This window comes from Salmo salar, chromosome ssa03 (assembly GCF_905237065.1).
Source record: "Salmo salar chromosome ssa03, Ssal_v3.1, whole genome shotgun sequence".
Taxonomy (NCBI): Eukaryota; Metazoa; Chordata; class Actinopteri; order Salmoniformes; family Salmonidae; genus Salmo; species Salmo salar.
Genome location: NC_059444.1, coordinates 76,014,819 through 76,086,907, shown reverse-complemented (window position 1 = coordinate 76,086,907; position 72,089 = coordinate 76,014,819). Strand labels below are relative to the sequence as shown.

Sequence of the window (72,089 nt, the reverse complement as noted above, 5' to 3'; positions counted from 1 at the left end):
GATTCACGCAGTCTCCTCTGAACAGTTGATGTTGAGATGTGTGTCTTACTTAAACTCTGTGAAGCATTTATTTGGGTTGCAATTTCTGAGAATGGTAACTCTAATGAAATTATCCTCTGCAGCAGAGGTAACTCTGGGTCTTCCTTTCCTGTGGCGGTCCTCATGAGAGCCAGTTTCATCATAGCGCTTGATGGTTTTTGCGACTGCACTTGAAGAAACCTTCGAAGTTCTTGACATTTTCTGAATTGACTGACCTTCATGTCCTAAAGTAATGATGGACTGTCGTTTCTCTTTGCTTATTAGAGCTGTTCTTTCCATAATATGGACTTGGTCTTTTACCAAATAGGGCTATCTTCTTTATACCATCCCAACACAACTGATTGGCTCAAAGGCAAGAAAGGAAATAACTTCCACAAATTTACTTTTAACAAGGCACACCTGTTAACCTTATATGAAATGGATTCCAGGTGGCTACCTCATGAAGCTGGTTGAGAGGATGCCAAAAGTGTGCAAAGCTGTCGTCAAGGCAAAGGGTGGCTACTTTAAAGTATCTCAAATATAAAATATATTTTGATTTGTTTTACACATTTTTGGGTTACTACATGATTCCATATGTGTTATTTCATAGTTTTGATGTCTTCACTATTATTCTACAATGTAGAACATAGTAAAAATAATAATAATTGGAATGAGTAGGTGTGTCCGAACTTTGTACTGGTACTATATATATTTGTTTATATATACCTAAATCAAATAGCTAAATGATCCATGGTATGACCATCTTAAAACAATTCCATGTGTTAGCTTAGACTTTTAGAGGTTACATTTCAACTTCAATGGGGTAGGGATGTCCCAAGGATACCGGATAGCACGGACCAAGCCCTCAGCCCCCAAACCTTCAGCCCCCAAGCCCTCTATTCCCAAGCCCCTTGCACCGAAGCCCCCTGCACCGAAGCCACCTGTACTGAAGCCACCTGCACCGAAGCCCCCTGCACAGAAGCCCCCTGCACAGAAGCCCCCTGCACCGAAGCCCCCTGTACCGAAGCCCCTGTACCGAAGCCCCCTGCACAGAAGCCCCATGCACCGAAGCCCCCTGCACCGAAGCCCCCTGTACCGAAGCCACCTGCACCGAAGCCCCCTGTACCGAAGCCCCCTGTACCGAAGCCCCCTGCACCAAAGCCCCCTGCACCGAAGCCCCCTGCCTCAGCCTCAGCAGTTCCCACTCTTGATCCAAGTCCAGGTCCAAGTCCTAGCTCCTAGACCACAGCCCAAGCCCCTCGCCCTAGATCTTAACCTAGCCTTAAACCTTCCCCCGTCCCCATTTCCCAGGCACAAACCCCAGTCCCTCCCACACTACACTACATGCTACTGTACACCACAGGAAGCTGCTGAGGGGAAGATGGCTCATAACAATAGCTGGAATGGAGGAAATGGAATGTCATCAAACACATGGAAACCATGTATTTGATACTATTTCATTCATTCCAATCCAACCATTAACATGAGCCCGTCCTCCCCAATTAAGGTCCCAACAACCTCCTGTGCTCCAGTCCCTCCCACACTACACTCACCCACACTCACATGGGATAAAGGATGACAAACACACCATTGTCCCCGGTCATATTCCTTCATCACAGTCACGCCTGCTCTCACTCTATTTTGCAGACGGTAGAGATGAGAGAGATGGGGCGTGATGGTTACTCGGATACCGAGCACTTTCTGCCAATGGAAGGCCACGGAAGGGCCGCTTCCATGCCACGCCTTCCAGGCGACAACCAAGTGAGCACCCCTCATTTCCTCTCCTCCCTCCCTCTCTCGCTCCCTCTGTCTTTCCATCTCCTTGACTCAATCTCCACGATAAACTACATGGCTAGAGACACACAAAGACTAGAGACAGACTATTTATAATCCAACACAGTGCATAACAAAATACTATAAAACATTGCTGAAAATGGACACGTGATACTTTCAAGCATATTTTTTTAAATAAATGCATGGTATTTGACGTGATATCATGCATTTTGACGGTAGCTCCCCTTTCTATGCTGTTGAAATATCGCCCATAGGATGTTTGCCAGACAGACTTACAGGTAAGTCTTACAGACTACCGTACCAAATACCCCAACACCCCACTCTTCCTCTCCTCTTCTTCTCCTCTCCACTCATCCCCTACTGCATGAAGGTGTGTTACTGTGGTTGTCCCTTCTCATCCAGTACCAAGTCATCTCTGCTATATTGTCACACACACTCTTTGTTTAAAGTAGTCCATCGTATCCGATGATGACTTATCCACTATTGCTTGTGGGTTCACTGATGACTGTATAATCTGATGCGGGATGCACACTGTTGCCACAGACAGAGGCAACAGTGTCCTGACAAAGGCCTGTCCTGTTGAGGCCGGTGAAGTCATGGTCTCTGTTCACTCCATTTTTCCTCGGTCTACTGCACTCCTTGAGGGCAGAGGCCACGCCAGGTGAAACAGTCCGCAGCAACAGTCTGGAGGGAGGCAGAGTTTACCCCACACTTCTTTAGTGATGTCTTCAGTAGGTCCTTTAGCCACTTTTTCTGCCCACCTGAAGAGCGACGGCCCAGTTGTAGCTGTCCATACAGCATATTTCGCGGCAGGCGATCCTCTAGCGTCCGGATGGCATGGCCGAGCCATCTAAGCTGGTGGTGTGTGATGGACGCTCCAATACTCATGCAGTTGGTTTTTTGTAGGATCTCTGAGTGCGGAACACGGTCCTGCCAGGTCACTTTCAAAGTGCATTGATGGCATTCTATGTGAAAGGACTCCAGTTGTTTTACATGTCGGCTGTAGACTGTACGTGTTTCACATCCATAAAAGAGTGTAGATACACACACTGCCTGGTAGACTGCAACTTTGGTGTGGAGGTGCAGGTTGCTGTTGTTGAAAACCCTCTTCCTTAGCCGTCCAACAGATGACAAGGTCTGTTTGACCCGATTCTGGATATCCTGGTCGAGGGGATGCTTCCAAGATATTTAAAAAATGTGATACAATGGCAAGTGAGGAGTCTGAGATGGAGAATGCAGGTGTTTCAGGCGGAGGATCAGATGACCACTGACATAGGACCTCTGTTTTTGGGACGGACAGCCCCATTAGGCTGTATGCTCTCACAGCTGCTCTGAGTGTGGCTTGTAGAGCTTCTGGGGTATGTGCCACAAGAGTGCAATCATGCGCATACTCGAGCTCAAGTACTTGTTAAGATTTGAGCTTTATGGCAGCTTGGAGCTTCCTAATGTTGAAGAAGTTCCCGTCCAATCTGAAGTCCAGGGTCGCCCCACTCTCTGTTTCCATGTCCTTGTGCAGGACTGCTGTGACACACAGGAGGAAGACATTGAATAGGACCGGCGCAAGCACACACACCCATGCCTCACACCAGTACCAACTCTAAAAGGGTTCAGACTCCTGACGGCTAATTCTTACTCTGGCCACCATCCCCTCATGGATCTGATGCAGGACGTTCACACATTTCCCAGTGCAGCCATGCTGCAGGAGGACCTTCCAAAGGAGTTCACGGTGTACTGTGTCAAAGGCTTTGGAGAGATCCAGAAAGGCCATGAACAGGTCTTGTCTGTTCACTGCAATTTTCCTGATGTTGGTGTGCACTTAAGATCATGTCCACCATGCTTCTGTTCTTTCTGAAGCCGCACTGGGACTCCGGTAGCAGATCTTCAGTGATGGTGTTAATGATTCTGTGGTGGATGACATTTGCCAGGACTTTGACAGCAACTGGAAGGAATGATATGCCCCTGCTGTTGCCGCAGATGGATTTGCCCCCTTGTTTTTTGTATATATGTTTGCATCCCTCCATTGATCGGGATGTGCTCTTGTCTCCATATCTCAGAGATGAACAGGCAAACTGCTCTGGTACAGAGATAGCCCCCCAGTTTTAGGATCTCAGCAGGGATGGAGTCAGGTCCAGGAGTTTAGTTATTCTTCAGTGACCTGGTGCAGACCTCAGAAAAGGTGGGTGGGAGATCAAGGCTCTGGATGGTGGGCAGTGTTCGGAGCTCCTCCAGGACTGAGTAGTCAACTGGGCTCGCCTGGTTTAAGAGGGCTTCACCTCTGGACTATCGTAGTTTGGTCCTTTATGAGAGTGGACCCATCTGCACTTCTTAGGGGACAGAGAAAGCAACTTCTTGGGCCGTAGGTTGTCTTCGAGGCATCATACAACTTGTGCATGTTTTATCTGTCCCAACGAGATTTAATTTCTTGTGCTTTGGAGATCCACTACTCATTTTGTCGTACAGTTCTCTGTGCCTCCTTCCGCTGCTACACGCACGCACGCACACGCACACACACACACACACACACACACACACACACACACACACACACACACACACACCAGCTGCCCTCATAACGATCACTGCTGTTAAGCCCCAGATCTTCTTTCTTTCTCTTCCTTTTTCTCTCTCCAGCCTCAGTTCCTATCTTCTATCTAAATCAATCTTTATTTCTCTTTCTCTCTCCAGCCTCAGTTCCTATCTTCTATCTAAATCAATCTTTATTTCTCTTTCTCTCTCCAGCCTCAGTTCCTATCTTCTATCTAAATCAATCTTTATTTCTCTTTCTCTCTCCAGCCTCAGTTCCTATCTTCTATCTAAATCAATCTTTATTTCCCTTTCTCTCTCCAGCCTCAGTTCCTATCTTCTATCTAAATCAATCTTTATTTCTCTTTCTCTCTCCAGCCTCAGTTCCTATCTTCTATCTAAATCAATCTTTATTTCTCTTTCTCTCTCCAGCCTCAGTTCCTATCTTCTATCTAAATCAATCTTTATTTCTCTTTTTCTCTCCAGCTAAAGTTCTTATCTTCTATCTAAATCATTCTTTCTTTCCCTCTTCTCTAATGGTTTTGCTACAAAGGTGACTTGAAATGTGGGGTTTTGTTTCAACCTGGTTTGAATTTGAAATCATGCCCAACTGCCAATGATCTAGTGTCATTTTGGGGTCAATATTTCTTTGAGAAGGTATTGTTCAAGTGGTCTAGTAGTGTACTGTCATACTCAAAGTAAAACACATATAGTAAATAGAATATCTTATCATAAGGTGAATGCACCAATTTGTAAGTCGCTCTGGATAAGAGCGTCTGCTAAATGACGTAAATGTAAATGTAAATCTTGAAACAACAACTGTCACCAGGTTGAAACAGTGTTTTTGCTCTGATATGAGTAAGTGTGCTGCTGCTATGTGTGGATGTGTGACTATGTCCTGATGTCCTGACAGAGTGTGTATTTGTCGGTGTGTGTGTGTGTGTGTGTGTGTGTGTGTGTGTGTGTGTGTGTGTGTGTGTGTGTGTGTGTGTGTGTGTGTGTGTGTGTGTGTGTGTGTGTGTGTGTGTGTGTGTGTGTGTCGTCCAGTCTTCTTTCGTTCTCTTGTGTGTCGTAAGTTGTGCCTTTTCACTGTACTGTTGTTTTTGCCGTAGTAGCATGGTGTTGATGGGTGTTGTTGCTATGGTGACTGTGGTGTAGATGGTAGTGTTGTTGCCATGGTGACCCTGTCTATAACACTGTCTCTGGCCCTCCAGTGTCTGTGTGCTACTGTGGTAAGTGTTGTTTCTCCCCTCACCGCTGCTTTTGTGTCTAACCGGGTTCTCTCTCTCTCTCTCTCTCTCTCTCTCTCTCCTCTCCTCTCCTCTCCTCTCCTCCCTCTCACCTCCCTTTCTTTTCGGGTTATCCTCACCCATATTTATCCCCCTCTCCATTTCTCCCTCGCTCTCTGCCCACGCCTCCCCGTTATCCGATTTTCACCCCCTCCCCTTACCTTCTTCACCTCTCCCTTCACTATTTATTTGCGTATCCATCCCTCTCTCCTTCCCTGTCCCTCTGTCCTCTTCTGTGTGTCTGTGTGTGCTCTAACTGTGCTGTATCCATGGCTGTGGTGTGTGTGTGCATGTGTGTGTCTTCTCTGTGCTCACACAGCTGCGAAGGAAAGGGAGGCAGCGTGGAATTAACCTCAGTGTATGTACCCTGTCTCCCCCATCTCTCCCCCTTTCTTTCTTTCTTTCTTTCTTTCTTTCTTTCTTTCTTTCTTTCTTTCTTTCTTTCTTTCTTTCTTTCTTTCTTTCTTTCTTTCTTTCTTTCTTTCTTTTTCTTTCTTTCTTTCTTTTTCTTTCTTTCTTTCTCTCTCACTCACTGATTCACTCACTCAAGAAAACCCTTTCTCTCTTTCTCTGTCTGTCTCCATCTGCCTCTCTCTCCTCATGTCATCTCCTAACATGGTTGTGAATTTCTAAGTCAGTTAAACACATAGTTTTTAGCTGATTCAACTGGATTTCATAAGTTCAGACAATTTGATTAATTATAGTCATCTGAACTTTTTTTGTCAACACAACTGTTATGTTGCTGTCAGTTGATTTGACTTCATGGTTGTGAATTTCTAAGTTGAGTACACACATAGCGCATAGCTGATTCAACTTGATTTCATAAGTTAAAAAAAATTGCAACTCAACAAAGGTTGCTGACTTGGCTATATAAAATTAGTCGTTTTGACTGAATCGCAATATGTTTTTGTACAGTGTGTCTCCCCCTCTCCCCCAACTCTCTCTTTCTCTCTGTCCTCTCTGAGTTTATCCATTTATGTGTATCTTATGTGTCTTTCCTCTCATTTCTCTCTTTTCTCAAACAATAGCTGGTACTCTTCCCCTCCTATTTGTCTTTGACTACCCTGTTTGTTGACACATAAGACTGACTGATTGCAGGGTAGGAGCTTCAAGCTCTGATTCTTCCACTAACCGATTTCAATTCAGTTCGAATCAAATGTGTTTTATGGCATGATTACTCAAACGCTAAAACCCAAATTGACCCCTATCCTCTAATGTAGATCTTATCTAAAAAGATTGGTTACTGTATGTACACTGAGTATACCAAAAATTAGGAACACCCAGTGGCGATTTTAGCATGTCAATTTTGGTGGGAGAATGTTTGTTTATTTTATTCATGCCAGCAAAGCCACCACACAACACAACACTAAACAATAAATGAATTGCACTACAACGGTGACAAACGGTGCCCAAAAGCTGTTAGGGTCTACGTAAAGCTGTTCCAACAGCAGAGTTTTCTTTTCAGCACCATGGAGGGAATCCTTACCACCGCTACACCTGGCTATCAGTAGAGCCTTGTCTGGCAGCGAAACAGTTCATTCAGCCTCATTTACTGCCTTTTAAAAAACATAACTGACATAGCTGACTTGCTTAAATAAATGTGGTTTCTACTGGTAATTGAGAGGTACAAACTATGGCATAAGGGAACGAGGAGAGGCAATCCGTAATTTTGATTACAACATTAATGAGCGAGCTAAGACGGACGTAGCCAATATAACTATTTGTTCAGCGACAGAAATGTACAGCGACAGAATTCAGAACAAGGGCCGTTCTTATTGTATTGTCCCTGTACACAAAGTCAGAACCTTAGGAAAAATAAAGGAGGCATATAAGCCTAGTTAAATAAAATAATAAACAAATAATAAGCAGACAATTATGATGACATTTCTCTAAAACAGGCTATAGGCTACATGTGCACCACCAAGTCAGAACAGTAGGCTAAGTTATGAGAGGGAAAAGGACCAAATTGTGAGGCACATGGGCTACTAACAGCTTACTACACAACATACGCTTAGTATTACTTTATTAGCTACAGTATACATATCTCCCTGGCATATTACATAATTTATGCAGCAGCATACAACACATTTTTGGACTCACCGTTCTGCTGTGCTCACTTGAACAGGAAGGTGGCTCGGCGGTCCTTCTTGTGGACACATTTTGTCATGAAACATTGTCATCAAAGTCTGGCATTCTCTGGATTTATGGTGCTTTCAAGACAACTGGGATTCGGCAAAAACAAGGCAGAATCATGACGTCAGTGATCTTCAGGTCTGAGCTCTAGAAAGAGGCCCGAGTTCCTGACTTGGAATTCCGAGTTGGACGACCGTTCAAAACGTATTTTCCCAGTCAGAACTCCTTTTTTTTCCAGAGTTCTCAGTTGTCTTGAACTCACTGAAATCTGAAATTTCGGGGTTCCGAGTTTCCAGGTGTTTTGAACGCAGCAGAAATCATGTTGGATTGACAACATGGCCAATGTATTCAACCTTTTCTGGCCCATGGTGTTGTGTGTGAATGTTTATCCTTTTAAGCTTGGAAAAGAGACCCTTAAACCCAGACTTGGCCCACACACCCTTTCCACCAAATAGCAGGCAGTGGAAGCAAAATAGTATTTAGGCACTAATTCCTTCCAAACTGCTCATTCTTGAATTTGCGATTTCCAACTTGTTGTGTAATGTTTATGGCCGATGAGCACCGATACATTTTATCTATAATTTGTCTTCATATGACAAGGATTGAAAAGGATTTGCCTCTAGATTGTCGATGTGATTCATGATGATGACTGCTTGTCTAACTTGCTAGCTAAGATTTTGAAAGTATGACGTTGACATGATCAGTCCAATCAACGCTACGGTAGATATAACGTGATTTGACGTCATTTTATCTGTGGCCAATGACATTGAGCCTTCTTGGATGGGCACTTCTAATGTAAATTTATGGCAGCACCCAAGGCGGCTTGAACTTTCTAGCTCTTCCTGTAGATTTTACGGTGACGTAGTGTCCCCATGAGTGACAGAACACTGAGCCAATCACGGCGCAACTGGAGAAGATTGCCAACCCCTATGCTCTGTATTTTCTGCTGGCTGCCCCACCCCCACAGAAAGCACTGAGCTAGGCTGAAACACCTGCTGTGTTTTGGAGTTGCCTTACTCAAGAAAGCAAAAAAGAGACTATGTTTGTATGCGGCTTTATTAAATCAATAAAATATATTTTTTACATTGTTTGCAAACTGATATGTGTGTGACATGTATTAATGCCAAAAGAACAGGAACAGGAACAGCCCCATCTGTATATATATACAGATGGGGCTCAAAACAGGTGGGGCTCTGAGTTGCACCCCCCTTTTTGTACCCCCCAGTTCTTGACCCAAACTGGTGCACCTGGCACCTACTACCATATCCCGTTCAAAGGCACTTAAATATTTTGTCTTGCCCACCCTCTGAATGGCACACATACACAATCCATGTCTCAATTGTCTCAAGGCATAAAAAGCCTTTTGATGTAGATTTAATAAGTGATATCAAAAAGGGATCCTAGCTTTCACCTGGTCAGTCTATGTCATGGAAAGAACAGGTGTTCTTAATGTTTTGGATACTCGGCGTCTACTCAAAATATAAGCAATATGGCAATAGATCCACCGGCAGGGTCTGATAAGCCAGATGGATTTTTGCCATATTACTTACATCTTGCCTGGTGAATGTGATTATGCGAGGTCAGGATGTTGGAACAAGGCTAATTTACTTACCTCTCTAGTCCTTGTGCCAAGTGCCAAGCGGGTGGGGTCAAGGTGTTGATTTGGGATTGGCAAACTCTGCACCCTCTCTCTGTCTCTCTCTCTTCCTGCTGCTGCTGCTCTGTGTTGGGTGTACCATGTGTGTTGCGTGTATCATGCCTGTGTGCTTGTCTGTGCTGATGTCATCAATGTGCTGCTGTATTGGTGTTGGTGTTCCATGCATGCCAGGAATATGTGTGCCTTTGTTGGAGTGATTTTGTGCGTGCGTGCATGCATGTGTGTGTTTGCGTGTGTGTGTATGCTTGGTGAGTGTGTTTGTTGTGTGTGCTTGGTGTGTGTGTGTCCATGTGTGTTTGTGTGTGTGAGGGTATCCTAGCTACACACTGTCTGCTGGTTTCAGTCCATTATCATCTATTCTGGTTTCAACCTGGAATACCAGGGGAGTTAACGCTACAGCCAAATGATCCCTTCGTTCAATAAAGAATCGGAAACCAGCAGACACTGGCGGACTAGTACTGAGCAGGCCTGGTATATACAGTATGCACTATGCAGGTGTGTACCAGTAGCATTATAGGCACTGTCCTGGTGTCCAGCAGCCCTAGGAGGTCAGAGCGGCTCCCCGTGCCCCAGAAAGAGAACTCCTGAGTGGAGCTGAGGACTCGGGACAGCTCCTATGTGCACGCTGGCAGAGGGGGCTGGCAGAGCCTTGTGCGCAGCCTGGATTGTGTTATGATTTTGGGGGAGGGATTGGGTGGGGATGGGGTGGGTTAGTCTTTTGGGGGGATTAGGAGATACTGACCTATCTTTCCAGATGAAGTCATGGATGCATGTCAGGCATGTCAGGCATGGCCTATTGCCTCCCTCTCATCTCCCTTTCTTCTTACTTTTACTTACTGTTGTTTGTCTTCTTCTTCTTCTTCTCTCTTTTTTTCTCTCGATCTCTCTCTGTCTCTTTCCCTCTCTGTCTCTTTTTTTTCTCTCTCTCTCGCTCTCTTTCTCTCTCTCTCGGTCTCTCTCTCTCTCTGCCTGAGGCAGCATGATGTATATATGATACTAATACAGGCATGTGTGTGTGGAACAGTATGGGGGGGGGGTTGTCATGGGTTACCTGGTGCCCACCTCTACAAGGTTATACTGTATATGGTAGGAATGTAGAAACACACACATGTAAAAGTCAGGTAAACAACTATACAGTATATATACACAGACACACACACACACACACACACACACACACACACACACACACACACACACACACACACCAGTCGACAAGAAAGTCTACATCCCTCCGTTTCCCCATTATCTCTGGAGACTATAGAAAGCAGACACGAGGAAAGTAAACCCGAGAAGCCTGCTGTGTGACTACTCTTTTCCTCTCTGTCTCGCTCTCTCTCTTTCTCCATCCCACTCTCTCAGACTATAACAGATAATAGTCCTATGAAGCGCTCGGCCTCCTCCCTTGGTCACAGTCGATCTGGGAGGGGCCAGAGGGAAAGGGGAGGGGCCGATGATTATGCAATGGAGTATGTCATCCCCGAGGAGGGCGGAGCACCGAGGCACAGCCACCGACGCCGCGACCGAAGCCACCGGGCCTCTGAGCGGTCACTGTGTCGATATACAGACGCAGATACAGGTCAGAGACAGAATGAGTGTGCATGTGTTGGTCAGGAACGGTTCAGAATGTGTGTGAGTCACGTTCCCTGAACGTGCTTCGATACCATGATGACAACAATAACTGGCCTCCATTCCAGCAGGACTGGGCACAGACTTGAGCACCACCACTCAGTCAGGTGAGCTGCCACCCAAAGAGAAGGACCGTGACCGCGACAGAGACCGCGGTCGGCAGAAAGACCGCAAACACCACCACCATCACCACCACCATCACAGCGGCTCTGTGGACAAGGAGCGCTACACACCAGACCGCGCCGACCGGGGGGGAGAGCACGGTGGTCACAGACAGCCCCGAGGAGACAGAGACCACGACCGGGATAGAGAGCACGACCGTCGCTGGTCACGGTCACCCAGCGAGGGCAGAGAGTGCATGACTCACAGACAGGTGGGCTTCTATGATGTGTACCAACATTGAACCACCTTCCTAACTGTTTTAGCCTCAGGTTCTCCTTTTAGTTCTGCCTTGAGTGTCTCCCCCATCTCCTTGGCCTAAATATCTTTAGGCGGCTGACTGTCTCTTGTGTTTCCCTTTTTGACACTTTCATACATTGTCTATTCATTAACTATTGTTGTTTATAGGATTCAGCAGTTTAGACACACACTTACACACAGAGGTGATTGGTTAACAACCTAGATTCAGATAAGAGACAGACTGAACAAGGCAACAACACTGAAAGAGTGCATTGTGGGTACCTTCACAATCACCATTTTGAGGCCTACTGTGTCAGATCTGATCTCTTCTTTTCTTTTCTCCTGTTGTTTTTGTGTCCTCGCTTTATTCTTCATGACTCATCGCTTTTCTCTGTTTTCTACGGTGTATGCTGACTCCTATCATTTTCTATATATCTCTTCTCTTTTTCTTTCTTTCTTTTTATGTCTTTCTTTTCCCGGCATCCTTCCTTCCCCTCACACTCTCCTTATTGCTCTCTTCTTCTTCTTCTTCTTCTTCTTCTTCTTCTTCTTCTTCTTCTTCTTCTTCTTCTTCTTCTTCTTCTTCTTCTTCTTCTTCTTCTTCTCGTTGCTGTTGTTGTTCTTGTTGTTGTTGTCTGTTGTTCTCTCTCTCCCTCTCTTTATTTATCTCTCCTTGTCTTTATCTCTTTATCTCTTTTTCTCTCTCCCTTTCTTTCCCCTCTCTCCCTCCCTCTCTCCCTCTTCCTCCCTTTCTCTCTTCCTCCTGCTCTTTCTTCCTCCCTCTCTCTGTTTGTGTCGTCGTTAATTTTATGGTTCTTTTTTTATTTGCCTTCAATGTTCGTGTAGGGCAGTAGTTCGGTGAGCGAAAGTCCCGCTCCCTCTACCTCGGGGACCAGTACCCCGAGACGAGGCCGTCGGCAACTCCCTCAGACCCCGGCAACGCCCCGCCCACACGTCACCTACTCTCCTGTCGTCCGTAAAGCCATGGCCACACCTCCCGGAGCCCAGCCCCTGGGGCGCAATCCCGCCCCCGCCCCTCGCCGCTTTTCCCCTGAGCCCCCCCAGGGACCTCCCCCGCCCCACCATGGCTCACCCAACCAAGCCTGCCACCCCCCTCCCCGCTGGGGGGATGGGGGAGGAGGAGGAGGAGGAGGAGGAGAGAGTGGGTCGCTGGAGGGCGACGGCTGCTTCTACAACCAGGACTACCAGGATTACGACCGTGAGCACCACAAACCGCCTCCCTATGAGCAGAGCCCCACACAGGGCAACCCTCACAAGCCTCACCCCCTCAACCACCCTACTCTCCCCCTGCAAAACCATCCCCCAACCCCACAGCAGCAGCACCCTATCAACCCGCACCCAAACAACCCACACCCCAACAACCCCCACTCCCGCACCTCGCCCAGGACTTCCCGCCACGCGCCCCCACCCAACACCACCCCCACCCCCCAAGGGCAGCAGCCTCCTCCCCCTCGACGCCTCCCCAACGGGTACCGCGCCTCCTCCCCCTCCTCGCAACACCACCACGGCCCCACCCACCCCGGGCCCCACAAGGTCCCCCCTCCCCAGCCTAGAGGGCCCCGCACGAAAGGCCTGCACGAACCCTACAACAACACGGATAACAACAGGTGCTAGCCTCTGTGGGACTATGGAGGGATGGATGGAGGGAGGGCTCAACCACACTGTCTGAGTTATTAGTCCCTTCCTCCCAGCCCAGGAAAACACACAGCCAGAGCACTGACCGCCATGAGACAGGGGAAACCAAGGCATGATTCTTTCTTTCCTTCTTTCCGTTTGTTTTTCGTTTCTTCTGCTGCTTAGTGTTTCCCGGGGATGGAGGGAGTGAGGAAGGGGTAGTTAGAATAGAGGGATGAGGAGGAGGACCACTGAAGGATGAGTGGAAATTAGTGAACAGGGTATGGAGTACAAACCAATTCCTCCTCCAAAAACTATGGAACCCAGCTCATCGGATGCAAGGAGATAAAAACTCAAAATGTAGTTTTTCAAAATGGATGATAGGGGGGACGGATGCTTTTCTCAGCGTATCATGATGCTACGCCTCTGGAAACAATATTAAAAACCGCCACAACGACCAAGACGTCATCACGTAATCAACGCAAAAAACTATGACATTGCAGAGAACTAAGTGGAGTTGCGTTAGTTGCAAAAACCAACCACTGACCCCGATGTTGGGGAGATATTGATGAGTTTTATCATCTGTGTTTACTGTTAATAATGACATCAGTGATGATGAGCCTTCCACCTGAGTGTGGTGGGGGGAGTGGGGGAAACAGGTGGTGGGGGGGACACCGGGACACACATGTAGGAGGAATCTATCCATTCCAACCCCCCAACCCCCAAAAAAGATTCCGCCCCAACTGAGTAGAGAAGAAACATAAAAAAAAGTGGATGGTGAACAAAAAAAAGAAACTTAAAAACAAACATTTTCTTCAGTATTTCTTCTTCTACTCCTGCGGCTGCTACTTTTTCCTCTTCCTCTTCCTCTTCTTCTTCTTCGAAACATTGAAGCTTGATTCTTCCGTTGCATCCGCTCAGCTTCGTTGGAACTTGCAGAGTTTTAAAACCTGGGGAATCCTGCATGATTGATACAAAAAAAAAAATGATAACAAAGAGAAACTACTGTAATGTGGGGGAAACTATTCCTTGGTCCTTTCTATATTAGTCTGTGGGGTTCTCTCTTTTTCCTGTAATCCCTTTGTTTCTCTCTCTTCTCCCTGAGGCGTCCCTCTCTCTCTCTCTTCCTGTGCTGGAGGTATAATCAGGATGGTTAGGATGGATGGAGAGATGGGGCGATGAGGAAGAGAAGAACAAGGTCCAAGCCTTTTTTATGCCTAGGGACAGGATGATCTATTTCCCACTTTGTTCTTATTCAAATGCTCTGTGCCAAATTATAACTGTTGATGTGGCTGAGATTGCACAATCATTTTCAAGGAAGTAGATATTTTGTTATAAGGCCTACTTTTATTTCATGGAAGGAAAGAAGGCAGGAAAGTATGAAAACGCAGACCCCAGATATTATAGGTTCATATTAAAAGGGAGTTAAAACTGGGGGAGGAAGTTACAAGCACGCTCCATGGTCCTTATTGGCTCTTCATCTGCTGACGCATAGCCTCGTTCAAACCAGAGAAATGTCTCTAGTCTTCCAGGGTTTGTGTTTGAAAGAGCGATGAAAAGAGAGAGAGAGAAAGAAAGGCCGATGAAAGGAGGGAACCTCTTCATCTTTCGTTTATTTGTTATTAATAGTGATAATGGTTCTATAGATACTGATAACAATACTATTGATGATTATGATAATGACAATGATGATAATAATAACGATGATGATAATGGTGATGATGATGATGACGATGTTCATGCTTGTGAGAGAGAGTTATTTTTGTTTTGTATTTGTTTGTTACTTTTGAGTCGGTTGTGCTCAGCGTGTCACCATCTTTGTTTAGTGAGACGTTCTGTCTGGTTGGTGGTCCACTGGTCCGGCTGGTGGGCGGAGCTTTGTCAGAGAGGTGCATTGTGGGAACAGGAGTAATCATAGTAATGACTCTGATACAGTGTTATACAGTGGGGAAGGGGAAAGGAACTTAAGAAAGAACTTTAAAAAAAGAACAATGTCAAAAGTCATACAGGAAATCATGTATCTGACATGTATACTTGTTCATCGGACAGTTGTTTACATATATTAATCATTTGGGTAAATATAGGGCTGCTAAATGGTCGCTCTTGCTTAGGTAACGGGGTCTACACACTAAAGTAGACCAGATAAAGCAGTAATGAGACAGAGCTCCACTACCAGTTTGGCCCTCTAGGTGGCACTGTATGCAATACATAGCATCCCTGTCCTATTGTATCATTGTATCACCCCTTCTATTTTGACTGTCTGATTCCAATGCTTTCGTATCTGTCTTTAAACTGGGAGCATAAGGTTTAAGTGTTGTCTGTCACTGGTGGATCACCTCCTTTGTGTTCAGGACATGTAACACAGCCAATCACAAATGCACAGGACATGTATCACAGCCAATGAAAATGCATGGGAGAAACAATGACTGGGTCTTTTCTGCCAAACCTCTGTGTCCTGTGTCACCCTATTCTCTTTTTGTGTGTCTTTGTGTGCCTCAAACTAACATCCATCCTAATACCCACCACTGTCCCGTACAGTGTCTCTCTCACAGTTGCCGGACGTTGAGGATTGCCATAGTGAAGCATTAATTTATTAGAATTCTGTCATTATTATTCTTATTATTACACCCCATGTCAAAACCATTAGCGTCAGGCAACAGTGTTTGTTCACAGCTGCCATAGATATAGCGCAGTTAGATCTGCACATATCTGGATTCTGATGTACTGTAACGACATATCCCATGATTCTATGTACCACACTTTGACCAGAAAGTGCACAGGCACATTGCCTTTACAGTATTCATCTAACGTAGGAATGTCATAGATGTGTATAAGTCACATCACAACACTGATAAGATAGGAATACACAGATACACTCTCAGTATGTAGCTCCTGGCTGTAGCAAGTATGCGTGTACGTGCGTATGGCGTGTGTGCGTTTCCGTGTGTGTCTGTGTATGAATGAGTTCTTTTATAGCAAGAATGTGTGTGTACATTCAATGTCTGTGTGTACATCAATAGCTAGCTGTTTTCGTTGGATATTTCATTTCATTTGTTTATTTGCTTTGAATATTTTGTGAAAGCACAGTGATGACATTTGAGTTGGTGAGCCTTTGTTTGTGTGTGTGAGTTAGCCTGTGTTTGTGAGCGAGTGTCAGAACGTTTGTGTGGCTGTGTGCAAGATGAAATAAGATGTCAATCACCCTCCAATTGAAACTATGAGAGGCCCTAACATTCACTGTCAATCATTGTGTCCGATACTGACCAACCATCCACTAACAACATATTCTAAATAACCCCACCGTTACTTCAAAAAGCAATGTATGAGCTGCTATGGAAAACATAGAAATAAAAGCATTTTAAGTACCAAAAAAATACAAAAAAAGGGAAAATATCTACTTCCAGAACTGCATGTGCTATGTGCATGCCACACCGTGGGTGAACAGTCATTTTCAGGAATCAAAAAAATAAGAATATGAATTCAGATTAAAAAATATATGAATATAGATAGATGTTTTTACTAAGCAACATGTTTTCTTTTTTCCTTCTATTTTTGAGAACAAAAAAGGTTTAAAAAATCTATATAAAAAAAAAACGTCAAAAGAGCGACATGATGACTTTGGTGAGAATCAAAGTTGGTTTGTTTATTTATGTTGCCAGCTGTTAACTGTAAACATGGAGGTGAGACACTACACAACCATGTTCAGGACACTACAAAAAAAGAGAACTCCTGTTTTAAAGAAGAGAATCAAATAAAAAGAGATGGGGATATCCCTGCCTACTTTTGGGTGGGGCCAGGAGCCAGGAGCCAGCCAAATCTGATGATGTAACCCTTAAAACTCTGTCTGTGGGATCTTTTATCTCTCACTCACTCCCTCTCTATTTCTCTCTCACTCTTATCTCTCACACTCTCAACCTATCTCACCGCTATTTCTACCAGTGCATTTTGTAATTCCAGACAGAATTCTTCCTAATGAATAAAAACCAGAGAGAATGCACACTGTTGGTCTGGAGAGACTTCCGTTTCTTTTTGTGTGTGTTTTCAAGTGAATGTGTGCGTATGAATGTGTGCGTATGTTTGAGTGAAAGAGTGTATTATAGTGAGAATGAGAGTGTGTTTGCGTTGGGGTTATAGATTTGGAGAAGTAGAGACGTTTGATGTGTGTAACGGAGTGTGTTGTTATGTGTAAGGTAGTGTGTAAACGCGCATTTAGGAGTGTAAATATTGTGTCTGCTATCTCCCATCTGTTTCTAGTGTTCCTCCTGCCTGCCCTGTCCCACTGGGTACAGACATCAATTCAACCTCTATTCCAACGTCATTTCATTGAAATGACATGGAAACAAAGTTGATTCAACCATTGTGTGCCCACTGGGTGTGTTCTGGTCTGTTTCTATTGTTCCTCCAGTCTTCCCTGTGTGTTCTGGTCTGTTTCTATTGTTGCTCCAGTCTTCCCTGTGTGTTCTGGTCTGTTTCTATTGTTCCTCCAGTCTTCCCTGTGTTCTGGTCTGTTTCTATTGTTGCTCCAGTCTTCCCTGTGTGTTCTGGTCTGTTTCTATTGTTGCTCCAGTCTTCCCTGTGTGTTCTGGTCTGTTTCTATTGTTCCTCCAGTCTTCCCTGTGTTCTGGTCTGTTTCTAGTGTTCCCCCTGCCTACCCTATATATTCTAGTCTGTTTCTAGTGTCCCCCCTGCCTACCCTGTGTGTTCTAGTCTGTTTCTAGTGTCCCCCCTGCCATGTGTGTTCTAGTCTGTTTCTAGTGTTCCCCCTGCCTGCCCAGTGTGTTCTAGTCTGTTTCTTGTGTTCCCCCTGCCTACCCTGTGTGTTCTGGTCTGTTTCTAGTGTCACCCCTGCTTGCCCTGTGTGTTCTGTGTACTTTAGAGAGGACAGCTTCAGATCAGATTGCTGACGGAAACATTAGCAGTACAATCAATGGGCCGGATGTCACATTCCACACCTATACTCCCCTCCTATTCTCCACTCCTTCCACCTTTCCCTAAGCCCCCCACATTCTTTCCGTCAACCGGCCTCTCTCTGCTCCCCCAATGCCCCGTATCCTTCCCTCAACCTACCTCTCTCTTCTCCTACCTTATGTCCATCTCTTCTCTCCTCACACATTCCTCCACCGCATTCCTCCTTTTTTTCTCCGCTGTACTTCCTCCCTCCTGTCTAAAAACATGTATCCTCTCTGCTCACCTTTTCTCTCCTCACCTCACACATTTCAGTTCATTCTGCAATTGTATGATGCACTCATCCAACAGTGAATATGTAGGTGACAACTGTATTAAAAGCCTTATAGTAAGACATCATAAAAACGTATGCATGTGTATAACAAGTTATAAAGCAGTATGCAGACTTTCAGTTGTTACCTATCTATTTTATTGAGACATTGTCTATACATCAAATGGAAGAACACAGGAATAAATACTGTGCAGGTGAGATGGAAACCCTGAAACTGGCTCATAAAAAACCCTCCAATAATTGATAGGAAAAATCTGTATTATCAGGATAACTAACTAAAGTTTTATTTCACTCTCTTCCTTTATTAATCCAATTAGCTGTGCTACTGAAATGTCATGTAACTGACAGAGGTACACAAGCCCTCGCTCTCTCCCTCCTCTCCATCCCTCCCTTTTCCTGGTGCTGCCTGTTGGCCAGATGTGAGCCAGGCAGATGTGTGAGGTGTCCTGTTCTAATGTCTGTTCTATATATAACCCCCCTAATACTTCACCACCCCCATCTCTCACACACACACACACACACACACACACACACACACACACACACACACACACACACACACACACACACACACACACACACACACACACACACACACACCCTCCATCCTCCCCTGCATTCTGCTGCCAGCTCCACTTCCTGTATCCTGCCCCCCTCTATTTCCCCCGCTCTCTCCCTCCCTCTCTCCTTCATTTCTCTCCCCTACTCCTTCCATACCCAGGCCAGACCAAACACACAGCTAGGGTGGAAGGCAGATTAAACAACATTGTTCACACTCCATGGGCTAGTATAGCCTACTCTCCAAGGGGCCGATTCCGATATAGGAAATGTATGCCTTTCCTACGCACACCTTTCAAATCAAATCAAATCTTATTGGTCACATACACATATTAGCAGATGTTATTGCGGGTGAAGGCGAAATGCTTGTGTTCCTAGCTCCAACAGTGCAGTAGTATCTAACAATTCACAACAATACACACAAATCTAAAAGTAAAATAATGGAATTAAGAAATATATAAATATTAGGACGAGCAATGTCGGAGTGCCATTGACTAAATACAGTAGAATAGAATACAGTAAATACATATGAGATGAGTAAAGCAGTATGTAAACATTATTAAAGTGACTAGTGATTCCATGTCTATGTAAATAGGGCAGCAGCCTCTAAAATAGAATAGAATAAAATTAAATTGTATTTGTCACATGCGCCGAATACAACAGGTGTAGACATGACAGTGAAATGGTTACTTACAAGCCCTTAACCAAAAATGCAGTTTCAAGAAGAAAAATAAAATGTAATCAAAAAAATTATTAAGGAGCAACAATAAAATAACAGTAGCAAGGCTATATACAGCAGGTTCCGGTACAGAGTCAATATGCAGGGGCACCGGTTAGTCGAGGTAATTGAGGTAATATGTACATGTAGGTAGAGGTAAAGTGACTAAGCATGGATAATAAACAGAGTAGCAGCAGCGTAAAAATGGGGGGTGGGGTGGGGACTATGCAAATAGTCCGGGTAGCCATTGGATTAACTGTTCAAGAGTCTTATGTTAACCGTTCAAGAGTCTTATGGCTTGGGGGAAGCTGTTAAGAAGCCTTTTTGACCTAGACTTGGCGCTACTTGCCGCTACTTGTACTGCTTGCCGTGCAGTAGCAGAGAGAACAGTCTATGACTAGGATGGCTGGAGTCTTTGGCAATTCTTTGGGCCTTCCTCTGACACCGCCTGGTATAGAGGTCCTGGATGGCAGGAAGCTTGGCCCCAGTGATGTACTGGGCCATACATATTACGCTCTGTAGTGCCTTGTAGATGGAGGCCGAGCAGTTGCCATACCAGGAGGTGATGCAACCAGTCAGGATGCTCTCGATGGTACAGATGTAGAACATTTTGAGGATCTGAGGACCCATGCCAAATCTTTTCAGTCTCCTGAGGGGGAATAGGAATTGTCCTGCCCTCTTCACGACTGTCTTGGTGTGTTTGGACCATGATAGTTTGTTGGTGATGTGGACACCAAGGAACTTGAAGCTCTCAACCTGCTCCACTACAGCCCCGTCGATGAGAATGGGGGCATGCTCGGTCCTCCTTTTTCTGTAGTCCACAATTATCTACTTTGTCTTGATCACGTTGAGGGAGAGCTTGTAATCCGGGCAACATTCTGCCAGGTCTCTGACCTCCCTATTGGCTGTCTCATCATTGTCAGTGATCAGGCCTACCACTGTTGTGTCATCGGCAAACTTAATGATGGTGTTGGAGACATGCTTGGCCATGCAGTCATGGGTGAACAGGAAGTACAGGAGGGGACTGAGCATGCACCCCTGAGGGGCCCCTGTGTTGAGGATCAGCATGGCAGATGTGTTGTTACCTACCCTTACCACCTGGGGACAGCCCGTCAAGAAGTTCAGGATGCAGTTACAGAGGGAGGTGTTTGTCCAAGGGTCCTTAGCTTAGTAATGAGCTTTGAGGGCACTATGGTGTTGAACGCTGAGCTGTAGTCAATGAATAGCATCCTCACGTAGGTGTTCCTATTGTCCAGGTGGGAAAGGGCAGTGTAGAATTCAATAGAGATTGCATCATCTGTGGATCTGGTGGGGCGGTATCCAAATTGGAGTGGGTCTAGGGTTTCTGGGATAATGGAGTTGATGTGAGCCATGACCAGCCTTTCAAAGCACTTCATGGCTACAGACGTGAGTGCTACAGGTCGGTAGTCATTTAGGCAGGTTACCTTGATGTTCTTGGGCACAGGGACTATGGTGGTCTGCTTGAAACATGTTGGTATTACAGACTCGGTCAGGGACAGGTTGAAAATGTTGAAGACATTTGATAGATGGTCAGCGCACATGTCCTGGAAATCCGTCTGGCCCTGCGACCTTGTGAATATTGACCTGTTTAAAGGTCTTACTCACATCGGCTACGGAGATCGTGATCACACAGTCGTCCGGAACAGCTGATGCTCTCATGCATGCATGTTTCAGTGTTGCTTGCCTCGAAGTGAGCACGGAAGATATTTAGCTCATCTGGTAGGGTAGGGTAGGGTAGGCTCGTGTCACTGGGCAGCTTGCGGCTGTGCTTCCCTTTGTAGTCCCTAATAGTTTGCAAGCACTGCCACATCCTACGAGCATCGGAGCCGGTCTAGTACGATTCAATCTTAGTCCTATATTGACACTTTGCCTGTTTGATGTTTTGTCGGAGGGCATAGAGGGATTTCTTATTAGCGTCCGTGTTAGAGTCCATCTCCTTGAAAGCGGCAGCTCTGTCCTTTAGCTCATTGCGGATGTTGCCTGTAATCCATGGTATGTACGTACGGTCACTGTGGGGACGACGTCATCAATGTACTTATTGATGAAGCCAGTGACTGATGTGGTGTACTCCTCAATGCCATCGGAAGAATCCCGGAACATATTCCAGTCTGTACTAGCAAAACAGTCCTGTAGCTTAGCATCTGCGTCCTCTGTCCATTTCCTTATTCAGCGAGTCACTGGTTTTTCCTGCTTTACTTTTTGCTTGTAAGCAGGAATCAGGAGGATAGAGTTATGGTCAGATTTGCTAAATGGAGGGCGTGTGTGGAGTAAAGTTGGTACAGAGTTTTTTTCCTTCTGGTTGCACATTTAAAATGCTGGTGGAAATGAGGTAAAACGGATTTAAGCTTACCTGCATTAAAGTCCCCGGCCACTAGGAGCGCTGCCTCTGGATGAGAATTTTTCTGTTAACTTATGGCCCTATACAGCTCGTTGAGTGCCGTCTTAGTGCCAGCATCGGTTTGTGGTGGTAAATAGACAGCTAAGAAAAATATAGATGAAAACTCTCTTGGTAAATAGCGTGGTCTACAGCTTATCATGAGATACTGTATCTCAGGAGAGCAAAACCTTGAGACTTCCTTAATATTAGATTTTGTGCACCAGCTGTTATTTACAAATAGACACAGACCGCCACCCCTTGTCTCACCGGAGATATCTGTTCTATCTTGCTGATGGATGGAAAACCCAGCCAGCTGTATGTTATCCATGTCGTCGTTCAGCTACGACTCGGTGAAACATAGGATATTACAGTTTTTAATGTCCTGTTGGTCGGATATCCCTGATCGGAGCTCATCCATTTAGCTATCCAATGATTGCACGTTGGCTAATAGGACTAATGGTAGAGGGGGTTAACTCACTCGCCTATGAATTTTCAGAATGGCAGTCCAATCTCCGCACCCTTTTTCTCCGTCTTTTCTTCACGCAAATGATGGGGATTTGGGCCCGTTCCAGAGAAAGCAGTATATCCTTCCGCCGGAGTGGTTAAAGAAAATATCTTTGTCCAGTTCGAGGTGTGTAATCGCTGTTCTGATGTTCAGAAGTTATTTTTGGTCATAAGTGACGGTAGCAGCAATATTATGTACAAAAAGTTTAAAAAGAAGTTACAAACAACGCGAAAAAATGGACAAAATAGCACAGTTGGTTAGGAGCACGTAAAACGGCACCCATCCCCTCCGGCGCCATTCTCAAAGGTGCAGGGTTGAGTAACCGGGTGGTAACCGGCTAGTGATGGCTATTTAACAGTCTCATGGCCTTAAGATAGAACAGGCCGTGGCTCAGGTGGTTGATGTCCTTTTTAATTTGTTGTACTTTTTACCCCTTTTCTCCCCAATTTCGTGATATTCAATTCATAGTTACAGTCTAGTCCCATTGCTGCAACTCCCATACGGACTCGGGAGAGGCAAAGGTTGAGAGCCATGCGTCCCTTGAAACACGACCCCGCCAAGCCGCACTGCTTCTTGACACACTGCTCGGTCAACCCGGAAGCCTGCCGCACCAATGTGTAGGAGGAAACACCTTACAGCTGGCGACCGAAGTCAACGTGCATGCACCCGGCCGCCACAAGGAGTCGCTAGAGCGTGATGGGACAAGGACATCCCAGCAGGCCAAACTCTCCCCTAACCCGGACGACGCTGGGCCAATTGTGCACCGCCTCATGGGTCTCCTGGTCCCGGCCGTCTGCGACACAGCCCGGGATCGAACCCGGATCTGGTGTGATGCCTCTAGCACTGTGATGCAGTGCCTGAGACCGTTGTTCTACTCGGGAGGCGAGGTGGCTGATATCCTTGATGATCTTTTTGGCCTTCCTGTGATATCGGATGCTGCAGGTAGTGTGCCCCCATTGATGTGTTGGGCAGACAGCACCACACTCTGGAGAGCACTGCGGTTGCGGGCGGTGAAGTTGTCGTACCAGGCGGTGATACAGCCCGACAGGATGCTCTCAATTGTGCATCTGTAAAGTTTGTGAGGGTCTTAGGGGCCAAAGCAAATTTCTTCAGCCTCCTGAGGTTGAAGAGACGCTGTTGCGCCTACTTCACCAATTGTCTATGTTGGTGGACCATTTCAGATTGTCAGTGATGTGTACACCGAGGAACTTGAAGCTTTCCACCTTCTCCACTGCGGTCCCGTCGATGTGGATAGGGGCGTGCTCCCTCTGCTGTTTCCTGAAGTCCATGATCAGCTCCTTCATTTTCTTGACGTTGAGGGAGAGATTATTTTCCTGGCACAACTCCGCCAGAGCCCTCACCTCCTCCCTGTAGGCAGTCTAGTCATTGTTGGTAATCAGGCCTACTACTGTTGTGTCGTCTGCAAACTTGATGATTGAGTTGGAGGCGTGCATGGCCACGCAGTAATGGGTTAACAGGGAGTATAGGAGGGGGCTGAGCACGCACCCTTATGGGGCCCCTGTGGTGAGTATCAGCGAAATGGAGGTGTTGTTTCCTATCTTCAACACTTGGGGGCGACCCGTCAAGAAGTCCAGGACACAGTTGCACAGGGCGGCATTCAGACCCAGGGGCCTGAGCATAATGATGAGCTTGGAGGATACTATGGTGTTGAAGGCTGAACTATAGTCAATGAATAGTATTCTTACATAGGTATTCCTTTTGTCCAGATGGGATAGGGCAGTGTGCAGAGCGATGGCAATTGCATCGTCTGTGGATCTATTGGGGCGGTAACAAAATTGAAGTGGGTCTAGGGTGTCAGGTAAGGTAGAGGTGATATGATCCTTGATTAGCCTCTAAAAGCACTTCATGATGGCAGAAGTGAGTGCTGCGGTGCAATAGTCATTTAGTTCAGTTACCTTTCCTATTCACTTCTCAGTAGTTGGTATTCAGACTTACCTTATGCAGGTGTGTAACGGGCTTTGCAGGCGCGATTCCCTTGAATACATTTAATTCAACCTCTGAAAACCCTCCCACTTGCTTGCAAACAGATTTTCTCGTGGAGTTTTCATTCAATAGTGTTATCAGTACATTTATCTTAAGCCATCCCTTTAAATACGGTGTACCTTTAATTCGAATTTTGTCAACTGACTCACTAGAATACAATGAGAATAGAATACAACGGGTTCTGAATATAGGGTTCAATGAAAGAAACACACCAAATACTGTATATGCATATTTGACTCTGTTTCAGCAACTGGTAGATTTCAAAATACTCTGATCTTGTAGTTATTTAGGCAAATTTTAGGGTTAGGAGAGCCTTTACTCATGAAATATATTGATTAATCAAAATACATTGGTTTGATTCATCCTGAAAGTTGTCATATCCAAGTTCAAACCATGAGATATTGGAAGGTGGAAACAAGTGTACAATAAGGGTTGAACGATATTCCTATAATCCTCAGGAATCATGGAACTGCATATGGAATGATGTGAAATGTAAGATACAAATTGAAGAAAACAAACACTAAAGTGACAGTTATAAATGTATGTGGGTATTACTGAAGGTGGCTCCCGATCGTGGCTAATGTCTAACATGATAAAAATTGCAAAATAAAACAGAGAAAAGCCTAGGCATATAATTAAAACATTCTAAAGCACATACATCAACTCGGTTGGTCAAGCCCTACAGAAGCCTATAGTTTGTGTCTCCAAATTTCATCAATGCAAATAATGAGGGCACACAATTAAAACATATATTTTTTAATAATGTCACAGGGGCAACAATGCATGTCATGTTGCTATGATTTTCAGTTTGCTTCCATATGACTGGTTTCACATTTGCCTCCAAGGATCATAAGGAAAAATAATCAAAACCAATTGCTTTTTTTAATTGCAATCCCTTCTCCAAACGGATTACTCATTTAACTAGCTTTTATCAACAGCTATGACACTGCATTTGTAATGTATTCAGACCCATCCCTTTTTCCAAAAAAAATGTCCCTCATCAATTTACACACAATACCCCATAATGACAAAGCAAAAACAGGTTTTTAGAAAAGTGTGCAAATGTATTACAAATAAGAAACAGAAATAACTTATTTACATACAGTACCATTCAAACGTTTGGACACACCTATTCATTCAAAGGTATTTCTTTATTTTTACTAATTTCTACATTGTAGAATAATAGTGAAGACAATCAACACTATAAAATAACACATATGGAATCATATAGTAAGCAAAAAAGTGTCAAACAAATCAAAATACATTTTAAATTTTAGAATCTTCAAAGTAGCCACCTTTTTCCTTGATGACAGCTTTGTACACTCTAGGCATTCTCTCAACCGGCTTCATGAGGAATGTTTTTCCGACAGTGTTGAAGGAGTTCCCACATTCGGTTGAAGTCGGAAGTTTACATATACTTTAGCCAAATACATTTAAACTCAGTTTTTCACAATTCCTGACATTTAATCCTAGTAGAAATTCCCTGTCTTAGGTCAGTTAGGATCACCACTTTATTTTAAGAATGTGAAATGTCAGAATAATAGTAGAGAGAGTGATTTATTTCAGCTTTTAATTATTTCATCACATTCCCAGTGGGTCAGAAGTTTACTTACAGTCAATTCGTATTTGGTAGCATTGCCTTTAAATTGTTTAACTTGGGTCAAACGTTTCGGGTAGCCTTCCACAAGCTTTGCACAATAAGTTGGGTGAATTTTGGCCCATTCCTCCTGACAGAGCTGGAGTAACTGAGTCAGGTTTGTAGGCCTCCTTGCTTGCACACACTTTTTCAATTCTGCCAACAAATGTTCTATAGGATTGAGGTCAGGGCTTTGTGATGGCCACTCCAATACCTTGCCTTTGTTGTCCTTAAGTCATTTTGCCACAACTTTGGAAGTATGTTTGGGGTCATTGTCCATTTGGAAGACCCATTTGCGACCAAGCTTTAACTGCCCGACTGATGTCTTGAGATGTCGCTTCAATATATCCACGTAATTTTTCTACCTCATGATGTCATCTATTTTGTGAAGTGCACCAGTCCCTCCTGCAGCAAAGCACCTCCACAACATGATGCAACCGAGCTTCACAATTGGGATGGTGTTCTTCAGCTTGCAAGACTCCCCCTTTTTCCTCCAAACATTACGATGGTCATTATGGCCAAACAGTTCTATTTTTGTTTCATCAGACCAGAGGACATTTCTCCAAAAAGTATGATCTTTGTCCCCATGTGCAGTTGCAAACCGTAGTCTGGCTTTTTTATGGCGGTTTTGGAGCAGTAGCTTCTTTCTTGCTGAGCGGCCTTTCAGGTTATGTCGATATAGGACTCGTTTTACTGTGGTTATAGATACTTTTGTACCTGTTTCCTCCAGCATCTTCACAGGGTCCTTTGCTGTTGTTCTGGGATTGATTTGCACTTTTCACACCAAAATACATTAATATAACGCATCTCCTTCCTGAGTGGTATGACGGCTGCGTGGTCCCATGGTGTTTATACTTGCGTACTATTGTTTGTACAGATGAACGTGGTACCTTCAGGCATTTGGAAATTGCTCCCAAGGATAACATTTTTTTCTGAGGTCTTGGCTGATTTGTTTTGATTTTCCCATGATGTCAAGCAAAGAAGCACTGAGTTGAAAGGTCGGCCTTGAAATACATCCACAGGTACACCTCCAATTGACTCAAATGATGTCAATAGGCCTGTCAGAAGCTTCTAAAGCCATGACATCATTTTTCGGCTTCAACTGTATGCTGAGCACTTGTTGGCTGCTTTTCCTTCACAAAGAAAGTAGAGGTTTTTACACTTGGAACTGAAAAGTTTGCTCGACCTTATTTATGGTTTCCTCGCACATAAAAGTGGTGGAATTATGAGGGAATTAGTGAAGGTCATAATACAGCATATCTGCAAACACACCTCCACCACACCTTCATTTCTTACATCTCCACCCTGAACGAATTGCAGGTGATATTCTCATTCAAATCAAAGTAAGAATAATAGACAATCTGGACCCTTTCTTTCTAAAATGATCTAGCCTGTTCAACCTCTCTTTCGTGTCATCTAAGATTCCCAAAGATTGGAAAGCAGCTGCGGTCATACCCCTCTTCAAATGGGGGGATACTCTTGACCCAAACTGCTACAGACCTATATCTATCCTACCCTGCCTTTCTAAGGTCTTCGAAAGCCAAGTTAACAAACAGATCACCGACCATTTAGAATCCCACTGTACCTTCTCCGCTATGCAATCGGGTTTCAGAGCTGGTCATGGATGCACCTCAGCCACGCTCAAGGTCCTAAACGATATCTTAACCGCCATCGATAAGAAACAGTACTGTGCAGCCGTATTCATTGACCTGGCCATGGCTTTCGACTCTGTCAATCACCACATCCTCATCGGCAGACTCAACAGCCTTGGTTTCTCAAATGATTGCCTCGAATGGTTCACCAACTACTTATCCGACAGATTTCAGTGTGTCAAATCTGAGGGCCTGTTGTTCGGGCCTCTGGCAGTCTCTATGGGGGTGCCACAGGGTTCAATTCTTGGGCCGACTCTCTTCTCTGTACATATCAATGATGTCGCTCTTGCTGCTGGTGAGTCTCTGATCCACCTCTACGCAGACGACACCATTCTGTATACTTCTGGCCCATCTTTGGACACTGTGTTAACAACCCTCCAGACGAGCTTCAATGCCATACAACTCTCCTTCCATGGCCTACAACTGCTCTTAATAAATACAAGTAAAACTAAATGCATGCTCTTCAACTGATCGCTGCCTGCACCTGCCCGCCCGTCCAACATCACTACTCTGGACGGTTCTGACTTAGAATATGTGGACAACTACAAATACCTAGGTGTCTGGTTAGACTGTAAACTCTCCTTCCAGAGTCACATAATACATCTCCAATCCAAAGTTAAATCTAGAATTGTCTTCCTATTTCGCAACAAAGCATCCTTCACTCATGCTGCCAAACATACCCTCATAAAACTGACCATCTTACCGATCCTCGACTTTGGCGATGTCATTTACAAAATAGCCTCCAACACCCTACTCAACAAATTGGATGCAGTCTATCACAGTGCCATCCGTTTTGTCACCAAAGCCCCATATACTACCCACCACTGCGACCTGTACACTCTCGTTGGCTGGCCCTTGCTTCATACTCGTCGCCAAACCCACTGGCTCCAGGTCATCTACAAGACCCTGCTAGGTAAAGTCCCGCCTTGTCTCTGCTCGCTGGTCACCATAGCTGCACCCACCCGTAGCACGTGTTCCAGCAGGTATATCTCAATTGTCACCCCCAAAGCCAATTCCTCCTTTGGCCGCCTCTCCTTCCAGTTCTCTGCTGCCAATGACTGGAACGAACTACAAAAATCTCAGAAACTGGAAAAACGTATCTCCCTCCCTAGCTTTAAGCACCAGTTGTCAGAGCAGCTCACAGATCACTGCACCTGTACATAGCCCATCTATAAATAGCCCAAACAACTACCTCTTCCCCTACTGTATTTATTTATTTATTTTGCTCCTTTGCACCCCAGTATTTCTACTTTGCACACTCATCTATTGTCAAAATTACCATTCCAGTATTTTAATTGCTGTATTGTATTTACTTCGCCACCATGGCCTATTTATTGCCTTTACCTCCCTTATCTCACCTCATTTGCTCACATTGTATATAGATTTATTTTTCTACTGTATTATTAACTGTATGTTTGTTTTACTCCATGTGTAACTCTGTGTTGTTATATGTGTCGAACTGCTTTGCTTTATCTTGGCCAGGTCGCAGTTGTAAATGAGAAAAGGTGAAAATAAAAAATAAAATAAAAAATAAGCATAGAGAAAAAAGTGCATACAAAGGGCATTACTTTCTATTTACATGCGCTTAACTTGTTTTGGAATCGGCCCCCAACAGCGCAAAAACAAACACCAATTTGTAAACCCTCATGAAAGCAGCTCCAGGCAGCCCCTTATTGCCGTTTCACACTGTATTTTTGTCTGGTTATCCGACCCGAATCTTGGTCCAGATACATGGGCCAGTCGTGCAGAGTCCTTCCCAGATTGTGATTGGGGTGGTCAGGCCGATGCCCCTGCATGCCACTGGGAGAACAGTGTCCCATGTCTGACCGTACTCCACAGCTGTCAGGGTGGCACAATAGACCCTCTCTCTCAATTTTCCCGAGGTTAACAACAAAAGTGATACATTGTTCCCATTCCGTGCGTAATTTGATGACCGGGAAAATAGTGTTTGTCCTGCGTCTCTTTCTTTACAACAGCGTAACCTCCTGGAAATATAACCATTGTGTGTGTGTGTGTGTGTGTGTGTGTGTGTGTGTGTGTGAGCGAGCGAGCGAGCGAATAGCGATGACACAGCGTGCTTCCGACTCATCACACCCATTGCCGTTTCCTCCCCACACGCTCCATGGGGCAATACTCTTACTACCCTTGTTTCTTTTAGTCACGCCCAACCACTGGGTACAGATGTCAGTTCAACGTTAAGTTTTTATTTACGTTTGATTGAGTTGTCAACTAACGTGAATTCAACAAAAATGTGACCATGTCATCAGGATTTAATTTAAACGTTGTGTGAAAAAGAATCCAATCAGTCTTCCATGTTAAAACAGATTTTTAGGGGTTGAAATGAAGTGGAAACAACGTTGATTCAACCAGTCCAGTGGGCACCCATGTCATGATGAATAGTTTCCTCAAGGCTACAACAAGTTATAAGGAAACGACACAAGGTTCAAGTTCATTATAAAACGTTTTAATAAATAAAACTGAGGTAGTGTCATTGGAATGGTTTGTTTCACAGTTTTGGTTATCAGTGTCGATACAATTAATTTTGGTTCGTATGGAAGAAAAGTTCCACAGTTTAACCAATTAACGTACAATTCCAAATGAACAAAATATACATTTGAATGTATCATACAGGTAGAACATTCATAACATTTAATGGATCAATTTATGTAATAGGTCAAATGTTTGGATTACTGGGGCCCACAACAGTGATTAATAGTAAATAGTTGGTCTAGTATTTTCAGCATCATGGCGCACGTGTAGGCTATAAAAGTCCGTGAAACCAGCACTATTCAGTCGGTTTAGGCTTGTGCCGTGTATTGTATTCAGTCCTTTTCGACCAGGCCCAGCCCTAGAAAGAATTAGACCAAACAAAGTTCTCCCGTCTCCCTCTTTTGGCGCACAGCCAGCGGGGAAAGTCACAGCGGCAGAACAGGAACTCTTTTACGGTAACGATCAGTCACTTCTTTCACAAAACAAGCTCCAAGTTTCGGAGAAATCTCCAGTGAGTTGCCGGGACAGCCCCGTTTCCAACATTAGAGACCACAGCGTGTTATAGTGTCTGAACGCATATGCGGCCTACTCTCTCTCTACCCGGCTCATACCCGGATAGTTTTGCCGATGGCGCATTCCTCCTGCTCGGTCACAAAATTATATTTATGAACCCAAATCAAAGCAAACTCTTCATTGTCCCTTCAAAACGCTGCAATGGCTCTTAACATGGGCACCGATGAGGCCAGTGAGTCCCAACTGACACTGTAGCAGTTCACAGAGCTCCGTATGACGGTATTTCTCCCTTGCTCAATTTTCTCTTTCTTGCAGGGGAGGAAGTCGGGCTCTGAGGCCGCCTTGCCGCGTCTCTTCCTGGCGTTACGGTCAGGCCTCGAAGGGCCCCGGTTCTCCTTGTCTTCTCTACCTGCTGTTACACTGCAGAGCAGCGGGTGTGAACTCGTTCCGTCCTCGGAGGATGAGGCACTCTCCTGGGGCTGGGGGGTCGCGGGTAGTCCAGACGGAGACAAGGAAACCTCCCTCTCCAAAGGGTCTCCAGTTGTTTCCTCCATCGGTGACTCTTGCTGGACCGGCTCTGCTGCTGTCGTGGTTTCACAACTGGCCTGCGATGCGTGGTAGATATCCCGGGCGGACTGCATTACGAGCGTGAGCAGCAGACTCCGGTGGAGACCGTGTCCCCCGCGCTGGGCGCGCGAGCTGTATAGTTTGCCTAGAGCGTGGACCATAATCCTCTTGGCCTCCGCGCTGACCTCCATGTTGTTGCTTATTATTGATCTTAAGACGTTTAAAGACTCGTAAATTTGATTGCCACAACTTTGGACCTTCCTTTACCGTTGGGGCCTAGATTCTCCAAACTTCACACACATACAGACATGAACGTGCCTGTACAACCCGCTTTATTATAACTTCACTGACGTCAGTGGCTCGCTCTCATCTGAGAGGTGTAAATTCTTCCATGAGCTCCTCCTATGCCAAAAGCCCCACAAGAGCTGCGGATAACGTGTAGTAGCCTCCTACACTATATTCAGACTACTATTTATGACTAGACACATGTGTAGGTTGTGTTTAGGCTGTGTTTATTTGTACCACATTTGTTTGCATAATTGTGTAATTTGAACAACCGAATATCAACGCAAATCTGACTACTGTCAACAGGTCATACACTTTATACTAGGCTAATGAAAAAACAGAAACCCGAGAAACCAATGAAATTCATATCGGTGCCATTTAGTTGTTGCATTGTCTTACTATCACTAGGCTAATTGTGTGTGTGTGTGTGTGTGTGTGTGTGTGTGTGTGTGTGTGTGTGTGTGTGTGTGTGTGTGTGTGTGTGTGTGTGTGTGTGTGTGTGTGGCATCTATTATTAAGTGGAAGGGAATTGCATTTTGTTTTCTTGTGTAAGTGGACTGCTGCTTTCTTGAACATGTCTCTCTTGCAAAATAGATTAGCCTGTAGGCTAATTAAAGGTTAAATAAAAAATGTGCATTTGAGACTGTTCCAATTTTTTAAATGAATCCTTTGAACAAAAATGATATGGCTTAAAGGCTAACAGCCATGCCTCATGCCTTATATTTAGCTACTGGTATCAGGTCAAGACCACCAATCAAAGCCATTATATAATGATTTTCTTCTGAGAAAAGCTGTGTTGATAAATTACTCTTGAATCTTCATGTTTTTCTTGCTTCACATTACTATAACATTACTCCGATTGGGGCTGTTTTTCAGGGGTTATCGACAGATGCCCATATAAAGTACATCCGACGGGTAACCGAGGCGCGCGCTGCAGTGGAAAACCCGTGACGCGCCTAGGAGACCCTTGCTTCCATTGGCCAAATAAAGTGCGAATCATTAGGGATTGCGTCAGAACACATCTCCTTATATGGTGTTGTCAAGACTGTGCGCTCTGCTTCCCCGAGCCCAAATACGTGCATCGGGAGCGCGCTTAATCCAGTGGTGGCGTGTTTGGGGTCAACTCAACTCATCTATTTTGGGATGCACATCTGGCAGCAAGGATGCCGCTGGAAATCTGACATTGATGAAATGAGCAAGCAAGCCATGGTGCTCAGTGGTAATCAAAATCAGTCAACTGTCTCTGGATTGGCAAAGAAAACTTTCTCCCTCAGCAAGCTTTCATTAATTTCAAAACTTGTTCTCAACTGGCCTACCTGGTTAAATAAAGGTGAAATATATTTTTTTTGCATGACTTTTACATGGTTTCTTCAAGACCTAATACTTTATTTTACATGAAAGGTAAACCAAACACTATGTGAAATATAATGGTGCAGTTTCATATATGTTCATCCATGACAATGACAGACCTATGCCTTGTTCTATTAATACAGAAAGACAGGTTCAGATTGTATTTTTGTAATTTAGAGACTTTTTTTGGTATTCCATCAATCCAAAATCACACCTCTAGTATTTCCTGTCCTATCCTCCATCTGGACTCTTTGGTTCAATATGTCCCTGTCCAATATAAGTTGTATGCATCATCTCTAAGTCAAGGTCCAAATGGAACCAAGAAGCATTCATTTGATGAGCTGTGATTTGATTCACTTACTATGCACTCCCTTGCCCACATTCCATTTGGTGCTCTCACTTTAAATTGCCCATCTTCATTATTGCCAAAATCCCCACAACAGAGTGAACAGACCTTTGTTAATGTCTAATTACAGCAGGTAGCAAACCTATAATTTACAAGTCAATCTTGTCAGTGGTACACATATTCAGAAAAAAAGGAGCAAGGCCACAAATCATTTGTTACAAACCTTTTATTAAGATATTTTTTTTTTAATCCATGTTGACATTTACCTTAATGATTTTTCTTTACAGTAGTTAATGTGCAATTACCTTGAATAATATTGGGTCACAGTTAAGGGGTTTCACAAAGTTATTGGCACTTGGAAAACAATGAGAACAGAATGAGCACTGGCACTACAGGGTCACAGAGGGCAAGGAGCAGGGGCAGAGACATTGGGGATGCTACTGCACTGGTTTCAATAAGCGGTTTGTGGGTATATACCTCATGCTGAGAGTGCACGACTAACAATCCAACTTCTTTAGTGCCTCTATGTATAATATACAGTATATATCTATACATATATTCATATTTATATATGTATATGTGAAAAAAGGTCCTTCGCCAAGCCTATATACCACACTGGACACTGCCTTTCTTTGTCCATCCTCTTGAGGTGTGTGTGTTGGGGGAGGAGGAACATCTACCTGTAGGGATGGAGGATGAATCAGCTTGAACTGTCCTGTCTCACACAAACAAACATTCCTTTCTGTTCCTTTAGTCTTGTGCTTCAGAGCTGAGAGAAGTAATCCTTTCCAAAACAAGCAAAACTGAACTTTGATCACTTAGTAACCAACTCAGTCATTGACTATGGTCTGTGGGGGAAATACTGTCATCTGGTGGTGGCTCCCGGCAGTGCACTGGTCTGCAGTACCACATGTGAACAGCAGGCGGTGAACAAGAGTGGATCTGACAGTGTCCATAATATCATGGGATCTGTTCAGCAGGGGAAAAAAATCAGACCCTGGTGTACAGGTTCAATAACAGGTGCAAAGTTTAATTCAGACCTCTATAGCTCCACACACCCACTACTACACACCCACCTCCCCAAAATTCATCCCCCCCCCCAAAAGACAGTACAGTGCCCTAGTCTGCCCCCCGGAAGAACCTCTCATGGAATCCTCATCACAAACAATGAAAAAAATATACAGTTCTCTGTCTAGCTATCGGTGCTCTGTCTAGCTGTCGTACAATTATCTTTCTTTCCTTTTCAGTTTTTTCTTCAGCAAGAAGTTGGTAAATCGTTCACCACCTTCAATTAGTAGCATTTCTTTAAGGTCTTTACAGTACACGTTTCTTTAAAGGAAAAATAAAGCATAAGCAATACAAGAAAAAAAGAGAAAAAAAAACGTTAAAAAAAATTAATATTTTTTTCTGTACAACATTCTGATGGACACAGAGTCTGCAGCCATGACACCTCTCTCCCTAAACATGACCCCTCCTCCCTCCCTTCAGTCACACCAACTCAGTAGCACATTAGGCCAGTAATTGAAGACCAAAGCAACCATCATCCTCCTTCTCTGACCTGTAGGCCAAATGCATGCTGGGAGCTCACACACACACCAGTCTCCATGACGTCTCGACAACACGCAAGACCAAGTAAAAAATAACAAAAAAAAAATATAAAAAACGGTCCTCTTTCATCGCTTCCACACTTTTACACAATCACCCTACATAGGAAATCGCTAGACGAGCGTAGAAAGAAAGTCAGCTCAACGGTCCCAATATTTACAACATGAGTCATCCCAGTACATCCCACATCCACAGATCTGAGATGCAGGCTATGTTCCAATACTATCTAAATGCACCCTTCCGTTAGTTCCTTCCCTGAAGTGCTTACATCAAGGAAAGGGAGGAAGGATGCCTCTTAAAAGTATTTGAACAACAACCCTTGGGTTGATTCTCCACACAACCCATCAAAACCCTTTATCAAAAGGTGCAAGAAACATGGGTTCATCCCATATAAAAAGGTGCTTCACCTCTCCTTTAACATATCCACCATTGTCCATTTTGGATTTACCAAGCGTGAGAGAGAGTTAAAAAGCAACCAGGACAGAAATGTCATGCATAGAGTGGACCTGCATCTCTGCCGTATGGATAAAAGTGAATTGTGTCCACTCTATACATCACTTTTCTATCTGAAGGTGTCTCATCTTTTGGATTGCAAAGGTGTATGGAAGATGGTGTAGGTCATCGTTCACAAAGACAAGTGTCCAAGCAGAGGGAGTCTTAAACCAATCCAAAACACTACGAGATGGACACACACACACACACACACACACACACACACACACACACACACACACACACACCACACGTAAAAGCACACTCACTCGCGCACATCCACCTAAAGCACACTCACACACATCAATCGCACAGGAACAAATATGCTTTTCAGTCACATTCAAGGAATGAACACAAATGCTTGCTCTCGCACATATAGGAGACTGTTTAAAACACACCTACACACTCCACCGGAATGCCAGTCCCCCTGGCCTCACCCCATCTCTCTTTGGGACACGTGTGTGTTACAACTCTGTCTCAAGCTGAACGACCTACCACCTTTTAAACCCCGTTCTACTCCCTCCTTCCCAACATCAACATAAGCAGGACCCACCCCTGCATATCCATGTCGATTAAAAAAGGCACATTCCATTATTCCAAATGTTTTCCAGTCATTGAATCACCACCTCATGATGTGTAATAATGTCAGTAGTCTGCTTCGGAGCACGTCACTAACCACCAGAGGAGGGGTTAGCTAGCTAGCACGATAGTTGCAGCAGTCAACCAGTTGATTCAAGCTGTGCATTTTTACATTTAGCTGTGATTTGAGTAAGCAGTTTAGCTATCATAGTAACGTCGCTAGCTCGCTAGCAAGCATAACATAGTCAGTCATCGTTGTCAACAGCCACATAGGTAGGCATCCTTGACAATTTCCATAGAGAAAAAGGACAATAATAAGATTAGCTATATTGGATTGCCGCAGGTAGAAAGTGCCCAGTTCTGTCTTAAAAACAGATATTTTTCAGTTCAATAGTTCGTCAAAACAAAAAACTCAAAAGGCCCTACTTTAAGACTTTTCTGACCACTTGATCAATACCATATTTTTATGCAAAAATAGCACTTTTATTTCTTTGCTTTTAAATCTTATTTTTTCGGAGCAGGACTTTCTTTGCAAAAACAGCTGTTCAAAATACAATAAAACAACAGAGATTTAAAACCAATCCCTCTCTTTCTCTCTGTACACACCCACGGTTGTATAAATACATATTCAAAAAAATATGACCGTCTTTCCTTGTTCTCCTTGGATTTCTTTACAATTATGGTACAACCTGTAGTCCTCATCTCTGGATCCATCGCATGTTACAAACAGAGAAACCAGCTGTGATCATAAAAGCTACAAGAAGAGAGACAGTACATTAAAACTGAGGACATAATCATTTTGTTCTGGTCACAGAAGGGTGTGGGGTTGGAGGACTGGTGGGGTTGGAGGACAGGTGGAGAAGGGGTCTTTCTATCGCTCCCTCCCTCCCCCTTTTCTCTCATTCTAGAGAGAAACTACAGTCTCTCTCATATCCATAGAGTAGTTATCTTTCTGTCGGTTTATCCTCAAGAGGTTGGGATACAATCGTTCAGACTGACATTGTGCGATGCTGCTGACATCTACATTCAAAACCAGGGGAATGTGTTTTGATATGGAGAGGCAGGAATTTGGTTAAAAAACCTAAAATAATAATAAAATAAAATACTGCATCCCCACAAACCCATCACCCTTTCTCTACCCCCATACTAACATACAGCAGAAACCATATTGGAAGTTACGATTGCTTGGACTCTCGCTTTCAAAATTAAAGCATAACTTCCTGGTTAACATCCTGGTAACAACCCCTGTTTCCCCTAGCAACGTTTCAGAGTCACATGTCGGAGGTGGAGGATCAAAAGGCCAAAGGGTCAGGGGGATGGGCCACACCACCAGAGGAGAAGAAAGAGGGGAGTACAGGGAAATATAGGTATTCATCATCATCATCATCATCATCATCATCGTCTTCTAAACACTGTACTCCACCTCCCCATCTAAAACAAAGTGCCTCCGTCGCTGCCCACCCCCTGCAGCGACTCGCCGGATGAGCCGCCTGTCTCGGCGCCCTCCAGGGAGTTGGGTTCATAGCCTGGCTCCGCTCCGAGGGCGTCGGCCTCCATCTTGGCATCAGGGAGGAAGGCGGAGTACGCGTCGCCCTCAGCCATGAGCAGCTTCAGCTTGGGGATCCAGCTCTTGCGGACGACGCGGCGGGCGTTGGTGCACATGTCCGCCGCGATGGCGTTCATCTCACTCTCCTTGAAGCTCGTGGCGAAGTTCTGGCTGTAGACTGATGGAGGGGCGGAAGGAGATAGGGAGGAGAGGAAGGAAGGGAGGGAGGGGAATAGAGAGAGAAAAGAGGAAAAGACCAGAGAATTAGGATTGATGAGCCTAATCATAAATCAGCCGTCCATTTGTACTAACAAAAAGGCACTTGTGTTTAAGTGAAACACTCACATTTGACTGCGTGCAACACTCTGTTGTCCAGGGGCTTGCGGCTGGGGTCGTTAGTGGAGGAGCGGATTCCTGTTCCACAGCTGTTAGCCAGAGTATTCCTGACAGGGAGAGAGTATAATGATACCTTTATAAACATACAGACATCCATCAACTGTTAACACACACACACACACACACACACACACACACACACACACACACACACACACACACACACGACACGTCACGTCACGTCAGACGTATAAACGCACACACAGAGAGGCAAGCATGCACACACATCAGATTTATAAACACACAGTGGCTGGCAGGCACACAGGCACACACACAAACGTCAGACGCATAAACATACACAGACACGTCAGATGTGAGAGAGAGACACACACTAACCTGTCGAAGAAGGCAGCCAGCAGCCTCCTGAGCAACACCTTGTGTCTGGTCCCTGCACTGACATGACAGTTCATCAGCTGGGCTCGAGATATGAACACACACGTACCTGCAGACACACACATTAGTGAGAATCAACAACAAAAACAAACACACAGAACAGTGTTACCATGGACTACTCCAGACACTACTCCTATTGAGTTTCTACACACACACAAACCTGTATATACCCCCCACACACCCTCCGTAAAACACACACAGATACGTCCTGTTTACACACACAACATCAAAGAACACACTAAAACACACACTGAAACATAGACCCAAACGCACACATCCTGGGACTGACTCTGCATAATAAACAAACAAGCAGCAGGCCAAACAAATGGGAATACTTGACTGTACAGTCGTGGCCAAAGGTTTTAAGAATGACACAAATATACATTTTCACAAAGTCTGCTGCCTCAGTTTGTATGATGGCAATTTGCATATACCTCAGAATGTTATGAAGAGTGATCAGATGAATTGCAATTAATTGCAAAGTCCCTCTTTGCCATGAAAATGAACTGAATCCCCAAAAAACATTTCCACTGCATTTCAACCCCGCCACAAAAGGACCAGCTGACATCATGCCAGTGATTCTCTCGTTAACACAGGTGTAAGTGTTGACGAGGACAAGGCTGGAGATCACTCCGTCATGCTGATTGATTTCTAATAACAGACTGGAAGCTTCAAAAGGAGGGTGGGGCTTGGAATCATTTTCTTCCTCATTCAACCATGGTTACTTGCAAGAAAACACGTGCCGTCATCATTACTTTGCACAAAAAGGGCTTCACAGGCAAGGATATTGCTGCCAGTAAGATTGCACCTAAATCAACCATTTATCGGATCATCAAGAACTTCAAGGAGAGTGGTTCAATTGTTGTGAAGAAGGCTTCGGGGCGCCCAAGAAAGTCCAGCAAGCGCCAGGACCGTCTCCTAAAGTTGATTCAGCTGCGGGATCGGGGCACCACCAGTACAGAGCTTGCTCAGGAATGGCAGCAGGCAGGTGTGAGTGCATCTGCACTAGAGGTCGACCGATTAATCGAAATGGCCGATTAATTAGGGCCGATTTCAAGTTTTCATAACAATCGGAAATCGGTATTTTTGGACACCGATTTTTTTGTTGACCTTTATTTAACTAGGCAAGTCAGTTAACTTCTTGCATCTAGGTGTTCCGCTAGCGGAACCCCGTTCCGCCAGCAGGACCCCTAGCCAATGGGATCGCATGGCGCGAAATACAAAACCACCTAAAATACCACAATTCAATTTTCGCAAACAATCAACTATTTTACACCATTTTAAAGATAAGACTCGTTAATCTAACCACATTGTCCGATTTCAAAAAGGCTTTACAGCGAAAGCAAAACATTAGATTATGTTAGAAGAGTACATAGACCAAAATAACCACACAGCCATTTTCCAAGCAAGCATATGTCAATAAAACCCAAAACACAGCTAAATGAAGCACTAACCTTTGATGATCTTCATCAGATGACACTCCTAGGACATTATGTTATACAATACATGTATGTTTTGTTCAATCATGTTCATATTTATATCCAAAAACAGCTTTTTACATTGGCGCGTGATGTTCAGAAAATGTATTCCCATCGCAAACTTCTGGTGAATTTACAAAAATACTCATCATAAACATTGACAAAATACATAATTATTTTAAGAATTATAGATACAGAACTCCTTTATGCAATCGCTGTGTCAGATTTTAACATAGCTTTTCGGCGAAAGCTCATTTTTCAATATTCTGAGTACATAGATCGCCATCACGGCGAGCTATTCAGACACCCGCCAAGTTCGGGGCAACCTAAACTCAGAATTAGTATTAGAAATATTGTATTACCTTTGCTGATCTTTGTCAGAATGCACTCCCAGGACTGCTGCTTCCACAAGAAATGTTGTTTTTGTTCGAAATAATCCATAGTTATGTCCAAATACCTCCGTTTTGTTTGTGCGTTCAGGTCACTATCCAAAGGGTAAAGCGAGTGCAATTCGAGACGCAAAAAGTCAAAATGTTCCAATACCGTACTTAGAAGCATGTCAAACGCTGTTTAAAATCAATTTTTATGGTATTTTTAACGTACAATTGTGATAATATTCCAACCGGACAATAGTGTATTCATTCAAGGAGAAAAATAAAAAACAGCATGCTCGCGGGAACGCGCATATCCAATCTCTTTGTCCTCAGGCAGACCCACTCAGTAACTGAGCTCCTATACTCTGCCCAGAGACAGGAGAAGGCTCAATCCACTTTCTGAAGGCTTTAGACAGCCAATGGAAGCCTTAGAAAGTGCAACGTAACAGCACAGAAACTGTAGTTTCGAAAGTGACAAGAAAGAACTACATTTCTCAGATCCTACACTTCCTGGTCGACTTTTTCTCAGGTTTTTGCCTGCCATATGAGTTCTGTTATACTCACAGACACCATTCAAACAGTTTTAGAAACTTTAGAGTGTTTTCTATCCAAATCTACTAATAATATGCATATTCTCATTTCTGGGCAAGAGTAGTAACCAGTTTAAAATCGGGTACGTTTTTTCATCCGGCCGTGAAAATACTGCCCCCTATCCATATCAGGTTAAGAACACATTCTTATTTTCAATGACGGCCTAGGAACGGTGGGTTAACTGCCTTGTTCAGGGGCAGAACGACAGATTTTTACCTTGTCAGCTCGGGGATTCAATCTTGCAACCTTACGGTTAACTAGTCCAACGCTCTAACCACCTGCTTTACATTGCACTCCATGAGGAGTCTGCCTGTTACACGAATGCAGTAAGAAGCCAAGGTAAGTTGCTAGCTAGCATTAAACTTATCTTATAAAAAACTATCAATCAATCATAATCACTAATTAACTACACATGGTTGATGATATTACTAGTTTATCTAGCCTGTCCTGCGTTGCATACAATCGCTTAGGTACACGTTGCTCCAACCATAAACATCAATGTCTTTCTTAAAATCAATACACAAGTATATATTTTTAAACCTGCATATTTAGTTAATATTGCCTGCTAACATGAATTTCTTTTAACTAGGTAAAATGTGTCACTTCTCTTGCAAACAGAGTCAGGGTATATGCAGCAGTTTGGGCCACCTGGCTCGTTGCGAACTGTGAAGACTATTTCTTCCTAACAAAGACAGCCGACTTCACCAAACGGGGGATGATTTAACAAAAGCGCATTTGTGAAAAAAGCACAATCGTTGCACAATTGTACCGAACCATAAACATCAATGCCTTTCTTAAAATCAATACACAAGTATATATTTTTAAACCTGCATATTTAGCTAAAAGAAATCCAGGTTAGCAGGCAATATTAACCAGGTGAAATTGTGTCATTTTCCGTTCATTGCACGCAGAGTCAGGGTATATGCAACAGTTTGGGCCGCCTGGCTCATTGCGAACTAATTTGCCCGAATTTTACGTAATTATGACATAACATTGAAGGTTGTGCAATGTAACAGGAATATTTAGACTTAGGGATGCCACCCGTTAGATAAAATATGGAACGGTTCTGTATTTCACTGACAGGAAAAAATGTTTTGTTTTCGAGATGATAGTTTCCGGATTCGACCATATTAATGAACTAAGGCTCGTATTTCTGTGTGTTATTATGTTATAATTAAGTCTATGATTAAGTCTTTGATAGAGCAGTCTGACTGAGCGATGGTAGGCAGCAGCAGGCTCGTAAGCGTTCATTCAAACAGCACTTTTGTGCGTTTGCCAGCAGCCCTTCGCAATGCATTGAGCTGTTTATGACTTCAAGCCTGTCAACTCCCAAGATTAGGCTGGTGTAACCGATGTGAAATGGCTAGCTAGTTAGCCGGGTGCGCGCTAATAGCATTTCAAACGTCACTCGCTCCGAGACTTGGAGTAGTTGTTCCCCTTGCTCTGCATGGGTAACGCTGCTTCGAGGGTGGCTGTTGTCGATGAAGCTATACTGTTACACTGGCAATACTAAAGTGCCTATAAGAACATCCAATAGTCAAAGGTATATGAAATACAAATCATATAGAGAGAAATAGTCCTATAATTCCTATAATAACTACAACCTAAAACTTCTTACCTGGGAATATTGAAGACTCATGTTAAAAGGAACCACCAGCTTTCATATGTTCTCATGTTCTGAGCAAGGAACTTAAACTTTAGCTTTCTTACATGGCACATATTGCACTTTTACTTTCTTCTCCAACACTTTGTTTTTGCATTATTTAAACCAAATTGAACATGTTTCATTATTTATTTGAGGCTAAATTGATTTTATTGATGTATTATATTAAGTTAAAATAAGTGTTCATTCAGTATTGTTGTAATTGTCATTATTACAAAAAATAAATAAAAAAATAAATAAATAAAATCAGCCGATTAATCGGTATCGGCTTTTTTTGGTCCTCCAATAATCGGCATCGGCGTTGAAAAATAATAATCGGTCGACCTCTAATCTGCACGCACAGTGAGGCAAAGACTTTTGGAGGATGGCCTGGTGTCAAGAAGGGCAGCAAAGAAGCCATTTCTCTCCAGGAAAAACATCAGGGACCGACTGATATTCTGCAAAAGGTACAGGGATTGGACTGCTGAGGACTGGGGTAAAGTCATTTTCTCTGATGAATCCCCTTTCCGATTGTTTGGGGCATCCGGAAAAAAGCTTGTCCGGAGAAGACAAGGTGAGTGCTACCATCAGTCCTGTGTCATGCCAACAGTAAAGCATCCTGAGACCATTCATGTGTGGGGTTGCTTCTCAGCCAAGGGAGTGGGCTCACTCACAATTCTGCCTAAGAACACAGCCAAGAATAAAGAATGGTACCAACACATCCTCCGAGAGCAACTTCTCCCAACCATCCAGGAACAGTTTGGTGACGAACAATGCCTTTTCCAGCATGATGGAGCACCTTGGAAAAAGTGATAACTAAGTGGCTCGGGGAACAAAACATCGATATTTTGGGTCCATGGCCAGGAAACTCCCAAGACCTTAATCTCATTGAGTACTTGTGGTCAATCCTCAAGAGGCGGGTGGACAAACAAAAATCCACAAATTCTTACAAACTCCAAGCATTGATTATGCAAGAATGGGCTGCCATCAGTCAGGATGTGGCCCAGAAGTAAATTGACAGCATGCCAGGGCGAAATATTGACTCTGTCATGACGTTGGCCTCTTTTGGTACAGGGAGGACAGTTGACCCCCTCCCTTTTGCACCACCACCCAACCTACCTTCCCCCCAACCCAGGCCCTGTGTGAAAGGGTTGTAAAAACTCTAAAATTCCAGGAGAGTCTCTGGCTACATGGCCCATAGAGAGACACAGGAAATTCTTCCAACTCACAGAATTGGGGAGCCAAGCGACATTTGTGTTCTGGAGAAGGTATGGAAGATTGGTGAAGAATCCAGCTACGAACTGATCCGCTTGGTACAATTTTGTGATACTCAGAAGAGACAATATAGCCATATTACCATAAAACTGTTTATATAATAGCCTCAGCTTGAGACTTGCATCATAATGGTTGTATAGAATGTATTAATAAGGATAAAGCTTTTGTAATACATTGAGATGCTATGTACTGATGTAATGTGATAGAATTGTATTTCTGTAACCAAGTCTAACTCAGTCATAGGCACGCCCCCAGGGACACATACAGGACCAGGCGTCATTTGACAAGCCTGTTCAAGGGTCACTATAAAACCCACCCTGATTTACATTTCTTTAGACCAGGCCTCCACTCCATGGCCAATAGGTTTTACCATCCAATTCCTCTACTGAAAGTGAACTACACCACGTGGTTAACTTTTAGACTATCGAGACCGACAGAATAAGAACAAGTCTTTGACATTAATTATTAGTCTGCAGCTAAGTAAATTATATCATCGAATGCGAAGACCAACGAAACATCCATTCTATGACGACATTAATGAATGTCGCTCTGAAAGATCCATTCTAACCGAGAGAGAGAGAGAACGCGGACAAAACTCCCCAACAGAACAGAACTCTCCAACAAGAATCAGAACGACACACTGAGCGTAAATATATATTGATTGCAATTGTTCCCGAATGAGTGAGCCTTCAATTGTCAATTGTTAATATTAATGAACTCTGTGTACCTTCTCAGCTGACCGTTTATGACCCATTGTCTAACAGACCAGCCATGCCTGTTAGCCATTAGCGCACATTACTATACCAATCCTTTGTGACGATAATTACTGTTTGTATGTTTTCTGTTAATTACTTAGTGTAGTAAATAAATGATTTTAAGACAATTGATGTATGGATGATTTTAGTAAAGACTGGGTTCGTGCAGATACAACAATTTACGACGTTTGGAATGAGACTGAACACGAGGTAAAATACACCATTTAAACCAGAAGATATTCGGCCTATATTATAAAATAGGAAAGTTATATTAGGAAAATTATAACTTTGTAAACTGAATATTCTCCTTGGTGCCCCGATCTCCTAGTTAATTACAATTAAACGATTAATCAGTTTAATCGCGTGATAATAATTACAGGGAGTTAATTGATAAACAAGTCTTCAGTTTAATGGTACCCCAAAGACACGACAACTCTTTGCATCAACTTCATGTAATTGTCAATAAAAGCCTTTGACACTTATGAAATGCTTATAATTATACTTCAGTATTCCATAGTAACATCTGACAAAAATATCTAAAGACACTGAAGCAGCAAACTGTGTGGAAATTAATATTTGTGTCATTCTCAACACTTTTGGCCACAACTGTAGACTGACAGTACACTCCTGGACAAGGTGGCAGTGGAACATAACATAGCCATGTTCCCAGAGAGGCCTTGACTTGGCTAATATTAACCACAGACACATGCCTGATCTCTTACATACAGTCATCTCACAGTAAGGACCACTCTCAGTGTACTGCAGAACCAGGCACCGTCCCATTTCACTAGTCATGTAAGGACCACTCTCAGTGTACTGCAGAACCAGGCACCGTCCCATTTCACTAGTCATGTAAGGACCACTCTCAGTGTACTGCAGAACCAGGCACCGTCCCATTTCACTAGTCATGTAAGGACCACTCTCAGTGTACTGCCGAACCAGGCACCGTCCCATTTCACTAGTCATGTAAGGACCACTCTCAGTGTACTGCAGAACCAGGCACCGTCCCATTTCACTAGTCATGTAAGGACCACTCTCAGTGTACTGCAGAACCAGGCACCGTCCCATTTCACTAGTCATGTAAGGACCACTCTCAGTGTACTGCCGAACCAGGCACCGTCCCATTTCACTAGTCATGTAAGGACCACTCTCAGTGTACTGCCGAACCAGGCACCGTCCCATTTCACTAGTCATGTAAGGACCACTCTCAGTGTACTGCAGAACCAGGCCACGTCCCATTTCACTAGTCATGTAAGGACCACTCTCAGTGTACTGCAGAACCAGGCACCGTCCCATTTCACTAGTCATGTAAGGACCACTCTCAGTGTACTGCAGAACCAGGCACCGTCCCATTTCACTAGTCATGTAAGGACCACTCTCAGTGTACTGCAGAACCAGGCACCGTCCCATTTCACTAGTCATGTAAGGACCACTCTCAGTGTAGTGTAGAACCAGGCCACGTCCCATTTCACTAGTCATTAAGGACAACTACTACAGTAGACTATACAGTGTGTGTATAGTATACACTAAAGAGTACCAAACATTAAGAACACCTTCCTAATATGGAGTTGCAACCCCCCTTCTGCCCTCAGAACAGCCTCAAATCATTGGGGCATGGACTCTACAAGGTGTCAAAAGTGTTCCACAGGTATGGAGGCCCATGTTGACTCCAATGCTTCCCACAGTTGAGTCAGGTTGGGTGGATGTCCTTTGGGTGGTGGACCATTCTCGATAGACACGGGAAACTGTTGAGCATGAAAAAGCAAGTAGCGTTGCAGTTCTTGACCCAAACTGGTGCGCCTGGCACCTACTACCATACCCTGTTCAAAGACACTTAACTTCTTTGGGGTAGGGGGCAGTATTTTCACGTCCGGATGAAAAGCGTGCCCAGAGTAAACTGCCTGCTACTCAGGCCCAGAAGCTAGGATATGCATATTATTAGTAGATTTGGATAGAAAACACTCTGAAGTTTCTAAAACTGTTTGAATGATGTCTGAGTATAACAGAACTCATATGGCAGGCAAAAACCTAACCAGGAAGTGGGAAATCTGAGGTTTGTAGTTTTTCAAGTGATTGCCTATCCAATTTACATTTACATTTTAGTCATTTAGCAGACGCTCTTATCCAGAGCGACTTACAGTAGTGAATGCATACATTTCCTAAAAAAAAATCTGTGCTGGCCCCGCGTGGGAATCAAACCCACAACCCTGGCGTTGCAAACACCATGCTCTACCAACTGAGCTACAGGGATGGCTGTGTCTGTGTTTGCACTTCCTAAGGCTTCCACTAGATGGCAACAGTCGTTAGAACGTTGCTTCTACTGTGAATGGGGAGAGAATAAGAGCTGTTTCAACCAGGTGTCTGGAAAAATGCCATGAGCTCAGTCACGAGAGCGAGCTGAGGTCCTTTTGATTTCTAAAGACAAAGGAAATGTCCGGTTGGAATATTATTGAAGATTTATGATAAAAACATCCTAAAGATTGATTCTATACATCGTTTGACATGTTTCTACAAAATGTAATGCAACTTTTTTTACTTTTCGTCTGGACTTAGTGCATGCGCCTTTTGCATTTGGAATAGTGAACTGAACGCGCGAACAAAAAAAGAGGTATTTGGACATAAATATGGACTTTATCGAAACAAAACAAACATTTATTGTGGAACTGGGATTCCTGGGAGTGTATTCCAATGAAGATCATCAAAGGTAAGTGAATATTTATCATGCCATTTCTGACTTTTGTTGACCCCACAACATGGCGGATATCTGTATGGCTTGTTTTGGTGGCTGAGCGCTGTACTCAGATTATCGCATGGTGTGCTTTCACCGTAAATCTTTTTTGAAATCTGACACATTTTTGGATATAAATATGAACTTTATCAAACAAAACATACATGTATTGTGTAACGTGATGTCCTATGAGTGCCATCTGATGAAGATCATGAAAGGTTACTGATTAATTTTATCTCTATTTCTGCTTTTTGTGACTCCTCACTTTGGCTGGAAAATGGCTGTATGTTTTTTTGTGACTAGGCGCTGACCTAACATAATCATATGGTATGCTTTCGCCGTAAAGCCTTTTTGAAATCAAGACACTGTGGCTGGATTAACAAGAAGTTTATCTTTAAAATGGTGTCCCGTGTGGCTCAGTTGGTAGAGCATGGTGTTTGCAACGCCAGGGTTGTGGGTTCGATTCCCACGGGGGACCAGTACGGAGAAAAAAGATGTATGAAATGTATGCATTCACTACTGTAAGTCACTCTGGATAAGAGCGTCTGCTAAATGACTAAAATGTAAATGTAAAAAATGTGTATAATACTTGTATGTTTGAGGAATTTTAATTATGAGATTTTTGTTGTTTTGAATTTGGCGCCCTGCAATTTCACATACCCCAGAGAGGTTAAATATTTTGTCTTGCCCATTCACGCTCTGAATGGCACACACAATCTATGTCTCAAGGATTAAGAATACTTGTTTAACACACACACGTAAGAACACACACACACTGACCTGAGACAAGCTCTAGTTTCTCTGCGGGGTCCCCCTCCTCATATAGTTTGGGGTGGCAGCGGTTGCCTATCTGTGTGATGAGCTCAGCGGGGAGAGACGACAGGTCCTGGCGACCGCGCATACGACCCCGGGTCTCTGAGTGGTCCGGCAGGGCCTCCACACGCTCACCAGCTACCAGAGGGAGAAAGACACGTGTTAGATCTGTCTGGTCTGACCTTTACACACACACACACACACACACACACACACACACACACACACACACACACACACACACACACACACACACACACACACACACACACACACACACACACACACACACACACACACACACAGAGAGCGAGGTACCTGCGGCGCCCACGTTGAGCATGCTGTACATGGTGTACATGTTACAGATCTGCCTGTACTGCTCCTCCGTCTGCTCCTCCGTCACCTCCTCCTCTTCCTCCTCGTCATGGTAACTGATAGGAGAGTCACTGGTGTAGGCGCTCATCGTGCCCGGGCTGGCGCCCTCCGATGCCATGTTGCCCATTGAGACCACACTCCCGTTGGACCCGCTGCCGTGACCCCCGACCCCTGATCCTATCCCCGCCCCGCTGGCGCCCATCCCCATGGCCAGTGTCAGCGCCCCCGAGCTCTGGATGGCACTCCCTCGCACAGACTCCTGAGAAAAGCGGGCGGCCTTCCTGGACCCGCCTCCGCATGAGCCCCCTCCGCCCCCGTCTCGGCTGCTGCCGCCCTCCCACAAGCGCTTGGCCACAGGGGTGCACACCACCGAGTAGGGCGAGGCTTCTGATTGGTTGCCCTGCTGCTCTGTCTTCACCCGTGACACAAGGGGGAGGGGGGTAAGGCAGGAGGCGGGGCGACTGCCAGTCCCCGCGGCAACGGTTTGAGTGACGGGGCTCTGGGGTTCGGAGGGCGGAGCCTCCTCGGCCTGCAGGTCCTGGGAGTCACAGCTGGGCGAGGAAACCTGGAGGAGGAATATGGAGAGAATACATTTATCAATAGTTTATTATGGAAATATAAATACACTGTATATCCTGTTGGGGCTCGGGGGCAGTATTGAGACATTTTGAAAAAAATATGTGCCCAATTTTAACTGCCTCCTACACCAACTCAGAAGCTAGGATATGCATATTATTAACACATTCGGATAGAAAACACTCTGAATTTTCTAAAACAGTTTGAATGGTGTCTGTAAGTATAACAAAACTCATATTGCAGGCAAAAACCTGTGAAAAATAGATCCAAAAAAATGTGAATTTTGTGACTGTACTATTTAGTGTCATTGTTTTATAGATACCATAGTGAGAAAGGATTCATTTCGCAACACCTACGGCTTCCACTAGATGTCAACGATCTTTATAAAGTTGTTTGAAGCGTCTATGATAAACAGAGAGCAAATTAGAATCCAAGGAAGTTGACATGTCATCACTTCATTTTTTTGCGCCTGCGCATAAATCTGAGAAACGTGAGTTTGTCATCATTTTTTATCTAGACATAGGATAGGTTGTGTGAAAATATTACTGATGTTTAACGTTAAAAATGGACCAAAAGATTAATGCTAAACAACATTTGACATGTTTGAACGAACATAAATAGATTATTTACTAGGTTTTTTTAGCTTTTCGGCGTGATTTTACCAGCCCCCCACCACGTTTTGTGGGAGCATAATGAACGCTAAGTACTTGGTGTTATTTGGACATAAATTATGAACTTTGTCAAAAGAAACCACATTTGTTCCGGACCTGGAATGCCTTCCGGACCTGGGATCCTGCCTTCTGATGGAGATAATCAAAGGTAAGGGGGTATTTACAATGTTATTATCGATTTTAGATGATGCTAACTGTATAGCATAGCCTGTTGTTCTTAGCATAGCACCCCGTTTATTGCAAAATGTGATTTCCCAGTAAAGTTATTTTGAGATCTGGCCATTCGGTAGCAATTACAAGATGATAATATATTATTCTTTGAATGACAATATTATAATTTACCAATGTTTTCGAATAGTAATTTTGTTATGTTCACCGGAAGCATTTCAGAGAAGAAAAAATCTGAATTTCACGCTACTGTAAAATGCTGTTTTTGGATATAAATATGAACTTGATGGAACAAAAAATGCATGTATTGTATAACATAATGTCCTAGGAGTGTCATCTGATGGAGATTGACAAAAGTTAGTGCATAATTCAAGCTGGTTTCTGCTTTTGGTGACGCCTGACCTTGAATTGAAAATGGATGTTTGTACTTTTGTGGCTATGTACTGTCCTAACATAATCTAACTTTATGCTTTTGCCGTAAAGCCTCTTTGAAAATCGAACAATGTGGTTAGATTAAGGAGATGTTTATCATTTAAATTGTGTAAAATAGTTGATTGTTTGAGAAATTGAAATTATTAGATTTTTGATGTTTTGAATTTCCAGCCTTGTTAGCAATCCCGGCTCGGGGTTCATTGCTAACCTGTAGCCCCAACAGGTTGCAAATACTTGCAATGATTGTGATAAGTGGTTGTTTACACATCTCAGTTGAGTGTACTGTCGCTCTGGAAAAACCTGGTAGAGTTCTGATAAACATGTTGAAATGTATCAGGGTTTCTGAACATGTGGTGCCAGACATTTTACCAGAAACATTTTAATTTACCGGACATTTGAGAAATTTACCAGACACATATGCATTTGGTGCATAGCGTGATTAGGGAGTCCACCCACGTTGCTCAGAATGACAGCAATCACATTTAGAATATGGTCATTCACATTAACAGAAAGTCGAGGATGCAACGACGTGCGGTCCTTCTGATGTGCACTTCGAACACATTTACTTTTCTTCAGACAACAAGATGAGTAACCAACAGCAAAATCACTAACCTATGTCAACCTACTATAGTAGAAAAGTTTAGGCTACCTATTCTATTGGTCAGCTGGTTGAGAATAAATAGCCTATTTCAAACAGACTCTGGGCCAGTTGTGTGCCGATAGAGCCCAAATTCATCAGTAGGCCTAAGCTACATTAAAAAAAAAAAACGTTAAAACGCAATGAGTCTTATGCAACAGATCAGAACGTTTAGCTTAAAATGTCGATAAAATATTATTTCTTCACATTATGAGCACAGCAATGTGGACAAGGCAGTAGGCTCTGCACGAATGTCCGTTCCATTATGCAATTAGCAGGAAAACACCATTGTCAAAAGGGCACTACACATGCGAGCGGTTTCATGTAAAAGATGAAAATATCCATTATAAATTTAGAGCGAGAGGAGATCTAACAGGCTACTTTGAAGCAACGTAAGACATGCCTCAATATGTATTAAAACTTTCAGGTTTCAAACAATTAAGTATATGTTTTCAAAATGCATACTGCCTCCAGCTCATTGCAAAGTGGTGGGCGACGCACTGATGAAGCCTGCCTTCTGTTGCCGTTTGATGCTGCGTTCAAAGCAACTGGGAAATCTCTGACTTCTGACTTCAGTGCGTTCAAGACAACTGGGGAAAAAACAAGCTCTGACTGGGGAAAAAAAAGTTGTGAACAATCATCCAACTCGGAATTCCAACTCAGGAAATCAGGCCTCTTTAGAGCTCCGACGTAATAATTTGACCTCGTATTTTAAGATACGGTACATACAAATATACTGTACACACGTACCAATTTACTTCCACTAAATTATGCAGATTGCCCAATAGATCGATAAGCATGACCAGTCAAATGTATTTCCATTGACCGGTATTTCCATCAATAAATAGGCTAAAAAGCATTATTTCGCAATGGGATTTTCTCTTCTCCCTAGCAGTTGGCCGACATGTTATTTATCTGCATTTTTTTATATACGGACAAAAGCAAGCTATTACAGGCCAACAGAAACCCTGGTATGTATGTGTGTATCATTCTAAGACCTCTGAATAAAGAGCACAGCATAACGACACAACCTCTGTGATGCAGGACAAGCCTCCCCTTTGAAGGAGGCCTCCTATCCACCTCAACCTTAAAAGAAAACTCCACCCAAAAACAATATTTTGGTCAAATGTTTTGCAGCTGGTATCACATGATGCAAAATGCATCATAAAGTCTGTATTTTGAAAGATATATATCTTGAAAACTTGATTCCTGACATGCAAAACATTTTGGGACTATATCAACAATAGACTAATGAAACAAATACCAAAATATTGTTTTGGGGTGGAGTTTTCCTTTAAGCATGCTTGGGTTGTTAAAAAGGCTATATAAAACCCATGTATTACCTTGAGGAAGAACTCTGTGCCCTTCTCCATGATCTGCTGGATCTGCAGGAAGCCTGCGGTGTACATGAGGAGGAACTGGTCTCCCACTGTCATGCTGAGGCGGCCTGTGTAGCAGAAGGCCAGGATCTGCTGGAAGCTCTGGGGCTGGACAGCCGGGGGGAGCTCCACCACTGTGGGGGTCTTGGAGCCGCTGCCTCCCCCAGTGCTGAACAGGTCCCGGAAGTAAGAACTGCTGGCCGCAAGCACGGCACGGTGAGCCTGGAGGAGAGGGAGGGAGGAGTAAGAAGATACTATAGAGTTATGAGTTAAATAAGGAATGTTTCTTTTGTTTGAATGATACATTTATTTTAAAACTGTGTGGTTGATCTTTTGGGAGGTGCAAAATGTCATGATTCTGATAATTGAGGGCGGCTTTGCTTCAGTGATTAGATTTTCTCTGTTCTTTTTCTAACGTCAAAGAATGTTGACCAATAATGGCAAGTCATGAAGGGCAACGGGATAATAAACTCATAAAAATCAAGCCGTTACCGCCGGGATAGACTGATAGATAAATAATTGGTCTTGCACATCAGAACACTTAAAAAAATTAAATGTACATTATAGTACACAATCTACGCAATTCACACAGTAATATCCCACCTTGAAGGCGTGTCCCTTGACGACCACGGAGACATCGCAGTAGAGCCCCTGGAGACGCTGCTCGTTCAGACACTCCAAGACGTTGTTGCCAAAGTTAGGAATCGCCATCTGAAGGGTCTGGGCCATGGTGCGCTACGCACACCACCACAGGGTCTGGAGGGAGAAAGATATCAGCAACATATTTTAAAAGAGCCAATTAAATCAGTTACCAATATTCTGCATGAGGCTGACCCGTTTGTCCCCAACCTAATGAAGCAACAAACAGTAATGCCCTCTACTTAACCTATATCATGGATTCCAACACCATTGGTAACTACACTGAACAAAAATATAAATGTAACATGTAAAGTGTTGGTCCCATGTTTCATAAGCTGAAATAAAAAAATCCCAGGAATGTTCCATACTTACAAAAAGCTTATTTCTCTCAAATGTTGTGCATAATTTTTGTATGTCTCTTTTAGTGAGCATTTCTCCTTTGCCAAGATAATCCATTCACATTGACAGGTGTGGCATATCAAGAAGCTGATTAAACAGCATGACCAATACACAGTTGCACCTTGTGCTGGGGACAATAAAAGGCCATTTAAAATGTGCAGTTTTGTCACACAACACAATGCCACAGATGTCTCAAGTTTGGAGGGAGTGGGCAATTGGCATGTTGAATGCAGGAATGTCCACCAGAGCTGTTGCCAGATAATTGAATGTTCATTTCTCTACCATAAGTGGTCTCCAACGTCGTTTCAGAGAATTTAGCAGTACGTCCAACCAGCCTTACAACCGCAGACCACGTGTAACCACGCCAGCCCAGGACCTCCACATCTGGCTTCTTCACCTGCGGGATTGTCTGAGACCAGCCACCGGGACAGCTGATGAAACTGAGTATTTCTGTGTGTAATAAAGCCATTTTGTGGGGAAAAACTGATTGGCTGGGCCTGGCTCCCCAGTGGGTGGGCCAATGCCCTCCAAGGCCCACCCATGGTTGCACACCTGCCCAGTCATGTGAAATCCATAGATTAGGGCCTAATTTATTTATTTCAATTGACTGATTTCCTTATATAAACTGTAACTCAGTAAAATCTTTGAAATTGTTGAGGTCATATTTTTGTTCACTATAACAAGTAACATGGTACTAGTGGTGCATGTTACAATCAATCAATGAGAAACCACTAAGGAGGAGGGCCTAATTATCAAGTAATTTAACTATTATTACCATCTCATTTCTAAGTACACCAGGTAAATAGAGGGCTGTAAAATAAAGCCCAACCATAGCAGCCATCATAGAGAGAGGAAATCCTATCAGCGCAACTCTGACCTTAACACTAGCGGACAGCACCCTCCAATGGACGAAACATGTTTAGTGATGATATCCATTTGGAAGCAACTGAAGTGAACCTAACGCTTTCATTTGTCATTCAGACAAAGTAAACCATTTTACAGTGTGTTTTGAGCAGAAAGGAGACCCTTAAAATACTATTTGAAAAAGCCTACTTATCCATATGTAGCAAATGTCAATGCCCATACACACACATCTTATTCTGAAAAGTGAAATCATATCACTTCTATCTGCTATTTATATAGGCCTAAAACCAATTCAGAGATGTTATTTGATTGTAAAATGTGTGTTTACATCTGTGTAAATGTCCTACTGCTACAGTACTACAATGTGGGGTTGTTTGAATTGCCCATAACAAATTCTCTCAAACATACAACAACCTAAACCTGCAGCCCTCTAATATTTGATAGGCCTATGCTCAAAAGTTCACAGAAATGAAAGGTCTGTCATTCCTCTCGACAACATCATATAGAATGGCGTGTGTGGATGAAGAGGAGACAAAGACAGTGGACTATTAAGATGCACCCTTAAAAGGTTCAGTGCAAGCGCCTCCTCTCCCACTATCTCTGAAGCTCAGCACAGACATCCACCTCAGCTAAACCCATAACAACCATAAACAGCAGACATCCACCTCAGCTGACCCCATAACAACCATAAACAGCACAGACATCCACCTCAGCTGACCCCATAACAACCATAAACAGCACAGACATCCACCTCAGCTGACCCCATAACAACCATAAACAGCACAGACATCCACCTCAGCTGACCCCATAACAACCATAAACAGCACAGACATCCACCTCAGCTGACCCCATAACAACCATAAACAGCACAGACATCCACCTCAGCTGACCCCATAACAACCATAAACAGCACAGACAACAGAGAAGCAGTACCTTCACATCAACGTTTTAGCTATCAGCTTGTAAGCACTGTCACATATAGCGGTTCCAATGCATGGTGCTGGCTACACCAGCATTGTTGGGGATTTGATTCCTGCACGGGCAGCGGGCCACCCATACTGAATGTGTCACTGTCAACTAGTCACTTTTCATAAAAGCATCTGATTCGCTAACTGATGCTATAGGCTATTATTGCATCCATTACACAAGCATGTTCTAACATGCATCTATGCACCTACACACGCAGTCACCCACTTATAGACTACACACACACACAAAAGCTGCCATTGACGAGGGGGATACTATGTGGCAGCATTAACAGACAGACAGTTAGAATCTTCTCACCTAGTGAAACACAAGATTCACAAGAAGTCTGACTAACATATTAAAGGTGAAGTAAGCAGCCCAACATATAAGCCTTGTTTTGGGATCCAGCCAGCTACACTGGTAAAAGAAACACTGTATTTGTCTCCATCCTTCTCTCTCATGCCCTCTCGCAAAAACACAGATGCGCACTCACACACACCAACACAAACAAACACACACACATTCACACACACACACTAAACAATACTGCCTGTTTACAGTTTGGCAGGACACACACACAGAATAGAATAAAGCCTGGGTGTGTTTGCACTGAGAGAGCGACCAAGGAGGGTAGGAGAGGGGCCTGAACAAGGGCTGTGCCCAGCAAAGGGGTCATGTCAGGCGCAGCAGCCAGGTTAGAGGGCAGAGGAGGAGAAGTTCAGGTAACCCACTGCCTCACATCTCATACTGGGCAGTGGAGTCAGTCACAAAACTAGGTCACACAGTGTCAACATAAGAGCCAGTCTTTTCACAGGAGCCTCAAGAATGTTTTGCCAGCATTTAAAATGCAGCCACAGCTTATGTGATGTTGTGATGGACCAAGGACCAACATATTTGTGATCTCATAAAAAGTAAAAATATTTTCCAGTTAATCCACACTCCTAGACTATAGGTCTGTGAAAACACCAACTGCTAAATTCATTTAGATTGTCTTAGAGATTATTAGAGAGGGTTGCATGGGTGGTGGCCAGCAGCATACCACCCTGCATCCCACTGTTGGCTTGCCTCTGAGGCTAAGCAAGGTCCTGGTCAGTCCCTGGATGGTCGAAGGAGATCCCAATGCCCCAGGGCAGTGATTGGGGACATTGCCCTGTGTAGTGTGACATTTTTCAGACGGGACATTAAGCAGGTGTCCTGACTCTCTGTGGTCACTGAAGATCCCATGGCACTTATTGTAAGAGTATGGGTGTTATGTTAACCCCGGTGTCCTGGATACATTTACAAACTGGTCCTAATCATCACCAGCTTTCAATTGGTACATTCATCCCCCCTCCTCTCCCCTTTAACAATATCCAGGTCGTTGCTTTAAATTAAGAATGTGTTCAGTAAATTTACCTGGTCAAATAAGGGTAAAAAAAATAAGGTGCTGGCACAACTATTTTATAGGCATTTCCTGGTTTCAAACCCCATGTCTACTGTAAGGATATAGCTTACCTGCTATAAATGTTGCCTACACACAATGCAACTATCAATTCAATGTTTACTTTTTTTCTTGAAGGGCTACTGACCATCATTGAAATACATTGTTCATCGTTTCAATGAATTAGAGTAGCATGCAAATGGATATAGGCATGCTTAAATAAATACCATTCATTAAATACCAATTAAATTAAACAGTTCAAAGCAAACCTCTTAATTGATAGCTAGCTGTTACTAGCTACAAATTGTATCTCCCGTGAGTTGCGTTTTGACCAGGATGCAAGATCAAACCGCGGCGATAGCTGTCTGTGTACGGAGGTGACCGCCGCGCCGTGTGCCAGTCTGCCCGCTCGGAGTGCTCCACTGGCACGGGCCGGGGGGCGACAGAGAATGGCAGTGAATGCAGTAACACGCGATCCAGGAGCGCCACGGCGTTTGCCAGCTGTCAAAAAAGTATACGGATATAATAACGAACTTTAATCAGTTTGAAAAGGCCCACATCTTTCGTTTTTAGTCCCGTCTTTCATTGCAATATACGCATCCCATCCGAAGGCCTGTGAATCGGGTGCCTGTCAGGACTAGCTAAGCTAGCTAAACTAGCAAGCTAACATAGCACTGCTAAAATATTTTGGGTTCGCCCCAGCGCACCATTCACCTCATGCACTCAGACAACTGCACAGTATCCGCTGCTTCCGCGATTAACCACGAATTAAAAACAACCGATTGTCACAAACAGTATCGATAAGGTTGACAGTTGTCCCACGGTGTCAGCTATCGATTCCAAATCGTATTTATTTAAATATTTTTGGGATGGGGAAATGACTCCCACTGCTATACTCCATTTTACCGACATCAACAGGTCATCTCAGGACACGCAGCAGCTGAGGGCGAGCCAGACGGAACCAGTGCGGCACAGAACAGGGGGGTTCCAAGTCCGTAGACAATACATCTATTTAACCACTTCTCACCAATGTGATAGATGGCCAAAATATGTCTGAAACTTACAATTATTTAATAGTTTAGCTCACGTAAATTCTTACAATTGACGGTACATAAAAATATTTGATCGTGTACTGTAAAAAGTGTTTGATCATATGCCTAGGAGAAAGTAGCCACAAAGGCATGTGGGGCTCGGAAGCCGCAAGCCGGTGAGGTGTTTAAAGTTTGTGATGGTGCCATCCTCTTACCAACCCATCCCCCATCGCACACCTTTCCCAAAACAATAGTTTACCCCCACGCAACATTCCGAACCCATCTGATATCTGCCCCAAACCGCGGTGCCAACTAGGGACACCAGTCTAGCCCCGGCGTCATCGTACGACCCCAACAGACATCCTAATTCTCTAGCAGATACTCACCCCCTAGCTGGGAAACTGATGCAAAGCGTTTCAATGGAGGATTCGATAGCCCTCTCCCCGCACTCTCTTGCTACAGACAGCCATTCGTTGTGAGCAATGGCGAGACGCCGATCGCAGAGCTATCGAGGGCGGAACAGTGTCCCAGGGGATTGCGGAGCTCCGAGTCACCGATCGCGCAGAACAGAAAGACAAGCATGACGAGCTCATCATTCAATCGCATGATCGTCTCAAGCGCAGCCTCAATTTGGGGAGACCTATCCCACGGCGTGATGTGTTTGCGCATTGGCACAGCAGCGTGCAGAAACCGCCTCTCCCCCTTCTCCCTGTGCTGTGTGTGAGATGGAGATGGGAAAGTAAACTGTGTGTGTGTGTGTGCGTGCGCGTGTGTCTAGACTACATTCATTTAGGTGAACCCAGTGCGTGCAAAGAATAAATAATCATGCCTGCAAATAACGGGGAATCAAATGAAAACATATTTTGCTTAGAGAGAGATGGAGCCCTGTGTTCTACCATTGCATGGCTGAGTTGGACCTGCTTTATAGCCTATGTAGGCTATTTCATGGGGAATATATATTTTTGGCAGTCAATCATATTAAGGCTACCTACACTTTAAAAAGTCACTGGCTAACTCATTCATGAAAATGAGTAGTGGCTACTCAAACATCTCCAACTGTCAGTAGAACTCAAATCATAAAAGTGGTACCGGGGCGGAAATCCCGGGGGGACACGACCCCCCCATCCTGGGAAAAATATAATACGCAATGAAAGCAATTGTGCTGATTATAGACACTTAATAACGCGTTTTTAAGTTTCAAAAGATTGCGACCCCCCCGCCCTTTGCCTCACAATGGTTTGATCCACTGCCAGTTCCTTAGCTTGCTAAGTAACTGCCGTGAGGTTCATCCAGTCAATCGCGCACACACACACTAGCTGAATATGCAGAGCTAGCACGCAAATATTAACTATTAAGCTAGCTAGTACCTATTCCATTTATGTGGCGTCGTCAAAGATGGAATCAGCATGCAGATGATGTAAGTTAGTGCTTCAAAGTCCCTGTGATAAGGTTAGCGATAAACTGAAGTCCAAACTGAACAGAACTACACTCTCTTCTACCATTGTCTTAAATATATTTAATGGTCTCGTTGCAAAAGCTAAATTGTCGCAAGGGAACTTTTATTTATTTATTTTATTTCACCTTTATTTAACCCGGGTAGCAAAGATTATAGCAAACACCACTGAAACTGAATTGGTGCTCGCTAGCTTTGCAAATTCAGCTATTGTTGGAAGCCAGCCAATATGAAACAAACTATTAAAATTACAAAAGGTTGCAGCATATGTTGTGTAAATGGTGAACTCGTACAGCTGTCAACTCTTGTCATTTTAATCCGTTTCACATTTGCTAGCTACCTTTTAGATCGAAGCCCATATAGAATGATTGAAGATGATAGAAGCCCATCTCCTACTGTAAATAACCTACACACTGTGTGTGTAGCCAGCCAGGTAGAAAAATGGCAGAAAAATAAAAGACGGACATCAGAGTATTTTTCAATACACCAAAACGCATAGTAAGAACCCTAGTAGCCTAACATCTCAAAGACTAGTTGATAAAATGTTCATAAGAAAGAAATGAAATTCTAATGGAAATGTTTCACAATGATGTCATTAGGCAGAGCAGGCAACAGATGGCACACAGACAGCAGAGTTGGGGACAGATATGCAGGGACAGACTGGCAGAGACAGGGAGTCTCAGGTAAGTTTGTTGAGTCTTTGTTTGGCAACATTATGAAAGGTTCTCAATTTTTTTTACTTGTAAAATAGGAACATAATTGGAAAATGCCATGGATACCCCCACTCTCAACTTAAACTGGTGACTGAACTAAGATTTGTTAAAGGCAATGGTATTGCTGTTGTGATTAGTTGTGTAGTTTTGGGTACCGGTAGTTAGGAGTACGGCAAACACCTTATTTCTTTGGTTCCTCAATATACATTTACCATATTACAATGTAGGCTATGTGTTACAGCACTACTTTTGGTGTCCCCCTCAGGAATTGCTCTTGAGAAAATTTCATGTAATTGTCTCCTCCAAAGTGGATATCAGATTTTCGCCCCTGAGTGGTACTAAATCATGTCAATAAGATTTCATATAATTTCATGTTTTTGAGTACTGTTAACAAATATTAAGTTACTGAGTAAAAAACTGTATTTATTTGTGTTCGGCTAATGTAACGTTAATGATTATTTAATATTTTAAAGTCAATCGAACATTTATGAAATAAATGAATCTTAATTGATTCTATTTTGTTTAGCATCTTTACTTAAATGATAAGAGGTCGTCTGCCCTCTTTTAAGGTCCTAACTACTGAATAGTGTCTATTCCAGATGCGTAGGAGTCAACATAAGAATACTGTCGAAAAAATGTATAAATGTGTTTACTTAAAATAACAAAGTAGTAGTCAGACACGTTGATATTTTAGTAAAAAACACTTGATTTATCTGTGTTGTGCTGATATAGAATTATTACGTTTTTGCAAGTTGTGTTTTTTGTTGTTGAATTTAGGATACTTTTACACAATGTTGTATGCATGTTTGAAGAAAGAAAATAATAGTAATGAAGGTAAATAATTCAGTAGAAGGGACCCTACATGTTTATGTTCAGTACAGCAAATAATGTTCAAGTAACTTCAATCGTTATATTTCAGAATATGTAATACAATTTAGTGTTAAAAAGTTAATAGAACACAAAACAGTTAAGTATTTAGAACTTAAAAAGATAACAATATGGTTGGTGATGTCACTTTATTACTTTAAGTCTTGAACACTGTAATACTTTGGGTTACTCGAATGGTTCTAGGCAATGGGTTTCCTCAAAGAAATGTAGTTAGCTGAACTAATTACTTTTTACAGTGTGGGACATATGCTTCAGCCTATACCAGCATTTCCCAAACTTGGTCCTCGGGACTACAAGGGGTGCACGTTTTGGTTTTTGCTGTAACACTACACAGCTGATGCAAATGATCAAAGCTCGATGATTAGTTGATTATTGGAATCAGTTGTGTAGTGCTAGGGCAAAAACCAAAACATGCACCCCTTGTAGTCCCGAGGACCAAGTTTGGGAAACCCTGGCCTATACTGTTACCTGTCATCTCCCCCAACATGATCAATAGAGAACTACAGACCTTATACAATGTAAATGCTTTTACTAATATGGAAGCAATCAGTATGAAGGGTATAATGTAAAAAATGATTCACAGCACCAGATATATCTCAGAGTGAGTTTGCCTCCATTTTCGAATGTAGGCCTATGTATTTTCAGGTCTGTATTAACATACAGCTCCAAAACGCATTTATATATGCATTCATACATGTTTGTATGTCTGCACACACACACATATGGGGCAAAAAAGTATTTAGTCAGCCACCAATTGTGCAAGTTCTCCCACTTAAAAAGATGAGAGAGGCCTGTAATTTTCATCATAGGTACACGTCAACTATGACAGACAAAATTAGAAAAAAAATCCAGAAAATCACATTGTAGGATTTTTAATGAATTTATTTGCAAATTATGGTGGAAAATAAGTATTTGGTCACCTACAAACAAGCAAGATTTCTGGCTCTCACAGACCTGTAACTTCTTCTTTAAGAGGCTCCTCTGTCCTCCACTCGTTACTTGTATTAATGGCACCTGTTTGAACTTGTTATCAGTATAAAAGACACCTGTCCACAACCTCAAACAGTCACACTCCAAACTCCACTATGGCCAAGACCAAAGAGCTGTCAAAGGACACCAGACACAAAATTGTAGACCTGCACCAGGCTGAGAAGACTGAATCTGCAATAGGTAAGCAGCTTGGTTTGAAGAAATCAACTGTGGGAGCAATTATTAGGAAATGGAAGACATACAAGACCACTGATAATCTCCCTCGATCTGGGGCTCCACGCAAGATCTCACCCCGTGGGGTCAAAATGATCACAAGAACGGTGAGCAAAAATCCCAGAACCACACGGGGGGACCTAGTGAATGACCTGCAGAGAGCTGGGACCAAAGTAACAAAGCCTACCATCAGTAACACACTACGCCGCCAGGGACTCAAATCCTGCAGTGCCAGACGTGTCCCCCTGCTTAAGCCAGTACATGTCCAGGCCCGTCTGAAGTTTGCTAGAGAGCATTTGGATGATCCAGAAGAGGATTGGGAGAATGTCATATGGTCAGATGAAACCAAAATATAACTTTTTGGTAAAAACTCAACTTGTCGTGTTTGGAGGACAAAGAATGCTGAGTTGCATCCAAAGAACACCATACCTACTGTGAAGCATGGGGGTGGAAACATCATGCTTTGGGGCTGTTTTTCTGCAAAGGGACCAGGACGACTGATCCGTGTAAAGGAAAGAATGAATGGGGCCATGTATCGTGAGATTTTGAGTGAAAACCTCCTTCCATCAGCAAGGGCATTGAAGATGAAACGTGGCTGGGTCTTTCAGCATGACAATGATCCCAAACACACCGCCCGGGCAACGAAGGAGTGGCTTCGTAAGAAGCATTTCAAGGTCCTGGAGTGGCCTAGCCAGTCTTCAGATCTCAACCCCATAGAAAATCTTTGGAGGGAGTTGAAAGTCCGTGTTGCCCAGCGACTGCCCCAAAACATCACTGCTCTAGAGGAGATCTGCATGGAGGAATGGGCCAAAATACCAGCAACAGTGTGTGAAAACCTTGTGAAGACTTACAGAAAACATTTGACCTGTGTCATTGCCAACAAAGGGTATATCACAAAGTATTGAGATAAACTTTTGTTATTGACCAAATACTTATTTTTCACCATAATTTGCAAATAAATTCATAAAAAATCCTACAATGTGATTTTCTGGATTTTTTTTCTCATTTTGTCTGTCATAGTTGAAGTGTACCTATGATGAAATTTACAGGCCTCTCTCATCTTTTTAAGTGGGAGAACTTGCACAATTGGTGGCTGACTAAATACTTTTTTGCCCCACTGTATATATATATATTCATCATTATGTTCATGCATACATATTTTCATACACATATATGAGCATGGAAGCACACCCTGCAGATAAGCTTACAGTCATCATACATAAATTCAGCAAAAAAAGAAACATCCTCTCACTGTCAACTGTGTTTATTTTCAGCAAACGTAACATGTGTAAATATTTGTATGAACAAAACAAGATTAAACAACTGAGGCATAAACTGAACAAGTTCCACAGACATGTGACTAACAGAAATGGAATAATGTGTCCCTGATCAAAGGGGGGGTCAAAATCCAAAGTAACAGTCAGTATCTGGTGTGGCCACCAGCTGCATTAAGTACTGCAGTGCATCTCCTCCTCATGGACTGCACCAGATTTGCCAGTTCTTGCTGTGAGATGTTACCCCACTCTTCCACCAAGGCACCTGCAAGTTCCCAAACATTTCTGGGGGGAATGGCCCTAGCCTTCACCCTCCGATCCAACAGGTCCCAGACGTGCTCAATGGGATTGAGATCCGGGCTCTTCGCTGGCCATGGCAGAACACTGACCTTCCTGTCTTGCAGGAAATGACGCACAGAACGAGCAGTATGGCTGGTGGCATTGTCATGCTGGAGGGTCATGTCAGGATGAGCCTGCAGGAAGGGTACCACATGAGAGAGGAGGATGTCTTCCCTGTAATGCACAGCGTTGAGATTGCCTGCAATGACAACAAGCTCAGTTCGATGATGCTGTGACACACCGCCCCAGACCATGACGGACCCTCCACCTCCAAATCCATCCCGCTCCAGAGTACAGGCCTCGGTGTAACGCTCATTCCTTCGACGATAAATGCGAATCCGACCAACACCCCTGGTGAAACAAAACCGCGATTCATCAGTGAAGAGCACTTTCTGCGTGTCTTGTATGGTCCAATGACGGTGGGTTTGTGCCCGTAGGCAACAATGTTGCCAGTGATGTCTGGGGAGAACATGCCTTACAACAGGCCTACATGCCCTCAGTCCAGTCTCTCTCATCCTATTGCGGACAGTCTGAGCACTGATGGAGGGATTGTGTGTTCCTGGTGTAACTCGGGCAGTTGTTGTTGCCATCCTGTACCTGTCCCGCAGGTGTGATGTTCGGATGTACCGATCCTGTGCAGGTGTTGTTACACATGGACTGCCACTGTGAGGACGATCAGCTGTCCATCCTGTCTCCCTGTAGCGCTGTCTTAGTACGGACAATGCAATTTATTGCCCTGGCCACATCTGCAGTCCTCATGCCTCCTTGCAGCATGCTTAAGGCATGTTCACGCAGATGAGCAGGGACCCTGGGCATCTTTCTTTTGGTGTTTTTCAGAGTCAGTAGAACGGCCTCTTTAGTGTCCTAAGTTTTCATAACTGTGACCTTAATTGCCTACCGTCTGTAAGCTGTTAATGTCTTAACGACTGTTCCACGGGTGCATGTTCATTAATTGTTTATGGTTCATTGAACCACCATGGGAAAGTGTTTAACCTGTTAGGGCTAGGGGGCAGTATTGACACGGCTGGATAAAAAACGTACCCGATTTAATCTGGTTACTACTCCTGCCCAGTAACTAGAATATGCATATAATTATTGGCTTTGGATAGAAAACACCCTAAAGTTTCTAAAACTGTTTGAATGGTGTCTGTGAGTATAACAGAACTCATATGACAGGCCAAAACCTGAGAAGATTCCATGCAGGAAGTGGCCTGTCTGACAATTTCTTGCCCTTCTTCATTATCTCTATCCATTACAGAGGATCTCTGCTGTTACGTGACACTTCCTACGGCTCCCATGGGCTCTCAGAAGGCGGCAAAAAGCTGAATCGTGGCTTTGCAGGCTCTGGTTGAAAAAAAGTAGCGCGTTTGGGTAGTGGCTGGTTACAGTACTGTGAGACTCAGGCGTGTGCCCGCGTCGACCGAATGCTTTGTTTTCTTTCCTCTGTTTACCTAAACGCAGATTCCCGGTCGGAATATTATCGCTTTTTTACGAGAAAAATGGCATAAAAATGGATTTTAAACAGCGGTTGACATGCTTCGAAGTACGGTAATGGAATATTTAGAATTTTTTTGTCACGAATTGCGCCATGCTCGTGACCCTTATTTACACTTCGGATAGTGTCTTGAACGCACGAACAAAACGCCGCTATTTGGATATAACGATGGATTATTTTGGACCAAACCAACATTTGTTATTGAAGTAGCAGTCCTGGGAGTGCATTCTGACGAAGAACATCAAAGGTAATCAAACTTTTGTAATAGTAAATCGGAGTTTGGTCAGGGCTAAACTCGGTGGGTGTCTAAATAGCTAGCCGTGATGGCTGGGCTATGTACTCAGAATATTGCAAAATGTGCTTTCACCGAAAAGCTATTTTAAAATCGGACCCCTTCGATTGCACAAAGGAGTTCTGTATCTATAATTCTTAAAATAATTGTTATGTTTTTTGTGAACGTTTATCGTGAGTAATTTAGTAAATTCACCGGAGGTTTGCGGGGGGTATGCTAGTTCTGAACGTCACATGCTAATGTAAAAAGCTGGTTTTTGATATAAATATGAACTTGATTGAACAAAACATGCATGTATTGTATAACATAATGTCATAGGTGTGTCATCTGATGAAGATCATCAAAGGTTAGTGCTGCATTTAGCTGTCTTCTGGGTTTTTGTGACATTATATGCTAGCTTGAAAAATGGGTGTCTGATTATTTCTGGCTGGGTACTCTGCTGACATAATCTAATGTTTTGCTTTCGTTGTAAAGCCTTTTTGAAATCGGACAGTGTGGTTAGATTAACGAGAGTCTTGTCTTTAAAATGGTGTAAAATAGTCATATGTTTGAGAAATTGAAGTAATAGCATTTCTAAGGTATTTGAAAATCGCGCCACGGGGTTCAACTGGCTGTTGCGTAGGTGGGACGATTTCGTCCCGCCTAGCCCAGAGAGGCTAAACCCTTTACAATGAAGATCTGTGAAGTTATTGGGATTTTTACGAGTTATCTTTGAAAGACAGGGTCCCTGAAAAAGGGACGTTTCTTTTTTTGCTGAGTTTATTTCATGTGTGAATACACATACAATACACAACACATGAATAACATGGAAGTCTGCATTTAATGCATTTATTAATATATTTCTGAAATGAGTGACTCCATGCAGGAATTTAAGGACGAGACAATATGAGTAGAATGCATGACAGTGAATGGACATGGCACAAAAACTATATGCCATCAATCTAGATATAGCCTACTGTAAACACTGTTGTGGAAATTCTACACAGGGACATTGGAAGTCAATCTTAAATGAATCATTCTTTATTATCAGCGTGCTGGAGAGGTTCCAACCAACTCTATGCACCAAGTACACATGTTAATCAGGTGCTCTACTGGGGCAGTCCTGTTAGTTCTCTTATATACAGACAAGTTATATTTGAATGATTTAGCTTATTCATCATTCATAAATAATTCATCATTAACGTTTGCTTCATTTATGTGACCGACATATACTGGGTCATGCATGTGACAGACCAATACCTCACGAAGCTTCTTCTCTCTAAGCTGAGACCTTGAAACTGAGATATCTTTTGTTCTCAACACAAGGGTCTGGGTGTACTGACAAATTGCAGATACTGAGAGTGAGGATTTGTTAAATCAATCACTTGCATGAACAAAGAAATTGGTTATTAGAAAAGCACAAACATAGAACACAGGAATTGGTTAATAGAAAAGCACAAACATACAATTTTTTATCACATTCCCTCCTTGTATCACTTAATGTGTGATAATTATCATTATATTTTAAGGTAAGCATTATATTATAGCTTCTATCAAAAGGTTCCATACTTCTATTAAAGTAAGGGAAATCAACACATAAAACCAGACACTTCATAATTTCAAACCCTTCATTCTGGGTTGTACAATCCTTTTTGTAAAACCATGGCTTATTAAGACCTTCGCTTCATACAGTTACACAAATGCTTCATTACACAATTTCATTTATGGATTCTGACAATAGCATTTCAGCTGGAGCTTTTGTCGCGAGTGGCTGTTAACCCCTACGGGATCAGTGTCCCTCCGTGGGACAGTTGAGCTAACGTAGGCTAATGTGATTAGCATGAAGTTGTAAGTAATAAAATAAATCCGTGGACATAGTGTAATGCCCTGGCCATAGAGAGGGGTTTTTGTTCTCTATTTTGGTTAGGCCAGGGTGTTACATGGGTGGGCGTTCTATGTTTATTTTTCTATGCTGGTTTGTTTCTTTGGTTTGGCTGTGTGTGGCTCTCAATCAGGAACAGCTGAAGATCGTTGTTGCTGATTGAGAGTCATACATAGGCAGCCTGTTTTTCCTTTGGGGTTTGTGGGTGATTATTTTCTGTCTAGGTTTGTGTTAATCCCGACAGGACTGTTTGGCTGTCGTTTCTTTTCGTGTTTTGTTTGTAGTGTTCATTCGTTTATTAAAATCCTTTATGATGAACACATCCTCCGCTGCACCTTGGTCTCATTGCGACGACTATCGTTACACATAGACATATCTGATATTGGCAGAAAGCTTAAAGTCTTGTTAATCTAACTGCACTGTCCAATTTACAGTACCTATTACAGTGAAATAATATCATGCTATTGTTTGAGGACAGTGCACAATTTTGAACATGAAAATATATTAATAAACTATTTAGGCACATTTGGGCAGTCTTGATACAACATTATGAACAGAAATGCAGTGGTTCATTGGATCAGTCCCAAACTTTGCACATACACTGATGCCATCTAGTGAACAACATTTTAATTGCACCTGGGCTGGAATAATACATCATGGCCTTTCTCTTGCATTTCAAAGATGATGGTACAAAAAATACAAAAGAACAGTTGTTTTTTTCTTTGTATTATCTTTTACCAGATCTATTGTGTTATATTCTACTACATTCCTTTCACATTTCCATAAACTTAAGTGTTTCCTTTCAAATGGTACCAAGAATATGCATATCCTTGCTTCAGGGTCTGAGCTACAGGCAGTTACATTTGGGTATGTCATTTTAGGCAGAAATTTAGGTTAAACAACAGGTCTACACCTAAGGTCTACACCTGTTGTTTTCGGCGCACGTGACAAATAAACTTTGATTTCATTTGATTAGGTTTCATATTTTGAATAGTTTATGTCCCAGGGGCAGTTAGCAGAGACCTGTATGTCAATGCAACAGGTCAAAAAGATTAAGATTACAGAGAGGGGCTCTGAGATTGTTTACTTTAGAAGGTGCCTATTCAGCTTTACGGGACACCTTATCATCTGATTTGTCTGAAGTATAATTCTGTATACGCATGGGTTTATCAAGACTTCCTGCCCATAATTCTGTAATCTCGATTAAGATTAAGAATTTTTAGGACTGATCAATTTTTAGGACTGATTAAGATCTGCAAACTAAGAACATGTTTATTTTCTTTCTTCCAGGACTTTCATTTTTTTTTTACATGTTTAACAATGATTCTGTATCTCTCCCTTTGAAATGCTTTCTGAGGCAGGTGCCTTGGGAGTTAGTATAATGGTTCCCTAAGTGAGCTGTTGAAGGAGCCCCAAATTAAGTAAGGCTTGGCCATTTTGTTGGTTTTTATCTGTTATGAATGTTTGTTAATGGTGTAAAATACTGATTTATTGTTTGGGGTCTTTTTATTTTGGTTTGAGTGGGTTTTTCACAGGTTAGAAATTATGCACCATAACCTGTTGGGGGTAGGGGGCAGTATTTACACGGCCGGATAAAAAACGTACCCGATTTAATCTGGTCATTACTACTGCCCAGAAACTAGAATATGCATATAATTATTGGCTTTGGATAGAAAACACCCTAAAGTTTCTAAAACTGTTTGAATGGTGTCTGTGAGTATAACAGAACTCATATGGCAGGCAAAAACCTGAGAAGATTCCTTACAGGAAGTGCCCTCTCTGACCATTCCTTGAGCTTCTTGACTCTGTTTATTGAAGACTGAGGATCTTTGCTGTAACGTGACACTTCCTACGGCTCCCATAGGCTCTCAGAAGGCGGGAAAAAGCTGAATGATGTAATTCCAGCCCCAGGCTGAAACACATTAGCGCTTTTGGCATGTGCTCTATCAGAGGACAATGGGCTGAGGCGCGTGCACGAGTCGACCCCATGTTTTTATTTTCTATCGTCTTTGAACCTAAACACAGATTCCCGGTCGGAATATTATCGCTTTTTTACGAGAAAAATGGCATAAAAATTGATTTTAAACAGCGGTTGACATGCTTCGAAGTACGGTAATGGAATATTTAGAAATTTTCTGTCACGAAATGCGTCGTGCGCATCACCCTTCTTTACCATTCGGATAGTGTCTTGAATGCACGAACAAAACGCCGCTGTTTGGATATAACTATGGATTATTTTGAACCAAACCAACATTTGTTATTGAAGTAGAAGTCCTGGGAGTGCATTCTACGAAGAACACCAAAGGTAATAACATTTTTCTTATAGTAAATCTGACTTTGGTGAGTGCTAAACTTGCTGGGTGTCTAAATAGCTAGCCCTGTGATGCCGGGCTATCTACTGAGAATATTGCAAAATGTGCTTTCACCGAAAAGCTATTTTAAAATCGGACATATCGAGTGCATAGAGGAGTTCTGTATCTATAATTCTTAAAATAATTGTTATGCTTTTTGTGAACGTTTATCGTGAGTAATTTAGTAAATTTTTAGTAAATTCACCGGAAGTTTGCGGGGGGTATGCTAGTTCTGAACGACACATGCTAATGTAAAAAGCTGTTTTTTGATATAAATATGAACTTGATTGAACAAAACAGAAAAGGTAATCCAATTTTTCTTATAGTAAATCTATCCTAAGAACTGTTTTGGGAACAAAGGGTTCTTTGATGATTATTTGGAAGGCAAGAAGGATTATTTGGAAGACAAGAAGGGTTCTACATAGAAACATATAATATTTCCCAGCTTGCTCTCTTGCAGGGAGATGTCAGAATTAGTTGTTTTAATATGATATCTGTGTTTTTGCATGTACACTGAACAAAATATAAAAGCATCATGCAACAATTTCAAAGATTTTACTGAGTTACAGTACATATAAGGACATCACTCAATTAAAATAAATGCATTATGCCTTAATCTATGGATTTCACATGACTGGGAATACAGATACAGTGGGGGGAAAAAGTATTTGATCCCCTGCTGATTTTGTACGTTTGCCCACTTACAAAGAAATTATCAGTCTATAATTTTAATAGTAGGTTTATTTGAACAGTGAGAGACAGAATAACAACAACAAAAAATCCAGAAAAACGCATGTCAAAAATGTTATAAAATGATTTGCATTTTAATGAGGGAAATAAGTATTTGACCCCTCTGCAAAACATGACTTAGTACTTGGTGGCAAAACCCTTGTTGGCAATCACAGAGATCAGACGTTTCTTGTAGTTGGCCACCAGGTTTGCACACATCTCAGGAGGGATTTTGTCCCACTCCCCTTTGCAGATCTTCTCCAAGTCATTAAGGTTTCGAGGCTGACGTTTGGCAACTCGAACCATCAGCTCCCTCCACAGATTTTCTACGGGATTAAGGTCTGGCGACTGGCTAGGCCACTCCAGGACCTTAATGTGCTTCTTCTTGAGCCACTCCTTTGTTGCCTTGGCTGTGTGTTTTGGGTCATTGTCATCCTGGAATACCCATCAACAACCCATTTTCAATGCCCTGGCTGAGGGAAGGAGGGTCTCACCCAAGATTTGACGGTTCATGGCCCCGTCCATCGTCTCTTTGATGCGGTGAAGTTGTTCTGTCCCCTTAGCAGAAAAACACCCCCAAAGCATAATGTTTCCACCTCCATGTTTGACGGTGGAGATGGTGTTCTTGGGGTCATAGGCAGCATTCCTCCTCCTCCAAACACGGCGAGTTGAGTTGATGCCAAAGAGCTCCATTTTGGTCTCATCTGACCACAACACTTTCACCAGTTGTCCTCTGAGTCATTCAGATGTTCATTGGCAAACTTCAGACGGGCATGTATATGTATTCTTGAGCAGGGGGACCTTACGGGCGCTGCAGGATTTCAGTCCTTCACGGCGTAGTGTGTTACCAATTGTTTTCTTGGTGACTATGGTCCCAGCTGCCTTGAGATCATTGACAAGATCCTCCCGTGTAGTTCTGGGCTGATTCCTCACCGTTCTCATGATCATTGCAACTCCACAAGGTGAGATCTTGCATGGAGCCCCAGGCCGAGGGATATTGACAGTTCTTTTGTGTTTCTTCCATTTGCGAATAATCGCACCAAATGTGTCACCTTCTCACCAAGCTGCTTGGCAATGGTCTTGTAGCCCATTCCAGCCTTGTGTAGGTCTACAATCTTGTCCCTGACATCCTTGGAGAGCTCTTTGGTCTTGGCCATGGTGGAGAGTTTGGAATCTGATTGGTTGATTGCTTCTGTGGACAGGTGTCTTTTTTACAGGTAACAAGCTGCGGTTAGGAGCACTCCCTTTAAGAGTGTGCTCCTAATCTCAGCTCGTTACCTGTATAAAAGACAACTGGGAGCTAGAAATCTTTCTGATTGAGAGGGGGTCAAATACTTATTTCCCTCAATAAAATGCAAATCAATTTATAACATTTCTGACATGCGTTTTTCTGGATATTTTTGTTGTTATTCTGTCTCTCACTGTTCAAATAAACCTACCATTAAAATTATAGACTGATCCTTTCTTTGTCAGTGGGCAAACGTACAAAATCAGCATGGGATCAAATACTTTTTTCCCCCACTGTATGCATCGGTTAGTCAGAAATACCTTTCAAATGAGCTAGGGGATTGGATCAGAAAACCAGCCAGTATCTGGTGCAACCACCATTTAACTCATGCAGCGCGACACATGTCCATCGCATAAAGTTGATCAGGCTGTTGATTGTGGCCTGTGGAATGTTGTCCCACTCCTCTTCAATGGCTGTGCGAAGTTGCAGGATATTGGCGGAAACTGGAACATTCTCTAGTACACGTTGATCTAGAGCATCCAAAACATACTCAATGGGTGACATGTCTGACTGTGCAGGCCAGGAAAGAAAGCATACAGATCCTTGCAACATTTGACCGTACATTATCACGCTGAAACATGAGATGATGGCACCTGATGAATGGCACGACAATGGGTCTCATGATCTCATCACAGTATCTCTGT

At 43.3% G+C, this 72,089-nt stretch overlaps 3 protein-coding genes across 34 annotated transcripts in view; 1 reads left to right on the top strand and 2 right to left on the bottom strand.

Annotated features, from left to right (window-relative positions):
* LOC106606768 (voltage-dependent P/Q-type calcium channel subunit alpha-1A) overlaps window positions 1-17,074 on the top strand; it is a 137,065-nt gene extending 119,991 nt beyond the window's left edge. For 23 of the 30 annotated variants that reach the window (XM_045715450.1, XM_045715461.1, XM_045715456.1 and 20 more), the window contains 5 exons: window positions 1,666-1,779; window positions 2,067-2,090; window positions 10,777-10,993; window positions 11,112-11,416; window positions 12,289-17,074. In XM_045715450.1, coding sequence (XP_045571406.1) covers window positions 1,666-1,779; window positions 2,067-2,090; window positions 10,777-10,993; window positions 11,112-11,416; window positions 12,289-13,077 — 1,449 coding nt within the window. In that variant the 3' untranslated portion in view covers window positions 13,078-17,074. The remainder of the gene's footprint in view (window positions 1-1,665; window positions 1,780-2,066; window positions 2,091-10,776; window positions 10,994-11,111; window positions 11,417-12,288) is intronic. The other 7 variants (XM_045715467.1, XM_045715466.1, XM_045715465.1 and 4 more) reach the window with 4 other exon arrangements.
* Window positions 17,075-30,226: 13,152 nt separating this feature from the next.
* Window positions 30,227-31,719, bottom strand: LOC106592726 (immediate early response gene 2 protein). Its single transcript, XM_014184050.2, has one exon. It carries the CDS (start codon window positions 31,543-31,545, stop codon window positions 30,976-30,978), a length of 570 nt encoding a protein of 189 aa, XP_014039525.2. The 5' UTR covers window positions 31,546-31,719; the 3' UTR covers window positions 30,227-30,975.
* Window positions 31,720-33,543: 1,824 nt separating this feature from the next.
* LOC106601680 (nucleus accumbens-associated protein 1) lies at window positions 33,544-58,151 on the bottom strand. 3 transcript variants are annotated; one of them, XM_045715436.1, is made up of 9 exons: window positions 57,243-57,459; window positions 56,798-57,029; window positions 52,844-52,996; window positions 52,205-52,462; window positions 48,321-48,942; window positions 47,970-48,140; window positions 38,290-38,395; window positions 37,903-38,000; window positions 33,544-37,735 (listed from the first exon to the last, which is right to left on the bottom strand). In XM_045715436.1, the coding sequence occupies exons 3-9, from the start codon at window positions 52,967-52,969 to the stop codon at window positions 37,443-37,445; spliced, it is 1,674 nt and encodes a 557-aa protein (XP_045571392.1). In that variant the 5' UTR covers window positions 52,970-52,996; window positions 56,798-57,029; window positions 57,243-57,459; the 3' UTR covers window positions 33,544-37,442. The 3 variants fall into 3 exon arrangements, with proteins under 3 accessions (XP_045571392.1, XP_045571391.1, XP_045571393.1); XM_045715435.1 differs by lacking the exons at window positions 56,798-57,029; window positions 57,243-57,459 and adding an exon at window positions 57,946-58,151; XM_045715437.1 differs by lacking the exon at window positions 56,798-57,029.
* Between the last annotated feature and the right edge of the window lie 13,938 nt (window positions 58,152-72,089).

What these genes read in the sequence shown, in the direction of transcription:
- LOC106601680 (XM_045715435.1), bottom strand. Translation starts at nt 52,969, where the DNA reads ATGGCCCAGACCCTTCAGATGGCGATTCCTAACTTTGGCAACAACGTC. An exon ending in GCTCAACGTGGGCGCCGCAG is followed by an intron (nt 48,141 to 48,320) that starts GTACCTCGCTCT and finishes TCCCTCTGGTAG; the next exon opens with CTGGTGAGCGTGTGGAGGCC. An exon ending in AGTGTTGCACGCAGTCAAAT is followed by an intron (nt 37,736 to 37,902) that starts GTGAGTGTTTCA and finishes CCCCTCCATCAG; the next exon opens with TCTACAGCCAGAACTTCGCC.
- LOC106592726 (XM_014184050.2), bottom strand. Translation starts at nt 31,545, where the DNA reads ATGGAGGTCAGCGCGGAGGCCAAGAGGATTATGGTCCACGCTCTAGGC.